Source organism: Athene noctua, chromosome 5 (genome assembly GCF_965140245.1).
Source record: "Athene noctua chromosome 5, bAthNoc1.hap1.1, whole genome shotgun sequence".
NCBI lineage: Eukaryota > Metazoa > Chordata > Aves > Strigiformes > Strigidae > Athene > Athene noctua.
The window spans coordinates 56,866,325-56,938,413 of record NC_134041.1 but is presented as its reverse complement, the minus strand read 5'-3'; the positions used below and the strand labels follow the sequence as shown (position 1 = coordinate 56,938,413).

Here is a 72,089-nt window from a genome sequence, read left to right as displayed (position 1 = left end):
AAGATCTGCTGCATCTAGCCTGTGCTATTGCAGATAATTCCTAATTGTCATTGTTTTCTTTGCCATTTTATCCCTGAATTCTTCTTGTGCTTAACTTTATTGCACTGTGATTATTGCACAGACTTAAGCATATGCCTAATTCTCTGTGGGGCTAGGACTTCAGTACTACGTGCTTTACTGTGCTATCTGTAAGCAGATCAGTAAATGAAATGTAAGGACTAGCTCTCTAGAATCCACAGTTTAACTTTGTGGAAAAAAACCCTTTTCACTTTTAAATAGAAAAAACCCCTTTGGCACTTTAATTACAAGAGAAGATCATAGGAAACTTAAGTTATTTTACCTGCTTTATTTGGAATGCAAGGCCCTGCAAGAGCTCGAGCCAAGATGACCAGCAGATAAATAGTAAGTGTCACCATTTCTTGCAACGATCTGAGGACACAGGGAATAAAAGCTGAAATTGTCTTCAAAATTGGAAATAAAAGCAATGTATGCATTGACCGCAGACATGAAACTGTAGCTACTGTTAAACATGTTCTTCTTGCAGAGAGAAAAAAATAACATTATTGATACTCTGTCACCCAAATTAATTGCACTTACAGGATAAATATTTCCAAGACTTTTATTATTGTTGGATCACTATTGTGACAATTTTACTATTTCAGTTTAGTGGTGGCTTTTAATTATTCTAGATTTTCTTTGTTCTTGTAAAGTCTAATCTGAAAGTGTTAGTATAACCAAATTAAACTGAAACAGTGAGATACGAAAAAAGAGGGAATAAAAATTCCTAGATGAAATATGATGCAATAACATATATATAATGCTTATAAATTTAATGCTGAAACTATTCTCCGTGATGATGGCTATCCTGATGTATATAATATTAACTTCATGTAACGCCTTTTTGGTAAATTATGCTTTTTCTCGTTATTGCTAAATGTTGAGTTTGTAGGAAAACATACACAGCAGTAATTTACATTCCCACTTTAGGCCTCAAACTTGCAAACTGTTTCCCACAGGGAGAAGCATGTGCAGCCTGTGGGATTGGGACTGAAGTTCTCATATTTTCCTTTTGTAGACACTCTTCAGTGTCTGCCCTCAGATACACATCACTGAGCACACTGTCAGAAGTAACAAATATCTTTCAGGTTAAGAAAACAAATCGTCCTGATTAAGTATTTCCAACAAAACCAATCAATTTCAACATTTTCATTCAGCCTCTATTTAAAAAGATAGATCTAAAAAAGGCTCATACAGTACATTTCAGTGACATTTCCTTCTAATTACAATCCTATGCATTCTATAAGAAATTAAGTATTATACCTACAAGACAGGAAGTGTTTCAGATTTTCATTCCAGCCTTATTCCAATAGCTGCGCTGTCGGCTCTTCCCAAGATGTCCTCTTTCAAATGAACCCAGCTGGCGTTATCTTCGCTTTATATAAGCAATCTTGTAAAAGGAGCCCATCTCTGGTTAAATCTCAACCTGCCAGTATTGTCCAGTGTGGGAGGAAAAAAAGAAAAGCAGTTCTCTTCCCCTAGATGGGACTATTGCTGCTATTCGATTTTTTAAAAGTCTTTCTATGGTGGCTTTTTACAGATCTTGGAAATAATTGAACAGAAACCTGCTGAAGGTATATAACTGGCACAAAATTTTTGTTTTACAAGTTAATTAGGAATATGTAGAATTACTGCAGAGGTGAAGCCACAGCTTCCTTCTAGAATTCAGTGAAAATATATTTATAGGAATTAGCTGCCTGCCTTGAATGACTTACTGACAATGTCAACCTTTTGTGCCATGCAAGTGGACAAAAGTAATTTCAACAGATCATGTACAACCTTTGGGGTTGTTTTTTTCACTTATTTTTTTCTGAAAGTTCACAGGCATATAATCTGAGTTTAGGCAGGATCTTCCATAAGCCTAAGTATTATACTACATAGTACCTAATGCCATGTTCATATAAGACTGTATTATACATTAAATATTACACTATAGGACATGTAAAAATGACTATTACACATAATACTGAAACAAATTGTCTCTTCATATGACCATCAGTCATGTGGTTGCCATATGACAGCCTTGGTCAGCTGGTAAGATTTTTTGGTGAGCTACTACATCCTGTGTTAGCTTTTAGTGACAGGCCCAGAAAAAGGACATGGGTATGCTACTGCTATTTTACATGCCTGCATAAAAAACATGGCTTGTAGACTGTCTTGCCACGTAAACTGGCACAGCCTCAACTTCGGGCACATGTGTATCCACCCAGATCTGTGTGCTGTGGAGCTACTTATGTCCTGATATCTGTCTTGAGTCACAAAACACAGAGCGTCTCACTGACCTTGCATGACCCAGTCCTGTGGGGATCCTCAGAGATGATTTTTGGTGTCTCCTTCTGTGGAGAGCCTCATTCTGCCCCATCGTGGCAGGGGTTTGATATGGATCTGCCTTCTCTCAAGCAACTTTTGGCATATAGGAATTATGCAGTAGTAAGGCTGTACCAGTCATCATTAGTCTGGAGTATTTGAGGGGGGAAGGAGTGAGGTGGAAGAGCATAGTGGCCCTCACCTTAACCTGAAATGCGAGACAGTTTTCAGCTCTCCTGTGGGTGCTCTTATGGGTGAGATTTATGGGCACACCTTCAGGAGAGCATTCACTGCAAGGAGTGTCTCAAGCCAGGTGGCATTAGCAAAGCATGGCCATGACAGCACCCTGCACTGTATAGCATGCTGTCTCTCTCCCAGCGGCCATGGCGTGCAGGTGAATCTGCAATGATATGAAAGTATTTATAAGTAATTAGGGTGAATTCTGTTTCTTTCAAACTGATCCAAAGCCCTAAAGTAAGGATGAAAATCCTGTAAATTTCTGTGTTTAGTTTCAAATAATAAGGCTGAACCTAGACCTGAAGCTTCATAAGGATTGCAATTCAGAGCACACAATAGGCTGCTCTCACTATTATTGTGAGCCAAGTCCTGCAAGCCATCACATTCTGATTTAAATGCGATTACTTAAAGATGTCCACATGGATAAAATCCTTTGCCCAGGGTTTGTTGTTATTTTAATTTAATTAAAGAATAATCCACTGAACAAGAACCAAAGCTCATAAATTATTTGTTGTGACCTAACTAGGGATTATCCTCATCAGAAATCCTAAAATAAGGAAGATTTAACTCCAGGTGTCTGTTTTACATCCTTATCCCACATCCTGCAGGCATTGAGGCCCAAATTTGATTCCCTAAACCCGACTCTGAATATACACTGTGTAAACACTCACTTATTTTTGTCTTTCTGTGTGTGAGTGTGTATTTGGTCTGCAACCAGAAACTAGGGTTTCTGGTGACACATTATGACCCATACTGTTATCAAACATATATAGCCCAGAAACAAGGGCACACTTACAGGAGAAACCTCGTGACTTGGGGCATGAGAAAGGCCTCATGACCTTCTACGAACTGATTCTCCAAGCTCAGGGGGTCACATTCAGCTCTGGGGTTGGACTTGGTCTCTCAGGTCTGCCCACACAGGGCTGATTTGGAGCATAAGATACTTGTCTAACCTTGATTAGGCATAGTGTAAATGCCGTGCTAAAAATGATGTAAGTAACTGGTCAACCTCGCCATAACATTAAAAAGCACTTGAAACACAGATTAGCTTTGTTCTGATGATTTTTAGCAAATACTGTAGTTAAATTATCGTTGGTGTAATGCTACAGGTTTCAGTGGAATTACTCCAAAATGGATCTAATCCCATAATTTTTGAAAGAAAATAAATCTCTCACTATCTTCTCAAAGAAAAGTAATCTCCATGTACATAATACCCCTTTTAGGTGAAAGGTAGAAAACAGAATGAAATCCATGAAACAAATTTGGCAGAAGTACCAGCTGGTGTATAGTAGTTTGCATTTGCATAAGAAACAAGCACAAAATGTACCTAAGCCAACCAGCATTTGATACCTACTCTGATCAAAGGTGAAGGCTTGGGGAAGGGTTATGTTTCTCTCAGTAATTGCACACACAGAAAAAGGAAAGTCATTAAATTGCAAAGCAGACCATTGAGGATTGTTGCATTTCCCTGCATTTCTACTTTCCAAGCCCATTGAATAATCTCAGCAGTCTAAGTATCTGTAAAGATTTCAACAAAGAGCAAATGAAGGCCTTATTGTGATTTTCACCTGCAAGGGCAGCTTGTCTCTCCAGCTTTGTTCCTTGCATTGTGATGGAAAGCTGTGCGAATATCTACTGTCTGGTTTCTACATGAAGAAAATGAGGTTCTGCTGTTTGAATATGCAAGGGATATTGTGACAATCGATTTTCGCGGTTTTGGGTAAAACAATAAGCCTGAAGAGCCCCTTAGCTATATGGAAGGACTTTATGGGGTAATAATGATCAATGGAGCTGATTCCAGAAGGAGTGAGATCTGGTGACACTCACCTAGAGACTTCAATACATTGATGATGGTGTTTCTAACCATGCACCAAAGCCTGGAATACTCAGTTTTGTCTGAGATAAGGAGTGTATTTATCCCACAGGTGTGGAGACTTCCATGCTGGGTCTGGAAGAAGGGTAACTGCATTTATATTAGGCCTGATCTGAGTTAATGGGTCCTGTTGGAAATGCAGCAGTGTGTTGGTACAGTCAAGCATGTCCTGGATCCTAAGTCTACAGTGAGCTGTGCTGTGTAGACTCATTGCTTCAAGTCATAAATTCTTTATGGATTTCAGCCTTTTATAGATTAAATGCCTTTCCAATAGTTACTCATGGCACGTGGTTGCTCACTCACTTCAGCACATGATTGAGTCACCATCCCTGGAGGTATTTAAAAGACATTTAGGGACATGTGGTTTAGTGGTGGACTTGGCAGTGTTAGGTTTATGGTTGGACTTGATCTTAAAGGTCCTTTCCAACCTAAATGATTCTATGATTCTATTCTGTGATGTTCTATCCCTGTGAGCAGATGACAAAGTAACCTGCTCAGTTGATATGGTGTGAACGGTGGACATTGTCTACCTGGATTTCTCCAAGGCTTTCGATAAGAGTTCCCCACAGCCTCCTCCTAGAGAAACTGATATGTTAGTGTCTAGACAAGTGGTCCGTGTGGTGGGTGGGGAACTGGCTGAGAGGCCACACCCAGAGGGTGGTGGTAAATAGCTCTTCTTCAGACTGGCAACCTGTCACAAGTGGGGTCCCCCAGGGATTGGTACTGGGCCCAACGCTGTTTAATATCTTCATAAGTGATCTGGGTGAGGGGATCAAGTGTACCCTGATGAAGTCTGCTGATGATACCAAACTGAGTGGTGAAGTGGACATTTCAGAAGGGAGAGCCACCCTGCAGGAAGACCTGGATAGGCTGGAAGAGTGGGCTAACAAGAACCTTATGAAATTCAGCAAGGACAAGTGTAGGGTTTTGCCCTGAGAAAACACAATCCAGGAGTGCAGCACAGGCTGGGATCTACCCAGCTGGGGAGCAGCTCTGTGTAGAGGGGCCTGGGGGTCCTGGTGGACAAGAAGCTCAACATGAGTGAACAGTGTGCTGCAGTGGCAGAAAGCCAGCGGGATGCTGGGTTGCATCAACAAGGGCATCACCAGAAGAGATAAAGAAGTCGTTATCCCACTCAGGACTTGTCAGGCCACACCTGGAATACTGTGTTCAGTTCTGGTCCCCACTATACAAAAAAGATGTGGGCAGTTTGGAGAGGGTGCAGAGGAGGGCCACGAAGATGGTCAGAGAACTGGGAGCCTGCCGTGAGGAAAGGCTGAGAGAATTGGGTTTTTTCAGCCGTGAGAAGGCTTAGGGGAGGCCTTACCGCTATATTCCACTATTTAAAGGGTGGCTACAAAGAAGATGGAGACTCCCTTTTTACAAGGAGTCACATGGAAAAGATGAGGGGTAATGGGTACAAGTTACTCCTGGGGAGATTCTGATTGGACACAAGAGGAAAATTTTTCACAATGAGAACAATCAGCCACTGGAATAATCTCCCCAGGGAAGTGGTGGATTCCCCAACATTGGACACTTTTAAGATTCAGCTGGACACGGTGCTGGGCCATCTTGTCTAGACTGTGATTTTGCCAGAAAGGTTGGGCCAGATGATCCTTGAGGTCCCTTCCAACCTGGTATTCTATGACAGAACCATGCCGGTGCATAACAGAGCACCTGGGACCGACACACACCCTCCATCCTAAGTCCTCAGATGGCTGCCACTCTTCAATAATAGCACAGAACAAATCAGAAATAGAGAAGATTAGAGGAAATTGTCTTTGTGGAATAGGGAGTCACATAAAAACCAGAGATGGAGGTTCAGGCCACCGGAAGAGAGTCTTCTGCTGTAAACTTCCTCATGCATCACCTCTCTGTGTAACTACGCAACGCTGAATCATAATGTTTCAGCAATCACCTGCAGCCATGCGCTTAGCAAGACAGTGCTGCTGTTGGTACATGCACTCCCTGGGGTGTGGGTGAGCACGGACTCTCAGCTGAAGAAGCATTCCCTTGACATTTCTGCTGTCCAAGGCATTCACACAGTCATTTACAACAACAAATCTCGCTGAGCACAGAATTGTGGCTGAAGGAAATAATAATATTTCATGTTCATTTGAATGCTTGATCCTGTTGCTGTTTAGCTTTGCCAACATATTCAGAGTAATATTCTTTGGAAGCTTCTCTAGCAAAGTTCTGACTGGAGTTTGCTACTGTTGGAACAAGACATCATTTTCCAGCTGAGTTTCCTTAAAGCATTTGTGTGGGTAAGTGTTCTATTTGGCTTGGGGTTTTTTTGGTGTTTTTTTTGGTTTTTTTTGTTTAATGGGCTGTCTTGCAGATAGCTAGTTATGCAGGATAAGGATTTGGGGCTTGATTTAATAAAGGCATGAGACATGTAAAACAGGTCATGAGATACCGGAACTGATTACTTACATGGGTCATGTGAGACCACAGCCATCTCTGGGCTGCCACCATTTGGAGACGCCTAAACTTGCCAGGCACTAGATTCATTTGCCTAAACAAGGCATGTATTGCATTAAAAGGTGCTGTAAGGTGGCCAAGATATCCACAGCTGTGACACAGGACCTCTAGGAGACTCATGCACTTTTGGAGCGGGATCTGGAGGCTGGGCAGGATACTCAAAGACATCTGAAATGGCACTGGATGTCTGTGTGGGCATCTGAATTGAGACCATCCAGGCACACTGCTCTGGTTGGCTTGACGCTGATTGCCTTGGAAGTCTAAGCACCCCTGCACGCCCTGTGGCACACGTGCCTAAGACTGCTGTAGTTGGCAGAATGCCCTCAAATTACTCACTGAGTGCCCAAGGCTAGCTTCTATGTAGAAGTTAGAGCACTTCTGGGCAAAGATAGCTTTGAACTTGACAGGCAACGATAATTGCATCTGGGTCTCCCATAGTCCCGGGCAAGGGCTCTGACCACCAGGCCTGTCTCCTCCAGCTGTCCTTTGAAGAGAGCATGGCTGTGGCTGCTGGGCTCAGCTGTAATCAGTGCTGCTGTCCTGCTTGTTATGTGCCATGGCAGAATTGCAGGCATTTTCTGTTGAGAGTACATGGATTAAGCATTTTGTAGCAGAGTGATGTTGCTGAGGAATAGCATTCTGGAATCACCTGCATGTGGCCTAAATGGCTTCTGAGGTGCTTAAGTGCTTTTTTGGATCTCAACCATGCTGTCCTGTATAACACCTTGTACGCCTTTTAGTTCTTGTTATCTGAACAACAGGTCTTGATCTCTTGGCAGTGTGGAGCAGGGGGGGTGGTGGGGGAAGGATTTTAAGAGGAAGGTGAGAAAGAAGGTAGAATGGACTCTTTGTGTCATTCATTAGTTTAATCTTCTCAGATTGGCAGCTGGCTCTGACACAGTAACCACTGCTCTGGTAATGCTCTCTTTTCTGGACGTTATCCCACTAGTGCTGGGAAGGTTGAGGCAATATGATGTTTCCCAGCTTGGGTTGGGGTGTGTCACTACAACTTTGAAAGAGTCTGTAGAAGCTGTCTGATCTTCTGCCTGATTTCTGGCCATGATGCGTTTGCCATAAGTAATGCTGCTTCTGCAGCATAGATGTTTTGTGACAGAAAAGCTGACAAAAAAAGGGCTGTAGTGCAGTGAGGCATTAAAACTATATTAAAGGCAAATTTATCCTCTGGTGTCCCTCAGTGGCAATTTTATTGACTGCTGAGGAACTGACACTAAATATATGCTGCTTACTTTAAAAAGATGGTTAAGTAATAAAATACAAAGCAAAGAAAAATGCAGAGGCAAACTGATAAAGAAATTTCAGAAGCAAGAGAAGTGCAATAACGGACTTGATTGCCACCTAGCTTGGAAGTGCCTCCATCCATTCACATTCTCAAGCCTAGAAACCTTTCCCCATATTTGCAATCTGTATTTCCCTGGGAGCCTGGCGTACTCCTGCTCTCTCCATAAAACCTCCACTCTTAACTGAGCTACAGAGTCTGTCTCTAACTTCCTGATGACCTGATGGTCTGAGCCATCTGAATTATAATCTGGATAGGATTGTACACATGAAGGACTGGTAAATAGTTCCTATCCATTGAAGAGTTAAGATCCATTAGTTTCCCCTGTGAAATAATCTTTCACTATCCATAGCGCTGCCCTCTCAAATCAAACACAAAACCTCTGCACTTCTATCAGTTGCAGCTGCTGATTAAAATCACAGTTCTGGTTTCCCGAGCTACATAATCCTGCTAGTTCGTTCTTAGACCTACTTTTCTTAACACACTGTATCCATTATACTAGTGTTGTCCTCATTTTTAAAAGTTTGTGATTTTTCAGCAGTCTGATAGCATCATGCTCAGAGACAGTCTCTCTTGCTGTGAAAGGGATCTGTTTGTTATAAAGAATTACGTGGCTTTGAGAGCTGCATGTATCAAACTTGGCTGTATTAATTAGCTTGTGCTGTGCTTGTAAAGTGATCATAATAATGCTTATCACAGTCTTAGTACCATTATCTCTGTTTTGCAGATAATGGAACTGAGCCACAGAAAGGCAAAGCCCAGTGTAGGGCTCTTGAGCTGGCCATACTGCTCTTATTTCCCCTGTGTCATTCAAACAGTAAGCAACTTGGAGGAGAAGCTATCCAAGCAAACTTTGGCTGGGTCTCTCCTGTGAATAAGAAAAGCTTTCTGGGAAGCTGCAGGATGATTGCCTGGGCTGTCAGGCCTTGCCGTCTGGAACAGAGGACTCCCATTTATCTCAGAGGCTATTTTACCACCTAAAGTACTAAACTCCTCCTGCTTGTCAGTTTACCATTCACACTGGGCCTTATGGCTTATTAACGATGATTTGATGACTCACAATCAATCACCACTGAGTGTCTCAGTGGATTTTCCTCTTCTGATGCCATAAACAAAGTTTTTCTTCCCACTTTGTCAAGACATAGGCTTTAGTGCATTCAACCTCCTAAAAGGTCACTTTCTGAGACTTCCCATAGATAACAGAGCAAATTTCAGATCAGTTAAAGCATATAGTTTTTTTCAAATTACACCAAAACACTGATGATGATATACATTGAGATGGTTCTTTCCATTCACCATGTCTTACAGTAGTAGGGAGATGTTACAGACTCCGTGTAGTGGGATAAAGCAGAGCAATAGCATCTGGAGGCTTCAGGCCCTCAGTTAGGTATTCATATACTTGTTGCTTTATGACTCAACCAATTGCAAATAAAAACGAGATCTTCCTTTTTCATCTGCCTGCTTGAAGATAGTATTTATTGGAGAATCACTGAAACACCAAATGTAAGCGATGGCTGTGTTACTGCCCATATACAGCTCTCCAGAGATTTGCACAGGCGTCCTCTGATAGCCAGGTCCACACCTTTGCTTTTTCTTCTGCTGGGATTTCGCTGGTGTTGCACTGATTCATTCAAAATCAATTTGACCATCTTGTATGATGATGATAAGTACAATTTACTAGCTTTTAAAATGACAAGTTTCTGTCTTCTAGTGTGGCTTACAGTAATGTAATTGGATGAAGTATGCACTCTGCAGAAAGCGATCATTTCAATCTAAACTAGCGGAACAGGGCATTGTGGTCATCTGCATAAAATATTTGCAATTATAATACACCAACGGCATTCATACACTATTTCCTACAAGCTATTCCAGAAAGTATGACATTGCAGTTCTCTCCTATGAAAATCCCTCAGGAGTACAATAAACTGATTATCTTCCAAGGGATTCACAGAGTTGCTTTCCTCAGAAACCCACTAACTCCAAGTACTCAATTCCCTAGGACAGACTGTGCTGAAGACTCTGGATTGATTATGCTGTTAATGACGCAAGAGGCTCTGCTGCTCTTTGTTTATTTTGAGATTAGCTAAAATTAGAAGTTGACCCTGTGTTCCTGAATTAATTTATTAAAGGCAAAAATACAAGTTACTGATTCTGATTATTTTTTCTGGAAATAGGGTCTCTAAAGCCAAAGATCAAAAGGTATCTTCCTTGAGCTGTGAGTCAGTTCTTAAATGATTTTGAAATGAAAGGTGTCTGGGTCAATTGATATATATGAGCAATAACCCCTGAGCAATTTCCAAGGTAACTCCTTAATGTGCTATGTTGGACATATATAGATATTTAAGATTTTGAAAGATCAAGAAGATGTCAAATCCTTGTTTTTGATGCTTGAAAACAGCTGGATAAATTCAATATGTATTAACTAGACAGGACTTGGTCTATTGACTGCTTGGCTGTACCAAAAGCACATAAAGTTGAAGAGTTATTCTTTGTATCTCTGGATGGTCTTGATATCTAAAAAATGAGTAAAAAGAACAGGGAACACTGAATCTTTGACAGCAATAGGTGGTGAAAATACATTAGTGATGTTTCAGAAAGTATGTAAGGTTTAAAGTGTTGAACTTGAAACACTGGGAAAGGCTCTTGTTTTCACAGGCTTTTCCTTAATATCAGTTTTCTTTTTTCTCAGTGGGCTGAGAAATGTTATAGCCAAACCAATAGTCTGTTTTGAAAATGTAAGCTTATTTTAGAGTATTCTGATACACCTTGCTGGAAACCCTTTGGAAAAAAAAAATGTAGTTGAAATGCCTGCACCCTACATCTAATTCTGGGGAGGAGGTATCATTCTGGCATAGGTAAAGTCAATGAATATGAATGTACATAAGATATGGCAAAGATAATATTTTCTATGTTTGCAATACCTTTCATTCCAGTCTCTCAGAGACCTTTATAAAGATTTTACTCGACACCAACTGGCCAGGAGATGGTGTTAGTGGTGTACTATAAACAGACAACACGTGATACAGGAAAGCAAAGTGACTCACTGACTCATATGAAATCTGATGCAGACATCTCACCCTCCTCTGAGTGCTGCCCCATCTCTTGGACCTTTCATTGCCCTGTTCTGATTATTTGCATTATCCGTAATAATTATTATTTAGTGCTGCTGTTTCAATATGGGAAGCAAGCAAAAATATGAAGGCAAACATAATTTCCTTGAATCTTTAGGGATACACTCATAGGCTAACAATGTAGATAACATATTATCAGGTAATTTAAAATGGAATAGATCAAACCCTACATCACTCAGGAATCGCAATTGTGAGTGAAATGTCCAGTCATCCAGACCTTTTTGACTTCTCTTCCAAGCCATAATCTCGTGGCTACTAGCAAGCAGTTCGGAAAGATGCTCCTCTCCAGGACAACAGATGCCACATGTTCTCTTCCTCCTTCAACTCCTGTCAGGAGCCAACTGAGCTGAGATCCTCAGTTGCAGTGTGACCTGAAACCTTTCTGTTCTGTCTCCTTTTCTATCAGCATTGTTAATCCCTATGCCAGCTCATTTTTCCACTTTTTAGTATTCATTTTCCTCCTGTAGTTGCAACCCTTATGGTCTGTCCAATATGACACTAACCCCCCCTTGTCTGCAGTTGCTACTACGTATTGCCATCTTCTGGTATCATGGGCTGGCTTCTCATCTTCACACCTTTAATATTTACTCTCCCACCACACTTCTGTTCAGTTACCACTTTCACTGAGCTCAGCAAACATTGATGCTCGTACGGTCTACTTCATGACTTTGCCTATGCTACTTAAATATGCTCGTGTGTGAGATTTTGTTTATAAATCTTTCCTTCCACTGCTCCCTCACCTTGTGCAGGGTTTCATTAGCTGCTTCCTGCTTGCTGTTCTGCATCTGCTCCTCTCACCAGGAGTATGCCATCAGCCAGGAAAGGCTCTGCGGGCAGGGAGACAGTAGTTGATGTTGGGCAGTCAATGGTGGTCAGCTAACACAGTTCCTTGGCACCAGCCTGTTGCGATGATTCCAGGTTATTCATGCATGGTTTTGCACTTTATCAGCTATTTTAATCATTACCATCCAAAGAGACAGAAATAAAGTCTCTTGTGCTTCCTGTGTTACTGCACAGTCATAGCCAGCCTGGATGCCTTAGTCTCAAGTCTAACTATGCTCTCTTGAAATAAAGTGATGAGGCCAGGTACAGCCAGAATTTTACCGCTCAGAGGCCCCAGAAGCTCAAAGGAGAAAGAGGGAAACTGTACCTTGATATTTCATTGCTCTGCCTTCTTCAGGGAGGTTTCCACTGCTCGATGTGCAAAGGGACCTGCCCCAGCCTTCCCCGACGCATGGACTGTCCTTGCCTCTCATTTTGCAAAGATCACACAAGAAGGGGCAGCTCCTCTTGTCCTCTTATCTCTTATTTGTCTGTCCATGCCAAAGTTGGGGGCATCCTGACTACTGAGTGGACAATATAGTTGTTATGCAGGGACATGCCCTAGTATTTTTATCTAAATGCTGTATATAGCCTGTTATCTAAAATAGTTATTATCTTTTAGGTTTAACGTACTGGACAAAGTGTCCTAGATGGCCTGGGAAAAGAGCCATCTGTATTAAAGGCCACTGAGATGAATCATGCTGATGATTTCTTTATGTGGTTGATTATTTGATGGTAATAGCTTTTTCTGCTTGGCCAGTATGCTTTAATTTTGAAATGTTATTTTGAACTTACAGAATCACAGAATTACAGAATCATCTAGGTTAGAAAAGACCTTGAAGATCATCCAGTCCAACCGTTAACCTAACACTGATAGTTCCCAACTACACCAGATCCCTCAGCGCTATGTTGACTCTACTCTTAAACACCCCCAGGGATGGGGACTCCATCACCTCCCTGGGCAGCCCATTCCAACGCCCAACAACCCCTTCTGTAATGAAATGCTTCCTAATATCCAGTCTAAACCTTCACTGGTGCAACTTGAGGCCATTCCCTCTTGTCCTATTGCTTATTACTTGGTTAAAGAGACTCATGCCCAGCTCTCTGCAGCCTCCTTTCATGGAGCTGTAGAGGGCGATGAGGTCTCCCCTCAGCCTCCTCTTCTCCAGACTAAACCCCCCCAGTTCCCTCAGCCGCTCCTCCTACGACCTGTGCTCCAGACCCTGCACCAGCTCCGTTGCCCTTCTCTGGACACGCTCGAGTCATTCAATGGCCTTTTTGTAGTGAGGGGCCCAAAACTGAACACAGGAATCGAGGGGCGGCCTCACCAGTGCCGAGTACAGGGGTGAGATCCCTTCCCTGTCCCTGCTGGCCACGCTATTGCTGACACAAGCCAGGATGCCCTTGGCCTTCTTGGCCCCCTGGGCACACTGCTGGCTCCTGTTCAGCCGGCTGTCAATCACCCCCCAGGTCCCTCTCTGACTGGCAGCTCTCCAGCCACTCCTCCCCAAGCCTGTAGCGCTGCTGGGGGTTGTTGTGGTCCAAGGGCAGCCCCCAGCATTTGCCCTTATTGAAACTCCTCCAGCTGGGCTCAGCCCATGGCTCCAGCCTGTCCAGGTCTCTCTGCAGAGCCTCCCCACCCTCGAGCAGATCAACACTCCCACCCAACTGGGTGTCACCTGCAAACTGACTGAGGGTGCACTCGATCCCCTCATCTAGATCATCAGTAAAGATGTTAAACAGGAGTGGCCCCAAAACCGAGCCCTGGGGGACACCACTCGTGACCGGCCGCCAACTGGATTTAACTCTGTTCACCACAACTCTTTGGGCCTGGCCATCCAGCCAGGTTTTTACCAGCCAGATTTTTACGTAGCTATTCTATTCAAAACTTCCTGGTTATGGTCAAATATCTTAACTCTGGACAATTTGGCACTTAAATACCTTTAAAAACATTTATCTAAGTCATCTAGATATCTAATACATCTTTTCAAATGAAGTTCTGTAGAAATCTAAATCTTGTAATTTTCAATGCAAAACTGATAGTCCTCTTTCACTGTTACTCAGCACTGGAGGCTTCTCCATCTGTGTTTGCCAAATAAATGTATCGCACTTTGATTTTCATCCAGAACAGCTTTTTAAAAACTAACTCCTGTCTTTCACAAAATACCTTTTCCAATGAAACTACTTTGTCTGCAGTGAGGCTACTTTACAATGAGGCTGTTTTTCAGACCATGTATTCTCCAGATTGGTCTTCATCCTGCAAGTACAGGGAGCCTCCATCATTTCTGAGGGTAGTTTAGATTCATTGCCCTGAGAATACTGACAGAGAGGCCCAGTGTTCACTCCGAAGATGATCTGCTGCCCTTAAGTTATTTAAAAATGAGGACTGGTAAAGATACAATCCTCCATTCTCTCAGAAGATAATATCTATATATCTATAGGACATATCAATATTTCCGTAGAGTTCATTATTTCAACTTTTAATCCAGATTCTACAGAGAATGAATGTGGAAATATTGCAATGTTGTTCAGAATGAAAATTCTGAAATTTGATCGGTTGTGCTTACAGAGCTGGAAGGAATTCTTGTTTAGGAAATTTTTCTGTCCCCCAGAATTTTCTGATGCAGAAGTCTTTTCTCCCAAGAATTCTAGAAAATGAAATTTTTACTTAGGAAGGGTGGAGGGAAATGTCTACTTATCCAGTATGTTTTTTTTAAAGACTGGTCTTTTAGAAATTGAAAAGGCATGAGTGTGAGTGAAATTGTGTTTGAATACAAAAGACAGTTAATACAGAATTGGAAATTTGTGTTTGAGAATGTGAGAAAGCAGAAAATAGGCAAGGTTACGCATGCATATGGAAACCTAAGGAAAACAGCAATACAATTCAGGAAATATTTAATCAGTGATTTGACCATACCTGCAGCCCAAGCTTGGTAAATAAGTGACTACTCAAGGTAAGGATTCCAGAACAGGAACATTTTAACAGGCTACTGACTGTTATTTTAAATGGGCCTTGTAGCCTCATGCCTCTCTTAGATATAATGTTAAGAAATTCCTTGGGTGTCATGGCCTCATATTTTGTTAAAATATTTCATTATTTTCACCAGGCCATCCCTGAGCTGATAAATTTGTTGATTACCATTTCATTTAATTGCTACAGGTAGGATACCATTCAGGACATTACTTATCGTCACTCCTGCTGGGATTTCTGTTGTTGTAGTGATGATGTTTTTCAAACATTGTTTTGGAAAAAAAATCTAGGGTTATCATTAATATATAATTATGATAATGAATTATGATGGCTTCATTTTGCCTTCCTGTAATGCCAATGTAAGATCTGTGTACATATCCATAATAAGATAAGAGTCTTTAGGTGGCATTTACAGTAATTATATTAATCAGAGAGGTGTTAGGGTAGTATTACTACTTTATAGCCCTTGGACTGACTATTTTGATAGTCCATGTGCAAGGACAATACTTCCTTTAATTTTGGTGAATAAGGTCTGTTACCGTTACCTGGGAAGAAGATGGCTTTAGCTGGACTATGATTGCACCGCTGGCTGTGCAGCAGTGGAACCCATGTCCAGTCATCCAAAAAGACCAGTTTCAGGGCATGGCACCCTTCATTTTCTTGTGCAGGCATGTTGCATATGAGACATATTTCTGAGAAATTGGGAGAAATTCAGGAAATAAAAAGACATTTTGCATTAGCTGGCCACATGCATTAAAGTGTGTAAGTGCCTGAGTAAGACTGTGCTTGTGCTTTGCAATCATAACTTTTTTCATTTTGCTTTCTACAGTTTGTTTATCTTCCAGTTCACATACTTATTGAACTTAATATTGTTGACTGCATCCACTTAGACAGAAATTAAAGTGAGGAGTCCTTTTGTTTTTCTGTTGATAAGTTCTTTCTGTCACCATTATGGAGCATTTGGGTACATAGCTACATACAAAATACATTATAATTTTGGAAGAGGGAATGAGTCCATTTTTTGTTCATTTCCTTCTCACTGATGTTGTTAAAAAGACTGCAGGATTGGCATCAACATTACAATTGGCTGAATGGCCCTGGTGACACTTCAATCACGGTTAAAACAGATTCTGTTGTACAAAAGACAAAGGAAAGGAAACTACAGAGCCTGGTTTAGAGAAGGATTTAAGAGTGGTACGTGTATGCATGAAGAATTAGGGTGTAAAAGCAAGCTGGAGAATTCTGGAGTAGTCTGGTAAACTCTGAGGCAGAATTCAACAGTTATATGCAGATCTCGCTAGCTCAAGAAATTCTGTTTCTAAAATTGTACAAAAGGAGTATGGTTTCCTTTAATCATTATGGAAGGCTCTGAGAGGCAGAGGTGAAGGAGAAAGGGGCAGGCTGATCAGTCCAGGTACTAATTAGGGCCAAGGTCTCTTGAGGAAGTTAATGAGTTTCTAAATAGCCAACTAGCAACTGGTAGGTAGGGGAAGAATAGTCAGCTTCCACATCCTGCTTTTATTTCTGCCTTAAACCAAGAGATACCTTTAGGAAATCTAGACAATATGTTGTGGTCAAAGTCTTCTGCTAGGAAATAGCTGCTTCTGATGTGACAACTTTTTTCTTACACAATGTGAGGGAAAATTTAAACGTATTTTTTGTCTCTTGAGATTGGTGATGATTTACACAAGTATCCCTTGAGTCTTACTGCAGTGCTCAGGATAGGGCATTTTGACTGATTTTAACTGTTCTGGTCTCTCTGACCCTGCCTTTGGCTATGCTTCTGAGACTGTCTGGCATGACTGCTCTTGTTTGTACTTCTCCCCCATCTTTGTATGCCAGATAGCTTTTGCCATCTTCCTGACCTTGCTGGGTAAACATTGCACTAACACAATTTTTGCATAGCATTTGTTTTTTGAAAAACATCAAAAGGCAAAAGAAATGCAACCAGGTAAGTGAATGAGAAAAAAAGAAATGAGATGAGAGGCCAAATTAGCACAGAGCAGGGGGTGATATGCTCTTAGCACAGAGTAGAAAATTACTGTGGAGGGGTGTGGGCTCTTCTTCACTGTGTGTGTGATGCTGTGTAGATTTGTTATCCTGAACGAGGACAGAGGTGCCTGCCTGCCGGCATGCGTGTGTTTGGTTGTGGGTGTACGTACACCCATTAGCTAAGCACCCACCTGCGGATATGTGAATCAACAGCACAGCAACTGTGAGGATTTGCTCACTTGGTTTCTTGGCTCTAGAAGGGTCTGTTTTTTCTGAACTGCTTACATGGTGGACCTGACTTCATGAATTTTGTTTTCCACAAGACTCTATACTACTCCTGTCTAATAGGTATTTAATAACGTGTGGTCTAAGAAAAATATTTTTTCTGCTATAAGAGTTCCTTTCATTTTCACCCCCTTACCACCTGGTGGATCTGCATCAGGAAAGACCAGTGCATTTCTTTCCAGTTTGAAATACTTGTCATTCCTGTGGTGGCTCACTTCTGAGTCACATCTTTTCTAATCGCTATAAAAATAACATTAATATAGCAACAAGTAATTAAAAACCCCCAGAATCTCTTTGGCTCACACTATCAATTGAGCGTGTTTCCAGGGCTGTAATTAACTATGCAGTGTTTGGAGGTGTGTTATATCCACCACCTGCCTCCCCTGTGATGAATTTCTACTCCCTGTGTTGTTTTTACAAACCCAAACAGGAGTAAAAAGCAAGGCTCAGAACAGAGACATTTCTGGATTAATGTCAAGGAGGCCAGAATTCTCCTGTGATGTGGTGGCATGTCTTCTGCTGTTCTTTTTGAAACAACCTACAGTGGTAGCTGAAGTTTTATGACTTTAACATTGAAGGCATTGACTGTTTTCAAAACAAATTGCCTGCTACCTTCTTTTTTGAAAGAAATAATTCCTACCTGTAAAATAGGTAACTGTTAAATCACTTACAGATTATGTGCTTCTTTTACATGTTAGCAGTTGTTTTGTTGTAGATGTAATGAGTAAAGACGCTGCTTTACTTATGTCGTGTTCATCATTCTCCTGTAACTGCTTTTGGTTAATAATCTTTGTGTCAGGACCCTGGTGAGTGGAAAATATACCTCACAGCCAACAGCTTCATAAACTGGTTATCTGAACAGGATATAGCTGACTGTATGGGCATAATTTTATTAACTTCAATATTGTTCCCTTTAAACTGGCATGTGAAAGGGAATTGCCAGTGAGTCATGTGTTATTTGCAATTATTACTATCCAGAACCTGGTGCTAAGGAAACCAATTTATTCTCTGTTATTACTGTGTTATTCATTGCATTGTGCAATAGATCAGTTCCAAACATAAATACATCGAGTAGTCAGTCCATGGATAGGAATATATCCTGTTACATTTCAGTACGTACATGCTACATTCTAGCACTAGCACAGGGAAACAGAAGTCTCGTCTAGTTTCTTTGGATTTTTTATATTTTGTCAGTAGTACTTTGATGTAATTTTTATTTTATTTTTGCATTTGGCTGCTTCATTTTTGATGGTAACTTTGAAGAAATGACTTGTACAGAACATTTTGAACTTTGTTCTGCATCTCACCATGATCACTGGGTGTATTTTTGAGCTCTGGGTGTCTTTTATAGTTGCATGAACTTTTGGGAGGACATAATTTCCCTTCGACTTTCCCACCAGGATTCAGCAGTTAAGGTATGTTTATTTTTGTATTGGTTATGTTTTGTTAGATGTAGAAGACAGAATCACTCTGTGTTATTACGTAGAACATATTCCTGTTTCTTGCAGCTCCTTGTGTTGAGATTGGAGGCACTCTAGGAACTTTGGTATAGTTTTTCCAGTTCTGTGTGTCCAGTTCAGTAGGGATTTCTGCAGTGCCTTGGACCTCTCCTAAGGCTCACTCCATGATTTGTGCAATGGTTTCTGTAAAACAACTTTCTGATTCAATTTGAAACTACTCATAATCAAATCCCACTGGTGGTTTCATCAGTCCTCGGACAGTGCTGGTAGGGTCAGTCATTTAGAAGCAGATTCTGCCATCCGTTTTACAGAAAAGTAGCCAGCAAATCATGCAATCTTGCACTAGTTGAGATCTTGGCTTCATGTTAACTTAAGGACAGTGTGAAAGACATCATTCTAGGCAACCTTTTTTCTACAATCTCTAGAGGCTTTTATCATTTTCACTGTCACTCTCAGGACTGCATTTAAGCAGTGCTGTGGGGACAAAGAACAGTCCTTGGGCACAGACCAGCTGTGTGATCACAGACAGGAGTATCACCCTGTGCCTGTGGCTGCCCTTCAGCCTCTGCCTTGTATTTTTAGCTTCCAATTTTCACTTCTTTAGTGCAAGAATTGTCTCTTCTTACTGTATTTGTAGCATAGTGGGTGAATTACCAGTTCTGCCCGCTTCTCCTCTGGTCTGTAGTAAAAAGTAAATATTAAAAATGATTCCTTAATTGTGATTAAGGAAGAATTATATTTCCTAACACATACATGACAAGGCATCGTTGTTTACGGGAATTTGTTTGAACTGGCGTCCCCACTTGGATGTCTTTGTCACATAACAGGTGCTTCAAATCACTAATCTCCTGCAGTCCAAGCTGGTATTTATTCCTGTTCAATGTCAGATCCTTTTCCTTGGCATAGCAGAGCATACCATGCAACCCGCAAATTGTGCTGGCGAGCATATTTAATCATACATCAGCAGGTTACCTATAATTAGCTCCATCACAGCTAGGTCCGTGGAGATCGTCAGTGGGAGGATAATGTCTACTCCAAGGACTGAAGCAACCCTGCAGGGAAGATGGGAGCCCAGATGCAAAGTACTGCTGGAGTAGATTTGAGCTGGTTAAAGCCTTTGATGATCATTCTGAAGTTGTTTATAGATTCACATTTCAAAGTCCAGGCTTTGACTTCCTTGGGTTGTTCAGTGGGTAACTACAAATATCTCAGGTCTTCATGTCAGTCCTGTGCTTCTAGATAAATTTTCATTTATTTGCTTTGTACCATACTGTCAAGGTTTGTCAGCTGGGATGGGGTTTACCCTGCCTACAAGTCAGTGGATTGTCTATATTTGGACTAGTCAGCTTAAACTAATTTTGTATTCAGTGCAGAGAAACAGGGTCCTTCAGAGCCTGTTATGAGCAAACTATCTGAATGTTTGAGGTATGTACTTTGAGATCAGATGAACTGTGCTCTAGAAATGAATGTTTCTTTCCAGAGTGAGATACAGATATAGATACCTAAGCTTAGCTGGGTGAAACTCACCCAGTACATTTGCCCTTCAGTCCAGTTCAGCTTTTCCTTAGCTTCTCAGTAATCTATTGGTATTAGCAGGACTAAGCAGGACTTAGGACAATTTCTCTATGTTGTAGGAGGCACAGAGAAAGCAGACAGAAAAGCAGGGTGTGGCAAATCCTTTATATAACTTGTTCAGACCTGTAAATCCACTCCAGTTTTCTGTTATTTAATGCTTTTTCTTAAAAACTCCAAATTATCATCCCTTCTGATGGGGATGTACTAGAGCAAAACCTGCTACCCTGTAGACCTTGGAGGTCTAACACATGGCCAGGGAGACAGAATCACAGCTCCCCTTGGGCTAGAGCTGGGATTACAACATTGTGGTCACAGTGTATGTCATATTGTCTCAGCTGGTTAACTCTTGTGGATTATGAACCCACAATGGTTTTCTGTGTTGCTCTTTCAGACTTTCCCACCTGATTAGCACCAAATCTGTTTTCACTCATCTGAATATCTACTAGTCATAATATATCTTATCATATCAGCAACCTGATTTTCCTGGGTATTGGTATCTAATAATCTAATTTCTTGTAGGGATATATTTAAAAAGATTAAAAACTGAATCTTATGCTTTGAAGTGAGCTGTGTCTGTTCTCCTCTCCCAACTGACAAAGCTGCATCAAAATCACTTTTGTGACTTGAAAATCAGAAGAAAATGTATGTATATGAAAATCAGAAGCAAGGAGTCATATCTGAGGATGAGAATAAAGGTCAAGAATATAGAAATAAAATCAGGAAATCTAAACTGATACATATTTGGGAAGGTATAAAAAAGGCAAGAAAAAAAGATTCCATTATGAACATTTAAAGGAAAAACAAAGGCAAATTAGAAGCTTACCACTTAGCATGAAACAAATAGCAGAAGATAAGAAAGTTAAATTATTCAAGGCTTTCAGTCTGAAAGTTAGTTGTGTCCAGAACTTTAGAAAAATTACTTCTAACTATGTGGTAGAAGCTTAAGTCAGAAAACAGACAGAACAGGTCAAAGAATATTTTAAAGCATGCATATAGAATGAAACAGAATATGAAAAATATGCTCTAGGATATTTGAGGAATTAGCAAAAGCAGTCACTATGTTGTTAGTTATCTGTGGTAGTTGTGGAAATTGAAAAGAAACCCCATTTCAGCTTTCTCAGCATCATTCCTCCGTAGATTTCCATCTCCACTGAATAGTGAACCTACTTTTTCCTTCCTCTTATTCATGCACAGATTTCTTTCTTATTGCCTTTTATGGTCATTACATCTTGAATCTTATTCTTTCCAATATCCAGGGGTTGAAATGGAAATTTGGAAGGCTTGTTATGAACATTTAGACGTGCTGATGTAAAGATGTGAGAAGTCCTCACAGCCTTCATTCTGCCCTATTTCCTCTCCATGGAAAGTGCTGGTTTGAAGTATGCCACAACAGCAGCTACCAGCTCATCCCACTTGCGGTGGAGAGGTGTCTCCTGCAGTATATTGCTGTTACACTTATGTTGAATGCTTGTAGATTTTTCTTACTCCCACTGCTGCATAGTTAACATGTATGTAACTATGTAAGCCTGCCATTAAAAGAAATGAAACCACACATGCATAATGAGTTCGAAGTGAATTTCCAGTCTTGCACCATGGCTCCTGTGAGTAATATATATGTCATAGGCCTCTTCAGCATTACTGAGATTCCTCTCCTGAGAGGGCACTGTTCAGCTGAACAAATGTTTGAGGGTCAGAACTTGAATTTATATCTATTTTATCTATTAATGCTTTTCTGCCACAAACTGCCCTGTGTTGGCTGAACTTACTGGAAATATGTATATGTGCAGTGCTGCCTCTGTAAAGAGAAGAGAGAAAATTTGGTCTGTGTTCACAGATCTGTCCAAAGATTTCTGAGAGAGAAAACTGAAATGCTTGTCTATTCAGAAATATCACTGCAGAGACCTGCAGAGATGCATTATGGTGCATGAACTTCTATCTCAGACAGAATCTCTCAGGATGCCTTATGCCAGGGCAGATGTTGCAGAACATATAACCTAGCCGAGGATCCCAGCAAAGAGAGGAGAATGAAGGCAGGAAGCATTTGAACTACAGCATCATCGATAACACACCATGAGATCATCCTTCATCTCCATAAGGCAGTGGGGCAGTATTTCTGACCTAACATCTTCATTTTTCAGCAAGTGATTGGGTCAAAATTACTCATATTTCTGGATGAAATGGGAGATGAACAACAACAAAAATTTCCATAAAGAATAAGTTTTATAATACTTCCCATCCATTCTTTAATGCAAAAATATCCTACCAGCTCTAGTGCAAGACATTATTAAAACCTGTTAAGAACATTTTAGAATTGGTTGACTCTTACATCTGACTACACGGTATTGAGGTTAATGTATTAAATTAATCTTAAAGCTTACATTGGTTACAAGCTGAAATATTTCAGCATGAAGATGTGAAAGGTGGAGCCCGTAACTTCCCAAAGTCATCTGAACTGGTGCATCACGTGGAACTGTCTAGCATTGCTGCTGTCAATTCCAGTCTAACCCCTTTGATTTTTACCATGCTCAAATTGTCACCACTAAAAGTTGAAATTTATTAAATACACGCTGAAAACATCTTTCATTACATTGCTGCAATGATGCTGCTGCAGAAAGTGTCTTTGTCATCTGTCATCAAAAGAATTAAAAATAGAAGTTGGTTTAGAAAATAAAATAGTTAAACCCCCCATTTTTTTTATGAAATCTGAAGTAAATCATTGCTGACTAAGCTCATTGAGCATGAATGCATATTGGCATCAGTAAAATCATAGAATCATAGAATAGTTTGGGCTGGAAGGGACCTTTAAAGGTCATCTAGTCTAGCTCTCAGATGATGGGAGATACAGTAATGCACCATCTTAGAAGGATGGTACTCGATGAAAAATACTGGGATACTAGGTGTTTTAAGGGAAAAGATGCCTTTTCACATTACTTTTCATTGCCAAGTGTTGCTCAAAGCCATTATTAATTTTGAGAAATCCAGCCTTTCTTATTTCTTTTGGCTACCAAGGCCCATGAAGCTGTAAAAGCTGCATGGGTGATGACATGGGTGTGTGTTAACCAAGTGTCAGTAGGTCATATATTTCTCTCTCTTGCAGGATTTAGCATTCAGCAGTCTTAAGAGCTTCTCCAAATAATAGTTAATTATCTTTCCCATGTTGGTAAGTATTTTGCCATTTTACAGATAAATGAGTTAATACTTTCTAGCTGTATGGTATAAAATGGGAATCATAAAGGATTGTATAAAGAGAACTATTCCTCCACTTGTGACAAAGCAGATGTGTAGAATTGATGGACTAAGGGGCATATAATGTGTTACTCAGCCAGCCAGCAATGGGTACATCCAACCATTGGCCTGAACTTGCATCACTCATAGTAGACATTACCATGCCTGTGTCCCATGCAGAAATCTCACTGCTGAGTTCAGTAAATTAATAAGTAAATTAAATTCTGCTCTCACAACAGCAGAGGTTATTTCCCTCTCTACTCTGTTCTTGTGAGACCCAACCTGCAGTGCTGTGTCCAGCTCTGTGGCCCCCAACATAAGAAGGATGTGGACCTGCTTGAGCAAGTCCAGAGGAGGCCATGAAGATGATCAGGGGGCTGGAGCACCTCCCCTGTGAGGACAGGCTGAGAGAGTTGGGGTTGTTCAGCCTGGAGAAGAGAAGGCTGCAGGGAGACCTTATAGCAGCCTTCCAGTACAGGAAAGATGGGGAGAAACTCTTGATCAGGGGGTGTAGGTATAGGATGAAAGGTAATGGTTTTAAACTGAAAGAAGGTGGATTTGGATTAGATAGAAGGAAGAAATTATTTTCTGTGAAGGTGGTGAGACACTGGCACAGGTTGCCCAGAGAAGCTGTGGCTGCCCCCTCCCTGGCAGTGTTCAAGGCCAGGTTTGACGGGGCTTTGAGCAACCTGGGCTAGTGGAAGGTGGCCCTGCCTGGGGCAGGGGGGTTGGAACTGGATGGTCTTTAAAGTTCTTTCTAATCCAAACCAAACCATTCTAGGATTCTATAATTCTATTAATATATTTATACGATGCATCTAAACAGCCTTCCAAATGAATTTCAGGTATAACACTTCTTTAAAGCATATTCTGGTAGTCTAACTTTGAAAACATAAAGGCATGAGTAGGTTAGTGACATCTCCATCTAATAGAAATGAACTCAATTTTATGACTACACAGGCAATGGGGGAAATACAGTCTTACTAGGTAGTCTGTGATTAAAATGATTGACTAAAATAGAAATTTAGAATCTTTGTTATAAAATGTATTTATCTTGAGAGCTATAGCTGATGAGCACTTGACGTGCAGCAACAGAAGCTAAGTCAAACACCATTTCATTTCAGCCATCGGTTTATGTCCAATAACACCTCCAAGATGGGGCTTCTTGAGTATTTTAGCATAAATGCTTGAAAACACTTGGATACTTTGGGAATGGTGTTAGGTGTTAATTTATATAGAAATGGTCGGTAAACACCTTCTACTGATCAAGAGCTTGTGAAGCTTGTGCAATCATCTGTTCTGCTTCAAACTTCTGACCTGGAATAACCCATGTAATCTGTCCACCCCATTTGAGTGTTACAAGAATAGCCCTATGTTCCTATGTATTCTGGCATCATAGTAATGGGAGCCGTGTAAATGCCTTAGCAAGACAGATAAAATAGCAGTGGACAGAGATCATCCCTGGCATGTCTCGTGGGTACCTCCCCTCTAAACATGAATCATGGTTCATCCAGCCAGATTTTATTTATGTCCTTGTTCATAATCACACATTTGGCAGCATTGGCTGGATGCGGTAAGACATTGGTTATTTGTCATTAGTTTTTTGCATAAAAGGGAAAGAAAAGACAGTTAGAGGTGCCCATACAGTGTTCAGAATATTTGCAGGCAGAAGGAAGGGTAGGAAATAAATGGTTCTCAGGTGTCTTACAATGGGCCAAGTGAAATGAATTATTTGGGGCACAGCAACTTAATTTCTTTCAGAATCACTGCCTGCTTTACAGTTATCTGTTTGTGTGTTCCTTTACTGTAATTTTTTAATCAAGAAAGAAATCCACAATTAAAAATAAGTCTATGGAATGATGTTTTGTATTTATCTGTTAAAGCAATACAGTTAGGATGTTGTAGATGACAGACAATTCTGGAATAAACAGTACAAAGAAGCATTAAAAAAATGAAGAGATGAAGGTAAAAGTAATTCAGAAGATAGTAAATAAAAGCTTCATCACATTTCCCAGATTCTTCTGTACTCATAGATCCTTAATTTGTATGCAGAGGTTTCAACCATGGATATAGAGATAAAATGGCAGTTTGCCAACAGTAGGCAAGGAAGGAAAGTAGTCTATATGACAGTATACTGGTTTCTGAACTGTAGGTGGTAGAAACCACTTTGGAAACCTTGAGAAGACATTAAGAAAAGAATTATGTTCCTGACCAGTATAATTATAGTGTTCTCAAGTATGGCTGAATTGGATGCAACTTGTAGGAAAACATCACATTGAGGAAAACGCCTTCTTCAAGAAAAACATGCTTTGGTGATTAATCCTGTTGACACCACCGTGCTCTAAAAGGCTGTGACAAATGGAGGTTAGTTTTAATTAGGGAATTAATACAGATATATTTTGGTAAATTAAATTGTTGACATACAAGTAAAACTGATTTTTTAAACTGAGAATTTAAATGAGGCATGTTATGAGTATTTATTTACCTTTTCTTCACCCCTAGAAAACAAAACTAAGCCTTAACCTGGATAATCATGTGAAGAATGTACTTTTTAAAGCCGCGATTTGACCTCGTTCTACATGAAGTCTGTTTTCCTCCTGGGGCTCTCCTTCCCCCATGTTTATGTTCTCATTCAATAACAGGAAACAGTGCCATCCCTCACAAGCAGTAGGATATGACTCTTTGAGCACATCTCCACATACATGTCTTCTAATGGCCCTCCCGCTGTTATTCCTCCCACCATTCCGCTGCCTCTATGGTTGGACCACCATGATGGTTTTGATGATGACTTATTTTTTAGGCGGATTGTTTCCCCCATCTAGCTCACTGTGCACCTCCCAGCTGAGGAACATATTTTGTCACTAGTGAGTTTTAACCAAAAACCCCAAAGAAATGGTGTATTTTCTTTCTGTTCAGAGAGGAGGGAAGAACAGTGGAAAAGGTCAATCAGGAGGGGTCAGGTTATTCTTAAACCTGGTCTTTGGGCTTTGTTGGGTAGGCTTTTCTGTGACTGAATGAATGTATCTGAGTATTTCCAAGTAATTGTGTTTGTAGAGATGGAAGCCTAAAAACAGGAGACTCAAACAGGGGAAATAAAATGTCTCCTTAGACTAATGGGTTAGAAGCAAAGTTCGATGGGTGGATTCTTATCAGGCTGTGAAAAAGGTAAAAACCAAACTTTGCCTTCTTGCAGCATTCCTGTCCCCATGAATGCAGCCCAATTCTGTGTACCCTAGTGATCCAGTACTAGTATTTTATTGCTGTTTGAATATATTTGATTGAAGCCCATTACCTCTTAAACCATTGTAAACACCTCAGTCAAGGAAGTAGGCAGTGCCACAGATTTTAAAAAAAAGCCCTGTAAGTGTCTTCTTCCAGGCTTGATGGTGTTTAAAATACTTGAATGTTTTCTAAAAATGTAATGTAGTTAAACTGTGATAAACTACACATCTTTCAAAAAGTATTTCTGACCACACAGTTATGTCTTGCCATGCAAGTCTTTTATAATGGCTGAGGAAAAAAAATCTGGTTTGTTATACCAGTAGAAATTTGGAGTCATCCCAATTTCTACTGATGTAAAAGTGACCAGAATCTGTCCCATAAAATAGTTTGTATAGCACTTCAACTTCTGCAATATAAAGTATCTAAAAGGGGTCTTGGAATACTTTCTGTACAAAATGAAATTTATTTATCAAGAAATTATATCAGATTCAAAAAATATTCTGAAGGTAGTACAAAGATAATTGGATATAATTTATTGAATTTAGAATATATGTAGATATAGGCATGGCTATCTGAATTTAGACATACCCTGCGACCTAAGTTAACACCCGAGATAAAAGTATTGCCTGAGTTAACACTTTTAATTAAGGGACAGTAATAAACTTTGTGCACAGAGGAATGAAGTATGTTCTTCACACCTATTAAATTTGAGAAAGCTTCAAGGCCCTGGCATCATGAAGACATACTCAGACATCAAACTCTAAGCATGTGAACAGTGAGTGAGAAGTGGGATGACAGGAGAGAGGCCCAAGTAACCACAGTGCACAGAAGTATCTGTTTGCTAACGACCTGTTTGTTTTAGACCAAATGTTTATTATTGCAAGTCAGTAAAGATATGAGTTGAATTGCACATACATTTTGTGGCAGTGTTGGTCAAAGTTTGTATTAACAGGTTTTGAAGGATTAAATGTTTACAATAAAGAGCCACTTTAGCAGAGTCTGTATTAAAGGCTACCAGGGACTGAAACGCAGAGCGAGCATGGTCTGAAATGCATTCAACATGAAAAAAAAACTTTTTCTGCAGGTAGAATTTGCTTTGTGTCACTGCTTTGATGATTACTCAAGATCCTGTCTGTGCCATGGATTTTCATCTGTCAGTGGTGTTTGCATTAAGTTGTGTAACTGCTTCTTAATGCCTGTTACGTAAGGATGCATAGTTTGCAGCTCCATGAGGTATCCTGCACAAATCAGAACTGATAATGTAAGCATGACTTTAAAGGTTACTCTAGGTTGAATTAATTTTGCATTAATTAAAATCCTCCCTACATATCTCAAATGCTTGATTAATACAGAAGTGTACAGTATATGTTCATATAGGGCTCAGTAAGTAGGTAGCTGTGGTTGTCCTGTAACAGAAGTTTTGTGATCTTCTCACCATGTACCAGTGTGATGAAGGTGGGAGTGTTGCCATTGGCTTTTGCCATGCCATGATTTTACCCCAAGGATCTCAGGCTGTATCAGCTAAAACACAACAACATGTAGATACAGAAGACATCAAAAGAAGACATAGTCAACATTCACAAAGTTGTTTTGGTTTGGGGGTCTTTTTTGTTTGTGGGTTTTTTAATTATTATTTTATATTGCATTTACTGTGTTAGCCCTTTTTCTTGTATTTAATTTTAATTAGGCTAAGTCAGGATCTGTACTGAGGAAAGAGATTCTAAAAACGTCTTGCATGTTGCACTAAATACAGAATTTAGCCTGGAATGGAAGAAACTGAAGAGAATGGAGATGGAGAAAGGAATCTTAGTTCAGCAAAAATCAAACAAGTATTTAAATCTAAATCAGAAAGATTACAAACAAGAATTGCCATTTGAAATGTTGTTAGCTATAATAACACTTACCTCCTTTCCTTCTCTAGCAATTTAACACATTTCTGAATGATTAATTTGATGATTTGAATTCCTATAGCAAACCCCACAAGTTAGATTTAAGGCATTTCTTCATGGAAGTGCTCCTTCAGCATGTATTTTCTGGTGTGGTCCTCTGCAAATGTACACCTTGCTTTGTATGGAGCCTTTTTCAATTCTGATTATCAGCTGACCACATGAATATGAGATGTGACACATACATGGTCAGGAAACATCTTATATAGATTTGCTAGAGGAATAGGTAGAACAGAGAAGCAGAGAGAGTGGATCATGCTACTGACCACAAAACTGCAAAATGGCATGTGGTCATGCATTGTTCTGCTTCCAGATTTTGCAAGTAGAGCGATATGGATGACTTTTTATCCAGATTTCTGTGACCTAGGTTTTATGAGATTTGACAAGGCCTAGGTTAGAAAATAAATAATATTTCAAAATATATTGGCCCTCACTTTGAGGACTGATCGGGAACAGATAACATATTTATGGTACTGCTTGAAATATTAGTTAAAATATAGTAACAAAGACATTTTTAGCAACAAGTGTTCCTAGTGTAAACAAACTATGAAATTTTTCTCCATGTTTCATCATCCTAGGATTATTGATGGTACCTCCTGACCCATATGTACTAATGATCTACCAGAGGAGCTGAAACTGAATGAGGAATGGCCAAAAATGTTGGGATGATCCCATGATGTAGGTTGGACTTGAGGCTGATATTTGCCCCATAATCCTCTCCAAAGGCTGTTCCAGAAATTCCCTCTTAACTGCAGAGGAGCCTTCTTCAGTGTCCAATCTCATCAATGCTTCCCAAGTGTTTTTTTGTTGTTTTTTTTTTTAATTAATTAACTTAAATAGCACATTCTAAACTTGTGTCATATAAGAAATACTAAATACTAACTATCCACAAAAATGTATTTGAGAAATGTCACAGGTGAAAATGCACAGAAAGTTCTTTTATAAAAAGGCTGGTGGGGAAACACCACTCAGCTTGAGTGGTAGAGCTCAGTTTGATCCTGAAGACACTGCAGTATCACAGATAGAAAATGAGAAGAAAACTTTTTGCAAGGAAAACCCCAAGGCAGATGCATGCCCAGTATATTCTGACCAGTAAAGCAGATTGCTGAATGCACATTCAAAGTGCACTAGCCTGCTCTCATTTACTTCTTATATTTCATAAAATCAGACTAGTGTAGTTAGTCCGTAACATTGAAAATTAAAAAGTTCAATCACAAAATGCAGAAGTGGAATCTATAGTTACTAGCTTCTTTCCAGCTCCTCAGATGAAATAAGACTATTGCTTCAAGAAGCTTCAAGAGGCTTCATCTTGCTTTTCAACCTGAATTCTATCACACATTACACCAATATTATTTTACCTGTACTACTGTAACACTTTCAGTAAATCATGCTGATGGATAGGTGCTCAAATTTGCCCAATTTTTTATGCTGGATTAAATAGTTTTTTTGTAACTTTGTGTTTCTGAAAGACAGGTGTTTAAGGCAAAAGCTAATATAACCGTCTCTTGTACTTTAGGTTAAGTTGATAAAGCCCTAATGAAAGGCATCAATCATTTCTCTTCTTCAAAATGCTGGTTCAAAACACCTCTGTCCTACAGCCCAGGGTACTTCGCTGCAGGGAATGTGTAGTCTAATCCCTCATTGCAGGTAAAGGTAAAACAAACAGGAAACCCTCCAGAAACTGACTGTTGCTTTACTCCTCCTATGGAGAGAATGAAAGGAGAAAGTGCAGTAAGAATAAACAAGGCATATCCTGCATTATCCTAAATCTGAAAGAGCTGTGGAGTGACTCAGTCCTAAACCCACGGACAGCTTTATGAAACCAGCCTGTCATGCTATGCACCATCTAATTTTTCTGAAGCAATGGTTGGTCACGTGTGAAATACCAAGCTAGTTAATATGCACTGTTCTTTTATAAAGGGGAAAGGCCAGTGCTGCAAAAATATAATCTCTTAGCAAGAGGTGATATCCTTTCAAGACCTCTGCCATTGCAGGTGTATAACTTGGAATAATTAAGCAGTTCAATGGTATACATATAAAAACATTTCTGCTCTCACAACGGTGTAAGGTGCTTGAGAAAGGTATTAGGTTATGCTTCAAACAGTTAAAAAACCCAACTAAGTTGGATTTTATGTTGTGAGTTGAATATCTGTTATTTAGTAACTGAAAGGTATGCTTTTGCCAGGTCAATTGTATTGTTTTGCTCAAACGATCACTGACAGTTTGTGAAATCTAGCACTGCAATACAATTGATGGCTGAATCTTAGGACTTAAACGAGGATGTTTTTCTGCAGTTCCCAGATCTGGGAGACACATAAGTGGGAGTGGGAAAAAATGCTTTTGTTTGGGAAACACACTGTGGGAAAGTTGCTCAACATGATTTGAGTGTCAGAATTGGAATGTAACTGGTGTAGCCAGATTAGTACAATGAGAAGGACAAAGGCAAAGAATTGCTTTTTTCAAGGTTCTCAGTTAATTTTGTCATGATGAAACAAAATTTATAGTTTACTTTTTGTTGATTGTGTTCATGGATAAAATTTCAGTTACATAAATATAATTATATGTATTTATGATAAACTAAAGCCTGGAGACCTTATATTTTTTGGTGAGACTGCCTCACAAAAAAAAAACCAAACCAAACAAACAAAAACCAACCGTATCTAGACATCTATGGGAAGTATTAGTTCCTGTTTGCTTTTTGCAAAACCTTAATCAGTGAGTCCATTTTGTTTGCCTGGGTAAACTGGGGTGGGGTGTGTTGCCCTTTGGAGATGGCACTGTCTTCATCTGCAGAAGAGATCATCAAACAGGAGATTGGAAAATACTGGGATTGTAAAACCTTCATTGGAATATGTGGCAGTCTGCATCAGGATCCTTGTATCATGTCAGAACAGATGCCCCGACACTCTCCTAACCCTCCCAAGGTGTATGCAACAGATATCCCCAGAATTCTGAGAAAATTTCCAAACGAACAGGTCTTATGTTTTCGATGTCAAAGGCATTAAGACTCTTCCAGTGGTAACTCCTTGATTAAGGTCCCTAATACGCATAAATAGAGGGTAGGGGTGGGACATCATGTGACTCAACACCTGGGTCACATAATCTGTTGCAAAGATTCTTGTGCACAGGTGGTTGAAAGAGCTGTCTGTGATCCCAACTTCCAATACCGACACTGCTCTAAATTGTAAGATATTACAAATCCTTCTAAAGCCAACTACTGCACAGTAGAGCAAACCTGAGCAGTGAAAACTGCCTCTGTTTGAGATACTGATGAAAGACTTGCCTAGCATCTCATAATAATTAAGGGTTGTGTTAATTTAGAACAATTTGTAATCCCTCAAGGATGAGTCACAGCAAATTTGGTAAAATCACGGTTTTGTGATTTTTTGGTGATATGCCATTTTTTCAAAATGGTCCATACTGCACTCAGCTCTCAGGTTTCTTTATTTCCATTCCTTGTTTTTTCTTTGGAGGGATAGAAAGCAGCTCTGCATTCCTGGAGAGAGAACAAGATGAGAAGAAACTCATCTTCTGTCTGTCTTCTGCAGTTGGCAATGTGTAGAAGTCCATTGCGCCTGATGTAAAATAAAGCCCTTAGTGAAACCTGAAATATCTGCAGGCATAAAACTGGATTTATCCTTTAAATCCTCCACACATGCTGATTTTTAATGATTTACAGATGGATAATATTTTTGAGGTGTCCAACAGTGTTTAGGGCCCATATACAGTAAATTAGTTGTTTCATCTGTGCTATTTTTCAGATAAAATCAACTCTTAGATAAAATGTCAGCTTTGCAAATATCCTCAACAAACAAATGCAGAGAACTGAAATAACCACCCTTACAAAACGCACCCCTTATTCACAGCAGGCATGGGGAAGCTTGCATTGTTACGGCAGATAATTGCTGAAGGTCTGAGAATGGGAAAATCTTGTTCCAAATTCTGTCAGTCAGTGTTCCTAAATTAAAAACGCTTGCAAATTCCTTTGGATAGTTAAGATTTTCCGATTTGCACGTAATACAAGTATGTGTGTAATTGCTTGATAGATAAATGGTGCTAAGTTTGCAAGTGTAAAAGTTAGTTATACTAGGTTTAGCCCAGTAGTGCTTTCTGTTAGAACAAAAGCCTTTTTTGTCCTAATGTGAGTAACATGTTCAAGGGAAAAGCTAGGAGCCACTTGGGCTGAAATGCCCTTATCTTTTAAAAATTACAGTAATAAATATGATATTTGAATGAGAAGAAATTACACAATGTGCTATATTACATAGGAGAGAGTCACAGGACTCTTAATGAATTTTGCATTTGTTCTCAAGATAAGGGAGATGAAATAGAAGAGCTCAACTCATTTGTCTTGAAAGGAGATATAAAGTATACCCAAACCATTTCTGTGTGCAATCTTATCAATCCGTTTCATGGCCACTTGCCACTCTTAGATGCTCTTAATACATTGTATACCAAAGGCAATACTGCTGACATGGAGTTCTGCAACTGCCAAATTGCATATTCATTATTGTTCATAGTCATGTGAGGTCAAGTTGGGTCACTGCAAAGAAAGAAGCTTTGTCTGGATCTTTACTCCCTCCTGATGCAGTTTTGGGTTTCCTAACTTTTGTAGCACTCCCTGGGTTGAAAGTTTCTTTTTAAAGAGGATGCTGTGTACCCTTTTGTAAACATGTCTCCATTACTGCAAGTGACATCATGGGAATCACTGGAAGCGAGCTGGGAGCGCAGACCCGGGGTAGGGGTGATGTAAAAAGAAGTCCCCCTCGTCCTTTCTCCCTCCTCCTCCCCACAGCATTGTCTAGCAAACAGGTACTTTGTTGCACTCTGTTGGAAGCATCATTAGGAATTTAAACATAGGAAGGACTAATCATTATTTAAAAAAAAAACCAAAAACCCCAAACAACAAAAAATGAGTCCTGCCAGCTCTTTCTCATTTGCAGGCTGCTGTGCGTGATGTGGTCAGCAGATTATTCACACAAAGCCAGGGTTCTGCTGATTTGCCACCATATGCAAATTACCTCCCTGGACTCATTGGCACAGTAAACACCTCAGTTTAAGAAGTTTAAAAAGATGGATTGCAAAACTTATGCATGCTCCCACTCCTACTGAGATCAGTGGCAAGCCTCCCATTGACTTCAATGGAAGGAGGATAGAGCCCCTCTTTTCTGGAAGCGAGACCCAGCAGTATTTGAGCTTTTTGGAGCACATGCAGCTCTGAAAGTCTGTTCCTTTAGGGCATTCCAAAAGTTTTCCCATTTGCTTGATTCCATGGCAACACAACATCACTACCAAGCGCTCAGTACTGAAATGAGATTTTACTACTAAGCCTGAGGATTTATACAAGTGTATCCTGTAAAAAGATCTTGCTCAGCTGCAATTGCCATTGGGCTAATTCTGCATCCCTTTCAGATGAGTGACAAAATTATCTCTGGATTATTTTATAATAAACCAAGAATTTTCTAAGGTTAGAAAAACAAGAAAACTGCTCTACAATCATACCAGAAACAACTTTTTTTTTTTTTTTTTACACAGAATCACTATGTCTGAGTAAAATACTATATCTATTTACTATTTTTCAAACAGTCTAGAGAATAACCTAAGCAGTTTTCTCACATATTAAAATCAGACTCTAGAGACTGTATAAAATGATAATAAAGCCACTGAGTCTTTTATTCTGATTTCTGTATTACTTCTATCACAGAAATAACTATGTTGCAACTTGAAAAATACAACAGTGTAAAAGCGTGCAAGGAAAAACATGACAAAAGATCCATATTAGATTCTGAATGTACTACAGCTCGTCTTTTACAGAGGGAAGCAAAGCAGGCAAGCTTGCTTTACACCCAGTGGTTGAGAGTTTGGTGAGTTACATTATAACATGCTATTTTTATGCATGGGAGGGGAAAAAAAATCAAAGTGATTCCATACCTAGAGAAGGTAAAGTTGCGTGTAAGCGATATCACTGGTCCTTCATAATGTAAAGTACCTACTAAGAAGTTCCCAAATAACAATATAAATGCAGCTGAGCAATGACATTATTAGACAACACTAATAAGAGTTTTAGCTGCCTTATGTTTCACACATTTTCTTAGACTCTGGATGTAACCATTCACAGAATCATAGAATCACAGAATTGTCTAGGTTGGAAAAGACCTTGAAGATCATCCAGTCCAACCATTAACCTAACACTGACCGTTCCCAAATACACCAGATCCCTCAGCGCTAAGTCGACCCTACCCTTAAACACCTCCAGGGGTGGGGACTCCACCACCTCCCTGGGCAGCCCATTCCAACACCTAACAACCCCTTCTGTAAAGAAATGCTTCCTAATATCCAGTCTAAACCTTCCCTGGTGCAACTTGAGGCCATTCCCTCTTGTCCTATTGCTTGTTACTTGGTTAAAGAGACTCATCCCCAGGTCTCTGCACCCTCCTTTCAGGTAGCTGTAGAGGGCGATGAGGTCTCCCCTCAGCCTCCTCTTCTCCAGACTAAACACCCCCAGTTCCCTCAGCCGCTCCCCGTACGACCTGTGCTCCAGACCCTGCACCAGCTCCGTTGCCCTTCTCTGGACACGCTCGAGTAATTCTCCGTTATATTTGGTTTTCAGGTAATTCTTTTGTTGAATCATCTTCTCCAATGTGATTTCTGAGATAATTCTGCCACTTTAGTCACAGCTCTGGCTTTCCCCATTGCATGCAGTCTTACATAGGCAGACCCATCCTGGAGGCAATGATCAGGATGTGGACTGCAGCCTTATATTGGTACCTAAGACTACTTCTGTGATCTGCTCTTCATGCAAAAAGAGTTACAAAAATACATGATGTAACACTGGATTTCACTTTTCTGAGTGGAATTCAGTTTCCCCTTCTGATGCTTCCAAAGCACCTAGGAAATCTCTGCGCAGTCCCGAGCATAGAATGTGTCCCTGCTGAATGGCTGCGCCACGGGATCAGAACAGATACCTCCTTCTCTGGTCTCCACAACTCCACTAAGCCGATAAGATGCTCATTATGCAAGCGAAGCTGTGATGAGGATATAATAACTGAGATCACACAAATCTGACAGAAGCACTGTGCCTCTCTGTCAGTAAACCCCATATGTATTTTCTTTCCATATAGATGGCCTTCTGGGCTAGGCTCTGATTAGCAAAGCTGTTACAAATCCACTTAGCTGCAGTAGACCCAGAAGAAAGAACGAATCTGGACCCTCTTTCCCAGCTGACCTTCAGCAAATCAATTCAATGAAAAGCTGATATAAAGTCATAAGCTTTGTTATAAAGCTGGACACTTACAGCCTTGTATTTCAGAAGTGGCCAGAGATTCTGACTATGTTGCTTTTCAAGACCAAAACTTGAAAGTGGGTGTTTGACTATTTCAACCAGCTCACCATCACGAGAGCTGACACACAGAACTGCTAATCGAATTTGAAATTATTGGCCCAGATTTATGAGAAAACTTGCAGAAAACATGACTGTGTGAATGTGCTGAAAAAAATACAATTAGAGATTGTCTTTTCTCCATACAAAATGTGATGCCCTAGAAAATAGTGCTTTGCACTATACACAAATGCTGCACTGTGTATTGTGCAGAAATACAAACTTTTAATCTGTTATACATTTGACTGTATCAGATCTTATTGTACTTCTTTTTATTTGAAAAGTAGATGTCTTATATTCCAAAGTCCACCTTGCAACAAAATTTCTGGCTAAAGGAGGAAAATTTGAACGGAAAAATATCTTCTAAACTGCAGAATGCTCTTCATAAAGTATCAGCTCCAAGACCCCCATGGTATTGCCCGGGAGGCACGGAGTTGTGGCGAGCAGGGCAACTCACATATGCATGTAGCAGTCTGGGTTTTGTCTATTATCTTTTATGTGTGAAAAGCATTTGGAATTCTTAAGAATTCTCGTTTGTAATAAATTCAAAATTACATCTAGAAGTGAGACCTCTAGAAGGAGAATCCCTCCTTGGGTTACTTAAATTTGTAAGCAGAATATTTGCATTAGCATAAAACGATGTATTGTATTTTGTTACTTTATTCCTGTGTTGCACTGATCTGAATAACCATTAAGACTCGTACATTTAAAGAAGGAATGTAGGTGCTAGCCTTTCCATAGGTCTGTAACTCAGTTTAAGCCACAGAAAAATTATCTTTAAATAGCCCAAGGCTGCAAAGCCAAAAAATACTCTCAGCCCATGTTTGTTTATATGCAGCAATCTCAATCAACATTTACTTTTGCCCTCGGTAAAAGGCAAACTGGCACTGTGCAAGGCCAGGTAGGCAGATCGATACCTGTCCCGAATTTTCTGCAATTGTTCTCTTTTCAACAGCAACTCAATTGCAGCTCAGAGTCACTGTAAACCCCTACAAACACGATTTTACATAACTTTTCCGGGGTTTTTCCTTTTTAGCAGCTCTGACCCGAAAGCAAAAGGACCGTTAGTCACTTCTCTCGCCAGAAGGAGAGGGCGGGGGAAGCGTTTTGGGGGTGGAAACGGCGGTTTGACGATGCCCCTGCATCTGCGGTGGCTGCGGACTGTGACACCCGGCACCGAGGGGGAGAGGCCGCGCTGGGCTGCGGTTCAAACCTGGGGCGGCCGCGGCGGCTCAGGGCAGCGCTGGTGCCGGCCCGGGGACCGCCACCGCGGCGGGGTAAAGGCGTCGGCGAGGAGCGGGAGGGCGGCGGCGAGGGGCCGGCGGGAGGCGGCGGGCCGGGCCGGGCCGGGCCGGGCCGGGCGGGAGGCAGGCGGCGGGCCCACACCATGGCGACGGGCGCTCAGGAAGTCGCGTCAGGCCCGGCGCCGCCGCGCGGGCAGGGGAGCAGCGGCCGCGGCGGAGCCCCGGTGCGGGGCCGGGCCGGCGCGGCAGGCGCAGCCGGCGCGGGAGCCGGGCCCGGGCGCGGCGGTGCTGCCCCCGGCGGCGGGGCGGGGCGGGCGGGGCGGGGCAGGGCGAGCGGCCGCCGCACGGCGGGAGGGGGCGGGACGCGCCAGCGGCGGAGCGCGGAGCTGGGGCGCGTGGGCTGCGCGGCGCCGCGGAGGAGCGGCCGGCGCGGGTGCGGAGAGTGCGCGGGACGGTGCCCGCTGAGGGGGCGGGGGGAGCCTCGGCCGGCCCTGCGGGGGGCTCCGGGGGGGCAGCGGGGGGCGCCGGGCCCTGCCGGGAACCCGGGCCGGCGTCTGCCGGCGGCGTGTGGGGGCGGCCCCGCGGCCGTTCCGCGCCCGGTACCGCGCTCAGCCGCCGCGTTTTTCTCGCCAGCAGGTCTGGTGAGCGCGCGGGCTCGCCCAGGCGCGCCGGAGCGCGGGCGAATGGCGGGTCGCGGCGGGGAAACCGCGTAAGCGCCGCGGCGGAGAGCGGTGGGTCCGCGGGGCCGGGTTCGTTCGAGGTACGTGCGGAGTTGCTGTCGCTCAGACAGACTCCTCATCCCGAATTTTTTAAAGTTCATCTGTTATGTGTGCCGGTGCAGCCAAGGTCACCTTGAGCGCAAGGATGCCTTTTGCTTTCACTGTTTAGATGTTTTTTTAAAAAAAAAAAAAAAAATTATCGGGTGGTTACATGCTGATTTGCCTCAGCACTAATTAAAAAAAAAAAAAAAAAGGCAAATTGAGCGTAAGAGCCCGCAAAGAAGAACGGATAACTTAGGTACTTAGGCAGTGTAAAGATAAGTCTGTGCGTGGATTTACTGGCTCAAACTGCAGTTTGTTTGGGGCGCTCCGTACCTGGAGGTATTGCAGGGAGGTTTGGTCTGCTTGAGGAGGGCGGTGAGAAAGACAAAATGTTGGACTGAAGTTTTAGGCCTTGCTCTTGTAAATGTTAGCGTACAGGGTGGGAACAGTCTCATTCCCGAGGGCTCGTAGCTTGGCTGTGATGCAAGTTTCTTTGCGGCGGCAGATGGAAGAAGCAGTGTTGCCACTTTACAGTTTCTCTAGATGAAAATTCAGTGGCTTCCCATAACAAAGCAGTTTAATTTGTAGTCTTTTGCAGGTATACCATACGGTGCTAAGCTGTTTTGCTATGTTCGGCCTACTTTTTTGGTTTTTTTCTTTGTCTGAGGAAGACTTACTGTGTTTACTCTGTGAACTGTAAAATTTTAAACTTTTAAATAATAGTGCGAGTTTAGACTTCTTGACTGCTTTTTAATCTCACAAGCCCATAATGTCACTGATGTCAGCAGCACGTTCAGATTTAGGTGTGCTTTTCTGTAGAGCACTCCTTCCTCCGAGGAGTTTGCAAACTGGTTTGACTGCAGCTAGATCAGATACATAAAATATACTGCGAGATAGGATTGGGAGAGGACATTAATGAAATTTTTTGTAGATAATAGGTGTCCTTGAGAAGCGCATGATGAAAGAGTGAGGTCATGGAGTGCAAGAGAATAGTAAACTTTTGAAAGTGGCTGAAATGTGTATCCTTGTGACTGAATGGTTTAAAACAGAGTGGAGAATAGTGGAAAAGCTTTAAGGGACTATATTGACCTGTGACGGCAAGAAGAGCAGGGAGAGAAAAACACGCAGGTAGCTGATGAGTGGGCTGTGTTATGGAAATTGAACGTGCTGGGTTTTTTATCATATTGAAATCATGCTGATTTCTGACTGTAATGAAACTTCTTCAGAACCTGACTTTTACTGAAGGGTGCGGAAATACCAGCTTGCTAATTTTTTGCGATACCCATCACTGAAATTACGCAGGTGGATGTGTGTTTCTGTGTACATATATGTATTTATATATATGTATGTATGTTATTATTTTTCAGCTTCTGATCTTCAGTTCAACTCCTGTGTCATGGATGAAACTGCTTTGTCCCTTGGAACAATAGATGTTTCCTATCTGTCCGCCTCAGCAGAGTGCAGTATCAGTAGATGTAAGCATTCCAGTGAAGAATGGGTAAGTAAAAATTGAGGATGTACTGGCCATATTTATTTTTTCTTCAAGTCGAAGGTGGAATTTTATTTTTTTTTTAATGATGAACCACCTCTCTCATGCATGACATGGTTTAGTTTTAATTTAACTTGAAATATGAAGAGGAACCAGCAGTTCAGTGCTGTGTCAGAGACTAAATGTCGCTAGGAAAGAAAAACCCTATCAAACCCTATTGATAGTCTTACACTCTTCTGGTGTGATGTTACTCATCATTTTATATCTCAGTAAATGTTCAGAATCCCATTCTGGAGTAGTCTGAGGTCGAACAAAGTCAAATAAATTTCTAATTTCTAAGTCAAATGGAAAGCTTGTTGCTGTTCTGAAGGATGTAGTTTGAAATGCGCAAGTGAAAAGGAGCATGAAGCTAAAGATGCGTGGTCATGTAATCTTTGGAGCTGCAGCTTCTCCTGCAATACAAGAGGCAGAGAAAATTTGGTGGATATAAATATTAAATGTCTGACCTCTGTTGGGTGAGTCTTGGGATTTGGAGGAGATAAAGGGGGCAGTGAGCAGAGAGGGCTGGGTGGAGCAAAAATTGCCACATGGGGACTGAGCTGGTACTGGTTGGTTTAGAAGCATGGATCAGGAAGAATTGGAGACGGCTTCGGGGAGGAGGGGTTTGAACTTGATACAGAAGAAGAGTTGGAGACATGGTCAGAGTTGAGGGAAAGAACAGATGTCATGGCAGCTGGTTTTCTGTCTAGCTAGATGTAAGTTACATTGGACAGCAAGCTGTGGTAACCAAGAGATCTGCGAGAGTAGGGTAAAGGCAGGTGAGACAAAAGAGATTGGAAGGAGGTTTTGTAAGAAAGTGGTGCTGAGTTCAGTCAGGGCTTGGAGGCAAGCAGAAGGAAGACAGTATTGTTGAGAAGTTGGTTAATTTTGGAGTTAGCATTACTGAAGGTGATAGAGAAGGGATTGGGCCAGGCTTAGCACCTTGATGCTTGTTTATTCCAGATGGAAGACTTAGCCTTGGAATAACTGCCAATTCATACCGCTTGCCAAATGTGATATATGCACGTTTTAGTTTTTAAGCATCTTCAGCATTGCTTTTGACTTTCTGGTTGTTTCTCACTGGGGTCACTTTCTAGCTGAGTATGTGATGATCTGTATTTATGTTTTCCAACTCTTATGCTAGTTTAAGGTATTGGTTCTCCCCTGCATCTCCTCCACTTAAATGTGCTATTTTAAACAACATTTTGTTTTGTAACTTCCCTTTTATTAAAAACTTAGAATCTATGGTTCAGAAAATGACAATCCAGTGCTTATTCTCAGGAAAGCAATAACTTGGTAGACTTTAATGGGAACAATCAATGTAGTTGTAAATATTGTGGTTAAGTATATTCTCATTATGTCCTAACATAGAGAATTGTTCTGTGAATGCAGTTACTTTGGACTTTTTGGTTCTGTAATCTTCAGAAAGATAGCGTAACATTGCAGAAGGCACAGTGGTTCCTTTTTCATATCACTTTGCATAAAACTGCTGAAAAAGAGCCTACAGAGTCAAGGGAGTTAGTATTTGTGTGCATTCAGTCTTATTGCAGTTTTACAGGGTGATGTCTGGTTAAGGCTTGAAATACATTGCTCATATTACAAGCACCTTGACATTATTGAGAGTGTAGTTTACTATTAATTTCTTTCACTTTTCTCAGCTGTCAGTTTCCTTGATGTTTCGTATTAGTTATTTATTTTAAAATTTTGTGTGTCAGCAAGTGCTGCAGTGCTTAAGATACATAAGTACAACACTGTGATTTTGCTTTAAGTTTTTTAAATCACATAATCTGGAGAGAAGATAATTAATTTTAGAAAAGTCTTGGAAAATATTGTGTTAGCTTTATGCAATTTTGGAGGGTAATTTTTTTTTTTCCTCCTCTGGCAACTCCTTTTACTCAAAGTTTTCACATACCTAGTAAAACATACATTCCTGGATGCTTACACAGTGGTTATTTGTTCTGCAGGGAGAGTGTAACTCTAGGCCCACTCTCTTCCGATCCGCCACTTTGAAATGGAAGGAGACTCTGTTGAGCAGAAAAAGGCCGTTTGTGGGACGATGTTGCTACGTATGCACTCCCCAGAGCCGGGTAAGGAGATTATGGGCTGGATTATGTTTGACAATAACGCATACTTGCAGGGTAATGAAGTTTCAGTAGTTTTCTTACTTTCAGAATTAAGGTCACAATGTTCTTGCTTCGTAAAGAAATATAGTTTTTCACCTTTGTTTATGGTTATATTTGCTGTGAAATTAATGGATGACACAGACCTATTGTGATGCATTGTCTTCCACTTTTCAGTGTGGACTTACTCCATGCACAAACCTGTCCAGCTCTTCAGAATTAGCACTAGGAAGTTGTATAGAAAAAAAATATTTGCTCTGCTACATTAATAATGGGAAATTGTTGCATATGAAAGTGTTAAGGCTTACTTTTAGGACATTTAATTCTTTATCCACAGAATAAGTAAGCAAGCAATGTGCTTCCCTTCAAAGTTGATGAGATCAATCCTGTGCTTGAGAAAACAGGTTGGTTTTCTACACCTGACTGATTCCTGGCTTCTCTGCCCAGCCTAGAAACAAGGAGTGCCAGTTAGGATAGTGGGGATATTTGTCTGCTGGGAACAGTGTCAAGGTGGTAGCTCTAGAGACGTTGTACAAGCTGATTTAAAATGTGAACTTTATTGAGCTGCATTGGACAGACCTTCTGTAAGCTGAAGATGCAAAATGCTGCTAAATGGCATGGTATAGTTTGCAACCAGTTCATCATGTAGTTTGACCCCAGGCTTTAATTGATACTGTTACACCTGCCCTGAACTCTGAATGGCTGGACTAGAGTAAAAAGCTGCGTGTTTCTTTGACCAAGGGAAAGTTAGTTTCTCTCTATTCCTGTGCCAGGATAGAAAATTGCAGCAATGACATACAAATGTGGGATAGAAGTCCAGATGTGCTGTGAAGGCTACATATGATACAGGCAACAAGACAAGCAATTAGATAATCTGAGACTGCTTCTAATAGTCACTTAAGTATTTTGACTTGTAAAAAGGTGTGTGGGAATCCTCAGCTTAGGGCTTGATACGTTTAGTAATTAGTCTGTTAGTAATTAGGCTGTTCCTCTCAAGTTGAGAATTCACTCTAAAAATAAAAATTTCTTCTGTATTTTGTCCATTTAATAAGAAACTAATTACCTACCCTCAGATCCCACTTAGGGAAGGTGTATGACCTGATTAAGCCCTTTATTGCCTTGTGCCACAAGGAGAAAATACCATCCTTGCAGCAAACGGTAACAAACTAGATCCTTTCATTAGACTCTAGATATTTCACTTTTTTGTGAGCTGCCTGTTAACTCTCCTAAGGAAAAGGGATGGATGAGTGAGACAGATTTCCTTAAGTGTGTTGGCCAAACAGACAGCTTGCCTATGCTGGGGGTGGGAAGTCTTGCTTCTCCCTCTTGTTTCCCTTCCTGCTCACCTGGGGGCTGATCAAGTTCACTAATCAAGCAGAAAACTACCTGCTTTATTTATTCATTTAGTCTGGCTGTCTTAGTTTTCTGCCTTGCCCAAATGAACTTGGCTCATTAAGGGGTGTGATGAATGCTAGAGGTGGTATAAGTTAAAGAGGTGAGGGAAAGGGGGTGGTGGGAGCTGGGCTTCTTCCTTGCAGCATCAGGGAAATGCTCTATCAGCTCACGTGCTCTCACTGAACCACATCCTCTGCCTGACACAGGATCAGGGAGGAGGTAAATAGGAAAAGCTGAAGTGTGACATTACATCTGGAGGGTGAATTTCACAGAGCGAGGTTATAACCTAGTGGTTAGAGCACTGGTGTGGACTTGGGCATTCAGTGGTACTTAAGTTTGTTGCTGATTTGTTCTTGGTCTCTCAAAAAGTCTTTTCACTTCTCTTTGCCAGAATATTTCATGAGCTTTAAGGTACATAGAAAATTACCAGTGAATATTCAGAAAAATGAATGTTACCTTGAAGTTTGCTCTTAAGAGCCTAGAGCAACAGTTTGATGATTGTAGGTACTATGCAGTTATACTTTAACATAGGGCAAAAGACTGTGTGCTCCCACTGTAGCACCTGATTTGAAAATGACATAGGACATTCATATATTTTAATTCGTGATAAATGGTATATCCTAAAATGAACAGACAACAAAGAAACAAATGAGACTCCTATCTGACTCTCATGGCAAAATTGGCAGTGAGGCTGTTCTGCAGCCACACTGTTGCTGGTAACCATCTTTCTCCTTCATTGTCCTGCCTTTGACTTCCTTGATATGTGCAGTCCCAGTGGTTTTAGCTGTAATTCACTGCTGGCATGGTACCAGTTTTATAATTAAATATTATTTGGGCAGAAAGAAACTAGCCTCTCGGTCAAGATATTTACTTGGAGTATGGAAGATTAAGGTTTACATCTTCTTGCAAAGGAATATGTATCCAAATTGGTACTACTCCCAAACTCATGCCAGAACAGTCAATAGCCAGTCATATAGAGTCTGTACCATGGATGTAGAAGGCTGGACTGAATTTGTTGTTCAGGCAGATCAGGGATGTAGAGATTTGCCACCTAACCATGGATGTACCCTGACCCTCGGGCTGCCATTACATGATGCCTGATCTGCTGGCAAACTGTGTGTCACAGGCTGAGCATCAAAAGGCTCATGATTATAGTAATACTGAATGTGGCATCATAAAGTTCTGTCTCAGGGATGAGTTCTGTATTATGACAAATCCTGGTTTATATTACATCAGAATATGATAAAATATTCTGGCTTGGAGAATTAAACCAATACAAACATTTCTGTATGCAGTAAAGCCTAGAGAATACTTTCAAAGTGTTAGAGTTGGAAATAATGACTTTCTGAATTTCATTTTAATTTTGGAACAGTTTGTGTGTACTTTATAAGCAAGTTCAGCACTTCTCTGCTTTGGCTTTTGATTCTAATAGAGGTGAAAAACCTTGCATTATCTTAAATGTTATGATGAATGTAAAGGCACAACTATTATTACGTAACAAAATAGTCCACCAATCTCTTTTTTTCTTGATTTTACAGGATAACTTCTTCAATGCTAGTATTCCTTCTTTGGGTCTACGTAATGTCATATATATCAATGAAACACATACAAGGTAATGTAGCAAATCTTTCTTTTGATTTTAAAATTCAGCATGTTCTGGTCTTACAACAGGGAAATCTCTAGGATAGTCCAGACTGAACAAATATATATTGCTGTCCTAAAATGCAGGAATTGGTGCTGACTTCAGGAAAGTAATGTACTTGCTAAACTTGACTGTGTGTATTTGGGAGCTGGGCAAAGTCCTTTGGGGTTATAGACAAGGATTGTAAGGGTGAAACCTGTTTCACAAAACCAAGAGAACGTTTAAATCCTTTCTCCTTTCGTGCAAATGGCAGCATCCATAGCATAATGCTGAGAGGAGCTGTTTTATTCTCATGCTTAAGAATGACTTCAGGCTGCATTTTAATTTACTGAGCAGATCTGGCTCACAGTTTAGGCATTGACAATTATCACTAATGACAGTTAAATCTGAACATGTCTTGCAAGACTTTGCCTCAGTGACAGAGTGCAGCTCCTGAAAGATGGTGTATATGACCTAACAATGATGATATATCTCTTGTGCTATTGGAAATATGTCTTGTGTTCTGGGGTGAAGATACTGGAAGCACACAAAAATCTTTATTCTGTTCTTTGGAAGGTTAATAATGCTTGCTGAGGTTTTTGTCAGTGATCATTAGCATAAGCAGGTCCTGCAGTATTTGTCATAGAGTCAGAGCAAACAAAGAGAGGCCAGCAGCCTGAAAGAAATGAGCCAAAGTGTCTGAGTGAAAGAAAGACAGCATTGTACTGTGCTTGAGAGGGAGGAAGCTAATGTTAGAGACTGTTCTTTCTTCCATTGGAATTAATTATGTTTTTTTAAGAGTTGAGCTTGTAGTTCAGAATACAGAAAAATAACAGAAATAGTGTTTGATTTTAACTTCTAAAAAAAATTAGTTTCAAAAGTCTAATGCTTGAATGGTTAGAGTTACTTAAATTAGAAATACAAGAGCAACAGAATATGGGTTAATGAATTATCCTGAAATAAAATGCCTTTAGCTCAGAATGTCATTAGAGTCTGAAATTTGACAGTTTTAATGAAGTTCTAAAGTCCCATGGGGTTACATAGTCACAGTTTCTTGGCCTTAGAAAGCGGGAGGGATTCTCTTTCACTGCCAGTGTACTGTACCTGTACTGAGACACTACCACAGCCTTTTTCCAAGCAGTGAATATGTCAGTTTTGTAATTCTCTGTGTTTTTTGTCTTCTATCATTGATACACGAATAGAAAACAGATTTTTGTAATTATACTGTCTTGTCTAAGCTGTAAAATTAATGTAGAAGCCTTTATATACCTTGACAGATCACTGCAATAGATGTATGCTGTTGTGATGATAATGTTCACAGTTACCAAATTGTTGTCAGAAAGAAGCACGTCCTTTAGAAAAATTAATAAGGCTCTCAAACTCTGTTGAGAAGGAGGAAAATTGAAAAGCAATTAAAACAGAGTCACCAGTCTACTTTTCTGACAGCATGAATAGCAAAATTCTTTGTCCTTCGAGACAGTCTGAATATTTGTATCACCATTACATGTCAGACTGTGCCGGTGGCTTGTGTATGTGTACTCATCTTAATTATAGTGCGAGTGGTTTTCACACTCCAGTGCTTTGGCCTTTTGCAGTGTAAAAGTTCCTTCTCGTCTTTCCTAGCTGGTTTTAACACTTGTAAATTTACTGAAATGTGGTAGGGACGTTTAACAGCTGAGATCAGTAACTCAGGTGATGACAAGGAGTGAGACCTTGGCGGCACTCCAGCGTGGAAACTAGCATGAGCTTTGCCATCCGTGGTTCGATCTGGGACACTTGCTGAAGGATCAGCAATGCATTGTACCACCAGCCATCAGGACAGGGATTTTGCATACTACTGAGTGCTTAGAAATGGCCAGAATTTAATATCTTCTTCCAACTGTTAATTCTGCCCCATCACGTCGGCTCTGCTGTTCAGAGATCCCAGCTCTGTTTGGTTTGTGGAGTGACCCACATGAGTGGTGACTTGTCCAGTCCTGGCCTGGTGAGTGAGAGCGGTGAGGAGAGGAAATAGTAATGGATATTCACTGCTGTGCACTGGATTTTAGCACTTCTTATGTCACATGCATCTTTTGTGATGCTAGGAAAACTGTTCAGAAAAGCAGCCATTACATGAAAAAATGTTAATGTGATCAGACAGTAGAGGACAGGGTTAATTCAAAAGGACAAGAGTGGCTGCTTAAGCTAAGTTGCCTTACTTAAATGCTTGAATGCTTAGAGAGATTTACTGATTATTTAGTGGTTCTACTCCTGTTAAAACTCTGTAAGGAGAAGTTACCTAGGAGGCATATAGGACTGAGTGTTTAGAAACGCTGAAAAGGAAGAAAGATTACCAAAAATTGTTTTTTAGTGTTGGTAGCTAATGCAAACATATTTTCAGAAGTGTCTGGGAGAGTTTACCCTGTGAGTACAATGCGAACAACTTTCCCAGGAGGGCTCGGTGTTTCATGAAGAAGTTGACAAACCTCTTAGCTGGGTGTTTACATTCCTCCGTGGAAAGTCACTGAATTGGAAATCATCACTGCCTCTTTTGTGCTCGCTGAGCTGAGGAGTCGGTTCCAGCAGACAGACAAAATGTATTTATGCTTGTTTGTAGCTGCTTTTCTGTCATACTACAAATGTTTTAAGGCCAGTATCACCCTGAATTGAAGTAATGCAGACCTCAGTTGTCTCAGATATTTTGTGTTACACATCAGTTATTTCACGCGTAACATTAACATATTGGCAGTTTACTAGAAGATAGAGAAGCTTTTGAGCAGCCCATCATAAAATTTTTGCTTCTTGATTGTGTTTTGAGGTGTTTTTAATGTTCTTTTTTTTGGCAGCGAAATATTTTGAGGGTCACATTGAAATACCCTTCATATTTTTGTAGGTACAGAGGATGGCTTGCAAGACGCTTTTGTTATGTCCTTTTTGTGCAAGAGAGGGATGTTCATAAGGGTATGTTTGCCAAGAATCTGACAGAAAATGTGCTGAACAACAGCAGGTAAGATGATGCAAAATAAACTATTTTTTAATTGACTGATACATTACAATATGATTTATGAATTTAGAAACAGCTGGTGTGAAAATCAGACTATTTAAAATATTAGAAGATACAGTATCTTCAGCACAGCCTTTCAGGGCTCTAGCTTGCAATTTCTGTTTGAATAGTAAAACAGGAGATTAAGAATTGTAAATCTTCAAATGAATGATGCATAGTGGGTGGACAGCAGACACAGAAAAACATACTGCTGCATGGGAACTCTTCAAACATTTGTTTACCTAATTCATGTAAATCATTACCACTAAAGTCATACTACAAGCATCAGAAATTGTCAGTGTTTCAGAAATAATAGGAAAGCAGCATTTCAGAGTACCCAGAGTTTACACCAAGAGTGTGAGGCAAAACTGAAAAAGGCTACAGGTATCAATACCCGCCCTTTATGTTGTGGAGCTTTTCTGTTTCATATACTGCATTTTAAATGGCACGTTGAGCCCCTGATTAGCTATTAGGGTATCAGTTTTCCCTAGACGCAAAGAAATTCAACCGCATGCCCACTTCTTGAGTCTACTTTTGTCAGAGGGCACACACTGCCTACATTAACATTCCTAACTCTACTGAATTTTTAATGTTTGAGTCCTGTCTGAAGATGATAGTGTTGCTTTTGAAAAGTAAAGCAGACCACGTTGTGCCACAGTTACGGTGTGTTAAATGACTTAATCTTTCTTAGATATGTTTTAAATAGGGAAAACAGCCCTTATAAAATTTACTTACACTTTGTAAAACAGAATTCAGATACTGTAGAAGTGCAAAATAGCAACTGCATAAATCTGTCTAATGAGGTATATGAAATAGCTATGGCAGGAAAAAGAAATTAACGAAGAGGAGACTTCAGCTCTTCTGTCTGCATTTTTAACCTTATTAACCACTTCTGAAAATTTACAATCACTTAATATCAGTACCTGCAAATTGTGTACATAATCTTTTATATGGTCAACTTTGAGCGCATTCATCCGTCACCCGCCTATTTAATCAGAGCTTAGAAAAAATTTAATGCATTTGGAGTATGCAGTGCATGTTCAATGTGCATGTTCTTTTATGCTTGCAAGTTTCTCCTATAGTAATATATAGCTCATTTCAAGCAGCTGTACGTGTCTTGAACTCCTCCGTTGTGGAATTGTCTCATAAGTTTTACTTCTTAATGTTAGAGTGCAGAAGGCCATTGTAGATGAAGCTTCTGAACCAAGTGCTCCAGGTAGTTTTGCTCAGACGGATCCTAAAGCCATCAACAAAGTGAAGAAAAAAGCCAGGAAGATTCTCCAGGAAATGGTAGCAAATGTGTCGCCTGCTTTAATCAGGTAAGAAAAATGACTCACCAGTATTGTCAATGGGTAGAATGACAGCCAAGCTCTATCTGTATTATACTAGCAGAGCTTGTAACACATCATTAATAAATAATTATTTTTAAAAATACCCAATTCATAAAAAATCCTCTCTAATGTTAACAAATGAAATGGTAGTTACTCTTAAGCTGCAGCGTCTTAAAACTGTGAAAGATCTTCTTTCCAGTAGCCTATTGAATATCATAACTGTAGTTGTAAATATATCAGTGTCGTATCTTAGATAAAATCTTTTACTGTGGTGTCTACCTTTATTACTAAAGATGAATTTGTCATGATCCTAGTCCCCTTCACCAACTTTTGTGATGTAACCCCTATATTTTTTTGTAACTATTGAGTTTTCCCACAAGAGCAGATAACACGCTGTCACCTAACGTGTCACCTAACTAGCTTAGTTGCTGTGATTGATCTTAGGACCTCCATTAACTTGCCCCATATGTAAAGTGGTCTCTGCCCTTCAAACAGCCTTCACTGAGGTTGACACTAACAAGTTTTGTCTTATAACTGCAGGAGCCTGAAATGTGGCTACTAACCATGGCTTAGCTGATAGGCAAAAGCTTGTTAAGCAATTGGATTTTATAGTAATTTTATTTGAATATAAAGTCATTGGATTTTATGGCTTTGCCTTTAGTCATACAGAAGCAATATAAAATGGAGACAGAAATTGATGAAGCTCTTTGAGTTGTGTTTGTTCTTCTTTCAGGTTGACTGGCTGGGTGTTACTGAAGTTGTTTAACAGCTTTTTTTGGAATATTCAGATCCACAGAGGTCAAATTGAAATGGTCAAAGCAGCAACAGAGGTAAGGGCAGATGGGAAAGAATCTAGTAAGGTAGATTTCTGATATGGTTTCTATTAATATTTACAGCACTTTCTCTTTTTAGGAGAGTTCTGTTGTCTGTATGATATCAGATTGTAGATAGAACTCACAGCTGTGAAACAGTGTTTTTAATTAACTGTGATGCTCTTTGAGTTATGTAACCTGAAATACTACGTGAACTCTGGTTTTACCTTTGTTTCAGGATCAACTTTTAACTATGAGGCTGAATGGTTATCACAGATAACCTTTATCCAGCATTACTTCTTTTTTTTGTACTGAGACAGCCAGTAATAATTTAGTCGGTCTGTTCAGGATTTTTCATTCTTACCTTAATTTGGAATAAAAATCTTGAAGAAATAAGCTTTTCCTATTTCTTACTAGCAATCTGTTCCCAGTCCTTTGTTATTTATTAAAATTGACCAGAATAACTCTTATGGTCTACCACTTCCTTTATACTCAAAGGAATTGCTTCTTTTTACAGGGTTTACCTTAGAAAATGGATTAGATAAATGAAACAAAAAACCCGTTCCTAATATTTTCTGTTATCTTTTGATTACAGTGTTTAGGAACCCCAGTATTCATAGATCCTTGCTGATATCTAATAGAAAGAAATAGCAGTACTTTGGTGACACTGATTATTGGCCACATCCCTTTAATTGTTTGATTATTGCCTCAATACTGTGAGTCTGAAGAAACTGGGAATATTAATCACTGTTAGTGCAATGCATACAACTAAAAACAACAGTCTGTGAAAATTAAGTAGTACGGTTGACTGAAATGTTCTCATCACAGCTTAATGAAAACCGGAAGTAAACAAATGAATGATGATAACTGGAAAATACCATCCGTTCTGATAATATCAATGATGGATTTTATAAAGGGAGCAATATTCCATATTTCTTACCAAATGTCTTCTCTTTTTTTTTTTTTTTTCCCTCCTCTCCCCACCATAGATGAATTTGCCTCTTATCTTCCTGCCTGTTCACAAATCCCATATTGACTACCTGCTCCTTACATTCATTCTTTTCTGCCATAACATCAAAGCACCCTACATTGCTGCAGGGAACAATCTCAACATCCCCATCTTCAGGTAATAACCTCTTCTTATTTGAAAAAGACTGAGGTGGGGAGATCTTCAGATGACCTATTGCACAATATATCTTGTGTTCAAGTGTAAAATAATCTGAGTATGCCATCATGTAGCACTTCTTTGGTTCCTGTTACATGCTTAGAGAGTATAACAAAATCCTTCTGAGAAACTGTCATAACCTAAATAGGGTAGGGAAGCATATTCCTTTCTTCTAGGAGTCTTAAAGTGGGTAGGTGACTAAGGAGAGATGAGTATGTGAAAAAGTTGTGAATGGACAGCTCTTCATGAAGTTTAATGAGCTGGCTAATGGGCAGCAACAGTACTGAGTGGGAAAGTGCTCCAATTTGTTCTCTGTGGTGACTGAAGAACCTAAAGCCTTTTAGGTAGTATTTTGCCAGTGAGACAGAATATGGGTCCAACTGATTTCTGAAAAGCCACTGGGTATTGCAGCAAATGATGAGGAAAGAAGGGGGATACCTTGACTTAGAGGGTGTTTTGCACCAGTAGGTGCTGATCTGTGATAATCCTGATAAGAAAGGCATTCAGACTCTATAAAGTATCAATTATGGTATTTATTAGGGCTAGCAGTATGAAGAAAGAGAGACTAGGATAGGCAATCTAATGTCCCTGTAGACACTGGGAGCCCCAAGTTGTGTAGTGCCCAGTGGGTCTCTGATCCATGTGCAGGATGCAATGCAGAACCTATCTGCAGAAAGGGTTGCCCCATTTTGGTCATTTGAGCTAGTGCAGGATTTTCTTATAAGAAAATAATGCTATTCATAATTTCTCTGTCAAGCAGAAAGGATGTTCTCATGAGAACTTGCTGCACTGTTAGATAAAGGCAAGGCCACGCAGGTGGTGTAATTGTTGGTGCCAAGGGGGAGCTGCCTGCAGTCTCTTCAGTTAAAATGAGCTGGCTGGGCTGATGTGCAGCCAAGGGGTATGAGCGCTACAACATGGAAACAACAGCCATGCTGCAAGTGAAGCACAGCACAGACTTGGGCCAGCTCAGGTTAGCTGATACTTACAACGACCCACGGTTAACGCCAAGATCTCAGTGTACCATAGTCTCCTGGGCAGGGTCACTGCAGCTGGCAGCTGGTCTGTCGGGGGAGTGAAATGGAGCAAGACAGTGTAGAGAAGCCTGTTTCTGAAGTTAAATAGAGTAATATTTGTGTGGTCCCATCATGTGCAAATAACATAATGCATTTTAATCTTCAAGAATTTCAGTTCCTGTTGCATGCTAAGAATTTTGTACTGGACCTGTAGTAGTTCCCTGCAAACTAAAATCAATGAGTATAATTTTTTATTATGTAGCACACTGATCCGCAAGCTAGGAGGATTTTTCATTCGTCGAAAGTTAGATCAGAGTCCCGATGGTCGTAAGGACTTCCTCTACAGAGCTTTGCTCTACGTGGTATGTGTTTCTTGTCTTTGTTTCTGTAGGTGTCATTTCGGTTGGGTGGCAAGTTGGAAAGTGAGTTCAATCAGTCCAGGGATGTTTTTTACTGCTTTGAATTTGTCTTGGGTTTTTGCTGAAAAAAAATAACATTTTTGTATGAAGTCTTGAATGGATAGAATAAGAGAATTGAATGCCCATCACCTTTGAGGATGAGCACATTTTCACCTTGTGTAATCCTTACTGAAGTGGGATTAATACTCTCTGAATTAATGCTAAGCTTAAGACTTGTTTCTCTGATTTCTTTTTTACTGGGTAATATCTACATCAATTCTGTTAACTTAATGGAAGTCTCTGTTTATGATGGGCTGATGTAATCCTTTGTGCTGTTCAGTATAATCGCTGTATTTTCATTTTGGAAGATGGGATGTACTGAGGAACCAGAAGGCAAGATGTATGCAAATTGGCTAAATCCACTGTTGCTAGAGATGCTGTTCTTGAACAAATGGCGTTATACTACTTGTATATTTATGCAAATTCAATTGCAGTTTGTTCTGGGTTTGTGTCAAGCATTAATTATTGCTTTTATTTTTTCACAAGTATTCATGCCAACTCATGATCTTCTGATGTTTTTAAAAGGAAGTGGTTGCTGACAATATATTTCAAATGTGAATTGGCCAGTATAATTAGATATTTATTTTTTCCTCTTTTCCAATCTTTTTGTATTCAGCACATAGAAGAATTGTTGAGGCAGCAGCAGTTTTTAGAAATATTCTTGGAAGGCACACGGTCTCGAAGTGGAAAGACATCTGGAGCTAGAGCAGGTCTTTTATCTGTGGTGGTGGATGCTCTCTTCTCAAATGCTACTCCTGACGTCCTAATTATACCTGTGGGAATCTCTTATGATCGCATAATTGAAGGTCACTATAACAGTGAGCAGCTGGTAAGAGCAATTGAATAACTTGTTTTGGCTTGGGGATTTTCTGTTTATGTGCAGGAAAATGTGTTACATAGTTAACGATGTGCTAGTAGTCCTCTGTCACATGTACTTGGTGTTAGCGTTGAACAGTGTAGAGCCATGAATCACAAAACCTCTCTGATAGTGAGTGCTGAGTTATGGGTGACATACTCTAAATGCAGATTCATGACATAACAATTCATATGTTCAGATAGATATCTATGGAAAACAGTAGTTCTTTTAGATTTACTTGAAGTTACCAGGTGTGTCAAAAGATTCATCCTTGCTTTGTCTGCTGTTGCATGAGTTTTAATTTCAAACATACCCTTTTAATTACAAATCGGAAAAAACCCACCGATGTTTTCCAGGGCAAGCCTAAGAAGAATGAAAGTCTTTGGAGTATAGCTAGAGGAGTCTTCAGAATGCTGCGGAAGAATTACGGGTGTGTCAGAGTAGATTTTGCACAACCGTTTTCCTTAAAAGTAAGTTTGAAAATTTGAAGATCCTTTTGAAATTTTGACATTTTGGATGTTTCAATAGTGGGACACGTTTATCTTGATTGTTCTCTTCGTGGGTTATCATCACTAGTGTTATCTGCTGAAGTCCATTCCAGTGGGACAAAAATATCACTGTTTTGCTGAATATGTGAGTCTTCAGACACATTTGTGTTAAGCTGAAATAGTCTCAGAGTTGATATAAAGAATTATGTTTGTTTTGAAACGGTGTAAGTATTCTCACTGGGGTCCTTTGTTTTAGCAAACACTCTTTAATGTGATCCTTGTACCACATGGTAATTCTTTACTTTGTAGAGACATTTGGAGTTGAAGGAAACAGAATACCGTTCTCCAGTTTAAGTAATTTAGTGGCTTATACTATTGTTGAGGTGGGGCATTTATCTCACTGGATTTTTAAAACTGCTAAGCGAATCATAGCGGTGAAAGTATCATGAATAATATATCATAAAAATCTGCATATTCTTTGAAAGTCATATTTCATTATTAGTTTACAACTATTACACTAGTTCACCAACTACTGTTGTGTGGTTTCTCGGGGAATGGGGTGGAGCAGTAGTTTCTGCCTTCACTTTTTAAATTTTCTCCATCTCTTTGCAGAATCTGCTTGTACTATACTTATTGGTGTTTCGTTAGTCTGTGTTCTGCTACAGTATGCCTTATTGTAGTGTGACTTTAACAAGATTAACTACTGCAACAACAACCTACTAGAACATTACTCAAATTAATTAGGTGTTCTTTCTGCCCTACTTCTCTCAGAAAAGCAGTAGGTTGGAGAGCTTTGGAGGGTTCAATTACCACAGCATGAAATTATTGTGACCGTCTGCACTGCATTATAATTAGCGTAGTAGGGAAAGGTATTAATTCACTTCCAAAGGAGAAGGCTTGGGCTATTCTTGGTAGGGAGTTAACAATTGTTCTTGTATCAGTATAAGGAAAAGAAGGTTATCTGCCCTCTTAATCCAGTGAAATGCTAATCACTCTATACCTTCCTAGTAACCTCTGTCAAGTCTCATTTGTATGTGTATTCCTTTTCGTACTCAAGAAGGGTAATACATGACATAAATTCTTTAAGTATGCCTTAACCAAGATTTGCAGAAGTGCAGTTAGGTCACTGCAGGTCCTTCTAAAGGCAATGAGCTTTTGGGGTTAATTTTGGTCATCCGCAGTTCTATGAGCACAGGCTTAGAAGCTGAAGAGAGTGAGCTGGCTCTGAGAGTCTTTTAAGCAGCTTTCCTGTTTCCCTGACCAGCAGGTTAAGTGGCTCTTTAGTTTCCCACATCAGTCTTTATAGCAACTGAAAGAACACAGTGTCCTGAAAACTGAATAATGTAAATGTTAACCTGTGGAGGAGAGATGTTTGGCTTTTGAGAAATGTGGGATTCAAGAATTCCAAGGGTGTTGTACCGGTACCCTTCCTGCTTCTTTCCTGCTTTAGTTTGTAGTACTGGGAGAGGTCTTGCAACTGGAATTTCTCCATAGGTAAACACTAGTGCAGAAGCTCCCTATCCTGATGTTTGAGGAAAGCAGCTGCAAGCAATAATTACAGTCTCCATGTTGGTTCTGAATGGGTATTAGAATTTGCTCTCGCTCGTGATAATGAAGGCAGTTCTCATTCATTTAATCATAGAGAAACTAGTCTCAAAGGAGTTGTTCCCAGCAGGGTGCTCATAAGGGTTATGTATTGGTTTTGTTGCTTTTTTTTTTCATGAAATATGGATTCCTTGCTGTAGGAAGTCTGCCTTTTCATGAAATAAAATCAAAAGCGAACTGTTGAAAACTTTTTATTTCTGTGACCTTATTACTGCTCTTTTAGTGTGAGCTATTTTTAATCACAGTTGCATTTTTGAATAATTGCCTATTTCATATAATAGTATTATCAGTTGAAGGCACGAATAAGGTGGAAAAAGTACAAAAAATAACTAAGTGTTCTCTTAACAGGAATACGTAAACAGCCAAAGTCAAAAACCTGTGCCTGCTCCTCTTTCTTTGGAACAAGCTTTGTTACCAGCTATACTTCCATCAAGGTAGAGATTTTTTGGGTGTTGGGGAGAGGGAGGACAGGTTGGGGGTTTTTGTTCATTTGTCCTTGTAGTGTTCTGCACTACATTCCAAGCAGTGCTTGAACTGCCCAAGGGTAATCTAATTGTCTATAGGAAAACTAAAACCTTAGACAATTATAACCGTGCAATTTATTGTGAGAGTTGCATTCTTTCTGGGGAGCTCTGTTTAAATAAGCTCAAGGAGGCTTTTTTTTTAGTGACGTTTGTTGCTTTAATTTTAAATTTTATTGAATAAGGGAAAAAATAACACGCTTAATGAAAAATGAATGATTTGAGTTTAAACCTCGCAAACACTTCATGTGGGTTTTGGTGTAATTCCAAATCAAATAGGACTTGGTGTGAATACCCCTTGCTCAGGGAGGTAACTGTCACTCAGAACTACAAAACTGCACTCAAGGGCTAGATCTGCATTTGTTACGCAGGTACACATGTTAGTTGAAGTCTTTGCTGGACTTGTATGAACCTATGTGGTCCTAGTACAGACAAAGTCATTTATCTTTAGAAAGTTGTAGGACCATACAAAAGACCATTTCTAGTTCGTAGAGAGGCTGGGCTGGAAACTACCTTTTAAGCAGATTTGTATATTGACTGAAGGGAAAAGAGGTGTGAGGTGCAAATGATGTCATGGCAAAGTCATGAATAGCCATAGGACAAAGTTGCAGTTTTTCTTTTGGTAGTCTTTGATTTTTGTTTAGTGTGAAGAAATAATGTGAAAGTTGATAGGTATTAAAATTTTTGTGATGCTTGTTACACATAACGTTTTTGGGCCCTTATCAGACCGTATAGTGGTTTTTTGCACTGTAGTTCAATTAGTGTAATACAAAATTTAAAAAAAAAAAAAAAAGTCTAGTTTATTTTACCTTTTGATCAAAATCTAAATGTCTTAATGTGATTTTTGTATTCTGTGTTCAGACCTAATGATACTGTGGATGAAGGTACAGAGGCCTCGCTGCCCAACTCCAGGGATATCACTAGTGAACCCTTCAGAAGAGAGCTGATATCCAACTTGGCTGAGCATATTTTGTTCAGTAAGTGTTATAATACTGCCATCAGCTACCTGTTTTGTTTTGCTGATTGCATGAACTAACTTGCTGTTTGGTAATGTCATACTTCCCAGTTCTGTCCGTGCAGGTGATCATTTCATCATTTCACTTCGGATGCTCTCTTGACAGATCTCTATGCTTTGCCTCCCTCCCTCCTCTTCAGAGTTGAATAAACTCTCTTTCTGATTAAGCACAAACTTTTTATTCTGTTTTGTTAATTTTTGTATTGATTGGACTAGTATACTGAGCTTGCTGTGCTCTGAAGTGTTTTTGTCGTCATATCGATACACTGATTTCTTATCACTTCATGTAAGAAGACACTGTGGTGTCTTAATGGCATTAAGATCATACTCACATGAACTCATCTAGCTGCATGGACCCAGTGTTGCCCGGTTTGTGGATTATGTGCTGTATGCTTCCGTCAGTAGATCTGTGATTTGTGGTATAAGATGCATACAAAATGGTACTTAGCCTAGTAAAGATTTAAGTTTTACTCAGCCTTCTTAGTTCAAGTTACTTTCATTTGATTAATATTATTACTATACAGGCATAATACACTTTGTATTTCATTCAGAAGGTACAGTTCTGTGCCAAGATCACTGTTTTATTTTTTTTTTTAAATAATGGATGTTCTTTCACTTGTAATGATGTTCTGAACTTCTCAGGTGCATAATGAGTTTATCTGGTTTACCCCTAGCTGCTAACAAGTCATGTGCTGTGATGTCTACCCACATTGTTGCCTGTTTGCTGCTGTACAGACACAGGCAGGTAAGGCTTCCATGCTGCTTAAATAGCAAAACATTACTTTGGCCTTGTTAATTAAAAAAAATAGTATGCATTTTACTATGGCATGATACTAATAGAAGAAAAAAGATGCATTTAAATTAAAGTGGACTTCAGGTAGTCTGAATGCTAATATTTTAGTTAGTAGTGGATGCTTCAAGATAAGCCATTATTGATGGGATGGTAATAAATACTCATGTGGAAATAGGTTTTTGTAATTCAGAATGTAGTTACACTTCTTCAAAAGAATACACAGTTTTGATTCATTGTATCAAGATTTTTTTTTTTTAGATCTTAAGTACATTCACCATTGAATATGCTAGAAATTCTTCTGTTAATTTTCAAATTAATTTCACTGTTCCTTAGTACTAGAATATTATGTCACGATGGCAGAATGATACTAATGTTTAACTGAAGTCTTGTGCATGGGGCTTGGAAAGATTATTTTTTTTCTCCTGTAAATGTATTTTGAATTTTTCTTAAACTCCTTCTCCCTCTTATCTGAAGCTTTTATTGCTCATAAATTGAGAACAAATTGAAAAATATTGGTCAGATATGTAATCTTTCTTGACAAGGACAGTATCACCATTCCTGTCAGTCCAGTCTTTTCAATTTCCTAAAACAGTGGGATCGAATAAGCATTTTACAATGTGATTTGAAGCCATCTTGACAAAAAACAAGGAAAGGAAATACTTGAGGAAAAGCCTTTCCTCATGTCCCCAAGCAATTGAACAGTTCTGTTAATTACAATATTCGCAGATAATTGAACATTTATTTTACAGCATATGTAATGGAAATATAATATCTGTATCAAGTTCTTGGGAACAACTCAGGTCTCTGCAGGTTGTGAATAAACCAAGAAGCAAAGAGAAAACTTGCACTTCCAAATAGCTGGATGGTTTTAAAATATAATTGCACGTATTTCAAAACCTGCGGATTATTTCAGCAAAATCTCAGTGAAAATAAGTTTTGGTAATATGACTGTTAGGCTTTTGATTATTGACAAATAATGTGTTGTTTATGTGTTTGCTATATATGTGGTTATGTGGTTTACAGATAAACTCCTGTGCAGAAAAATTGTTTCACTGTGTGATACTGTTTTATGTCTAGGGAACTGATCTTTCCAGGTTGGTAGAAGATTTCTTCTCCATGAAGGAGGAGGTCTTAGCCCGTGACTTTGACTTGGGATTTTCAGGGAACTCAGATGATGTTGTCATGCATGCTATCCACTTGTTGGGGAACTGTGTAAATATCACAAACACTAGTCGAAACAACGAGTTCTTCATCACTCCCAGCACAACAATACCTGCTGTCTTTGAACTGAACTTCTACAGCAATGGAGTACTTCATGTATTCATTAAAGAGGCCATTATTGGTATGTTCTGGGGTTTAGCAAGGAAAGACTTTCTTGTAACTTATGAAATCAAAGTATCTGCACAAAAAAACCTCATCAGTTTTTCATGTAATTTACTTTTACTTACTTCTTCCCTCCCTGCTTCAGCCCGTGTTTACACTAAGAAAAACAATTTTAAAGTAAACCTGTGTTTTGTTTGTGGATTGTTTCCACTCATTCTTCCCATCATCCTTTATCTTTCTTGGGAGTATTTGTGTATTGGTCATGGCCATAGGCAAGGCACTATCAGAGTTCTGAGCCAACATGGCAAAACCTGTTCTTTGATCAGCAAAACTTTAATGAGCTTTTCTTTCAATGTGACATTAATTGGACACAAACAAAATAGTGATGAATTACATCTTTGTTCTTCAATTGCATGTGTAATGTTTGACTGCTTTTAGGCCTAGAAGTAGACAAAAGTTTTACATTTTCCTTGCCCTAAAGCTCTTTGGAAAAATAAACTTTGCTTATGTTTGTTTCTGCTCTAGCCTGCAGTCTTCGTGCGATTCAGAGTAGGAGGTACAGAAATGGTACCAGTGGTGGTTCTCCCACTTTGATTAGTCAAGAACACCTGGTCCGAAAGGCTGCCAGCTTGTGTTACTTGCTTTCTAATGAATTTACAGTATCTTTGGTAAGTAACTGCATTAATTGTCCACATTTAAATTTTTTGTTCTGCTTGTAACTGTGTGTTACTTTAAAATTAATTGGTGCTTTCTTCAAACATCACAGATCTGATATGTTCACTCTAAGTAGAGTCTGATGGTAATGGGTATCAAGAGGTTCATTATGATTTGAGAAAGGAAGATAACATTGTTCCCATTTACTTCAAGGAAACGTCTGAACATTTGAGCAAATGTAGTTCCATCAGAACAGTCCATCCAAAAGATATGTGGCCTAAGATAACACATAGATTAGCTTGCCAAACTCCTGTCACTACCTTGCTTCCTTGGCAAGGTGTGACAAAATCAGTTGATCCAGTTTCAGGGATGTATACTAAGTGTACGCCTGCTGGTCATGGGGGTGTTAAAAGTGGGTGATGCTGGGGTGAGCCTGCAGCATTTCTGCTGTACTGGCTTTAGGCCTTTCCCGAGAAAGAAAAGCTGCTCATTTCATTCCATCTCTGTCGGCTTCCCACAACTTGAGGTTCAGCTTCTAACAGATTTTGTATCACTTATGTTGTTAGACCATCACAACTATATCTGCATTCTGCCCAAACTATTTAAATATTTTTTACTTAAACAAATACAAGTCTTTGGGAGTACTCAACTCATAGGAGTTTGCATACATGATTGAAATTACACTGGGAACTAAGGCTCCAGATTCTAAGGATACTCATCATTTGCACAGGAGTGCAGTAGTCACAGTGTGCCACACCTAGCAATTAGTGGCAATTTTAAACATGGCCTGACTTTGATTTTTGTTTTGTTACAGAACACTGAAGAGAGCTGATGTTATCTCAGTTTTCAGACACTGTATACTTTGTATACTTGCAATTTTAAGTGCTAGATTTTCTTATGTGTAGAATTTACTTAGAAATCTAGAGGTTCTTGAATTAGTTCTTAAATTTGTTCATGCCTTTTTAAATGAAGCGTAAGCAAAATCTAGTATTTTTGTCTGGGCAATAATGTAGCTCATGTGGCAGGGTTCTTTAGTAATCTTATCCTCCTTCTTTCAGAGTTAATAATTGATTTTTTTAACTTAGAAAATATTTCCTACATGATTATGAACAATGTAAAAGAGGTTGGGTTTTTTTATTCAGAGTTTTGAAACGCTTAAGGGAATTTCTTAAAAGTGTACTTTAAATTCCAAATAAATCACAGGTATGAGTCTCAATGATTTCAGTTTTACGATTATTTTATTCCAGAATTGTTAACAAACTAAAATATGGTTAGAGGCAATTAAAAGGGAGAAATATTTAATGTGGGTTTCTACCAGTGTAGTAATGCATTTCTTCAGAAAACTTGGACAAATTTTAAATACCCTATTTCACTGTAATTTTTTAATGTCTGCCTGTCTGCCAGGATAAACACAAGAATGGTGTATTGGGATTATGCTGGTAGAAGTTTAATAACTTGTTTAAAAAGAATAGTACTGCTGTATTCAAAAACATTCATATTGGTGTTGCTTAATAGGTATAATAAATGTGATTTTTTCAGTGCATTTCTTTTATGTTGTGCAGCCTTGCCAGGTGATATATCAAGTTTGCCACGAATCTGTGGAAAGGCTGATACAATATGGCATTCTTCTGGTGGCCGAGGTAAGGTGATAGAGATACTGTATGAGTTCTGTTTCTTGTACGTGACTTTAGCCATAAGTAGTTCATGCTTCTTATTTGTGTCTTGTTCTAAGTATATTAGAAAAATATATATCTCTGCTACTGAGAGCTTGTAACAACTTAAGTCCAGGGCGGATGCTACTTCATTCTTACAAGTGTCAGACATTTGGATGTAGTCATCTGGTGATGCTATGAATGACTCTGTGTGTAATTTCACTGTAGCATTAAACCTACTAAGGAAGATACATTTTTGTCCTGTAAAATGGGGATCTATTTTATTATTGGAGCCCTTTCAAAATGTAGCATAGCTACATGGATGTTTACTTTCTACTCTACAGGAGTCAGGAGTCCAGATCCTTTGTCATTCTTTGATTCCTTTGCATCGATACTGATCTCGAAATTACTGTAAACATTCTCTGCTAGCACAATTTGCAGTTTCAGGGATGTACTGGTGTTGCTGTGTGTTGCAACCCACCAGAGGCATACAGCGTAAAGGAAACCTGGGGCCCAGGGGGCAGCTGACTCAGAATATCTTTGCTTCCCAAACTTTTTTTCTGCATGGTAAACAAATCATGGCACTCAGGAAGAAGCAACAAAATCTAAAGAGTCCATGGAAAAGGAGTTACATATTTGGCTGCTTTCTTCTTGCAACTCTCCAGTTTTAAAGGAGGCTAGAGCTGATTCTGGTGTATTTGTTAATGGCCACTGCTTCACTCTAATCATACTGCATACCTTTTGATACATGCTTCCTTTTTTCATATATGTAACCATAGGTGCAATTTACTTGGTATACCTGGATATTAAACATTCTCCTTATTTGGAGTTACTACTGCTTGTTTTTTATCTGAACTACTGATATGTTGTTATAAATTAGACTGAATTTGTTATTAGATAAATCCAAAAGTGACTGCTAATCAGAGGATTAGGAAGAAACCTTTATGTTCCCTGCCTGGAGACAGAGGACAAAAATATGTGTGGACAGCAGTAGATAAGCACCTCTGTCTACTCAAGCATGAAACCTGTCTTGAGGGTTCTTCTATAAATTTTGGTTGCTGAGTCTGGTACTTTGCTATTTATGGCTGGGATATAGATAGCTATTAGGTTGTATATAAATATTTGTCTGTGTTGCCTGATATACACCACCAGCACAACATTTGAATGCTTAAAATAGAGATATATTCCATCAGTAAATTTCTTAAACTTAGAAAACCTCTATACCTGTTTATTACTTTTACACTTACAAGAATTTGCATAATCAGTGCAAACACTGGAAGCAATGACTGTTTCATTACTTCAGATAGGTTGGAAATGTTTGTGAGGTTTTTAGAACATGTTGCTTAAGAAAGGTAGCTACTTCTGCCCCTTCCGATTATTTCAATTTACTGTAGACATTAACACATTGATAAATCTTCTTTAAATTGAGCTTGATTGACCTATGCTTCTTTTTGGAATTATTTTCCTGTGATTCTAGTTTCTAAATACTTCAAAAACTAAGAAATATTCCTAACACTTAGTGATCTCTTTGGTATTTTTTAAAACTTATTTTGTCATCTTTGCTTCATTCAAAATAAAACATTTGATCAGAGTGTAAGATTGGAAGGATGTTGTTCTTCATTTGCTTCAGAGGCCTTTGTCATGAATATTATGACAGTAATCACATCTACAAGGTGTCTGTTTATCCATTTGGTTTTAATCTTGCCCGATTCCCAGTTCTAAGTGGAATAACTGCGTGGGGGTCTTTCCTCAGTGACTTAGCACTACTGACCTTTGAAAAATCTTTCTGTTCTACTACTTTGAGCAAAACAAATAATGGTGAATGATTGAGACTAAGGCTTCCCTTATTCTTTTAAGTGTGTGTTTACTATCTCTAAAATTCATTTCTGAAGATGCATTGTTGAAATTGAATGTTGTATCAAACACTGATCAGGTGGGAGTATTTCTGTTGCACCTCAGTTACTGTACAACTGAACTTCTGGCACACCTGCATCAACATGATCAAGGTTTAAACAATTTGGAGCCTTCATGATTAAACTGGCTCATTCTATTCCAACCAATATCTCATGTGGGGACAAATACAAGAACAACATCATTAGAAGCAGTAAGTTGCCACTTTCAAATAGCAACTTATGCATTTTGGATTAATTGAGTTTTTAGCTGATTTAAGATAATAACACAGAGTTTACTACTCTGTCTTTAAGGTAACAGTAGTACAGGAGTTAGGAATATCCACATGCAGATAACATCTCAACTTTACATCCTGAAAACACGTTCTTGCCAACTGCTACTGCAGGGCCTCTGGTAGGAACATTCAGCAAATCTTGTGAAGATTTTCATTTTTATGTGACTGGCAAACTGAAGAAAAAGTCTCTTTCACCAAATGTCTCTTCTTTCTGCTTGTCTCAACCCTGTCCTATAATTGCTTTCATTAAATATTGGTTAACGAATGAACTGATTAAGTCAAATAGATTATAAAATAAACCTATTGTTTGCCTGGATTTGGGTTTTCTACCTATTTACCACCTTGTCTCAAATTTAAGCAGGATGATCAGGAGGATGTTAGCCCCAGTCTTACAGAACAGCAATGGGATAAAAAACTCCCTGAGCCATTGTCTTGGAGAAGTGATGAGGAAGATGAAGACAGTGATTTTGGAGAAGAGCAGAGGGATTGTTACCTGAAGGTAATATTATCCTAAGGCTAATATTGAAGCCTTTTGCAAGAGATAGAAACTACTTTGCTGGTTCAGGAGGGGTAATGATAATTTTTTTTTTTTTTTTCTGCTGGTTCACGGTGTTAGTCTGTTGTATTTTGCTACAGTCAGTAAAACACCTTTTTCTCCTTCCCATGAGGAAAACGACTAAGGAAACATCAAATAAACTTACAGGGAGGTGGAAGGACAATGGTTAGTGTCACAAAAACTGATAAAGGCTCAAGTATCTTAATGTTTAAATGTTTTGACAGCCTGCACTCTAAAAGGGGCACATCCAGTTGGTATTTATTTTCAGCCTAAATTTCACTTCGTAGATTGATCATGTTGATTTTAGCCATTACCAGTTTTCTCACAAAGCTGACACAAATATTCTTTAGGTTGCCATACGTTCACACATATGGACATAATGTGTGAACGTATGGCAACCCTTCCGTTGGCTGCAGAACAGTATGATGTCTTTAATTTTATCTTAGGAAATCTCTAATATCTTGAAGGAGAAAAAAAGTAGCATCGATCTGTGATGTGCAGTGCCTGTTTTGTCCCTCATGGTAAACTGGTTTTTTGCTATGTTTTTATAACGTGTTGTGCCCCATAGTCCTTGTTATACTAAGAATTATTTCAGCTGCTGTTTTGGTCTCTAGTATTTCCACAGGTCTCTGTCACTTAAGCTCTTGTTGCCCTTTCTTAGGTGAGCCAGTCTCAGGAACACCAGCAGTACATCACTTTCCTGCAGAGGTTATTGGGACCGTTACTGGAGGCATATAGCTCTGCTGTCATCTTTGTGCACAATTTTAGTGGTCCTGTTTCAGAGTCTGAATATCTTCAAAAGTTACACAGGCACTTAATAAGCAGGACGGAGAAGAATGTTGCTGTATATGGTATGTTAAACTGGTTTTATAACTGGATTTGATTCATTCTGTTTCTCCTAGCGCAAGGTAGATCAAATTCAGTTGCAGTTTGTTTATCTCTGGGTTTTCTTTCTTGCAGCTGAGAGTGCTACCTACAGTCATGTGAAAAACGCAGTGAAAGTCTTTAAGGAAATTGGGGTAAGTGTTTGGTGATCAAAGCTGGAGACTGTTAAGTTTCATTTTAATAATGAGCATAATGTTGACAATTCATGAAAGCTATTCAGTGTCAGTTTAAAAATCTGTGAAGGTATCTGTGCAAATGTATTGTGGATTTTGAGCATTTTACTTAAAGCTGAGGGCAGTAAGGGAAGAGCACACATTGCAGAACAAGGCACTTCTTGCCCCTGAGAAAACTTGTGTAGATGAGGTGACTATATATTTTTATTCACGGCAAATGAAGTTGCTCTGCTCTACTCCATGTCCTTATTGGACATCAGTGTCAATGTTGGAAGGCTGCTCTGTGCTTAGTAACAGCTAAATCTAATTTTGAAGGACTATTTAAATCTTCAAAATATTAGTTACTGAATTTTGGCTTAGCAGTGGTTGATGCTCTAGGAGAACCATCCTGGTAGACCTCCAGTGTGTACCATGAGGATACAGGTGTTCTTTAAAATAAAGTATCGGTTTTGTACTTTATGGCTAGCATTTTGGATTTTAAATCGCCTATCTAGATTTTGCAAATCTAGAGTTTTTCTTTCATGAGAATGACGTGGCTTCCTGAATGCCAGATGGGATTTAGCATTATAATTTTGAAAGCATGAGCATTTAGGCAAAGTATTGCTAGATAAGGGTTTTGAAGTCTTTGTCTTTAAATTCTGATGTAGTAAATAATCTTAACAATAATTAGCCTATGTTAAAGCCTATAGTAAAGATAGCTTCCTGTGGGCTCTATGAGCTGTGAAGAAAGCAAATATCAAATCCATCAAAGTGGAACTAGATAGCATCTGCTGAGCATCTATTCAGAGCATAGTATCTGAATTCTTGTTTTCAAAGTGCTTACACTTTCAATTCAGATGCCTTTTGAATACATGTTTTATCCCTCACTTGTAGGAGTTGTTTGTTTATCATACATTGTGCTTATTTCTCAGTTTCTCTTCTTCCATACCAGTTGAAGGGCTTCAACATTGAGTAAATTCTCATAATATCTAAAGGCATTTCCATCTAAGCCTTCAAGAAAGAAAAAAAAACCCAAAACCTGTAAATGAAGGCAAATTCAGCATAGACCATAAAATTTTAATCACAAAAGAGATTCCTTTAACATGGTGATACTTACATATTTTCATCCTGTGCTTTAGGTTTTTAATCAGACGAAACAAAGAAGAGACACCATTTTGGAACTAAGCACTACGTTCCTACCTCAGCGCAACAGGCAAAAACTACTGGAATTCATCATGAGCTTCATGGTATTGTAAGACCACACACAGCACCTTTGACCAGGGACATGAAGACAGGTTTTGAGACTATGTCAAAGCCTGGGGACATTTCCTAATCCTTCAAAGTGTAAGGTGCCACTGTCTGGGTAAGGCCTTCTCTGACTTGAACTACTGGAAGACAAGTGCCTTCTTACATATGCATTTATGGGCTTCTTACAGTCCCAATCCTGTTGTAATACAGCGATACTCAGATGACACTTTGGATACAAGTAATCAAACATGTTGCAAAAAATAAGATAAATTATTAGAATTAGATTTAAAATGAAGAATGAAGTTTTATCAGTGTTATGTTTTAAATATACTTTTAAAGTCTGTAACAGATGCACAAATACACCTATTGGCAATCTGTAACTAACCCTGAGTTCTTGAGTTTAGTGGCAACACAGCTTATGGCATAAACAAGTAACTCATTCCAACTCAGTTTTATTATTTTAAACAAATGGTTTAAAAATTTTGCTTAGGCAGGAGATATATATTTCATGGATAAAGCCATAGTTTTTCATAAATGGTAACATAAATGCCAAAATTCTAATGAAGATAACAGTTACAGACATCTGAGAATAATGATCATGTAGCACATGATTGTGAGAGACATTGTCAGCAGGCCCACCTTGCACTATCAGAGCTGTGCAGTGGTATATTGCACTAATCACTGCTGTCATGAAGAATGTGAGAGTAGTGTTCTTGTTTTTGTTATGGCATCTGTCATTCAGCCAGATGAAAGTCAGGAGACAGTTGCCTGAATGTGAATATCTTGTAAAATCTTAGATTATTATTTAATTGAAGAAAGCTATTGTTTGGGTTGGGTTTTTTTTAATTAATAGGATGTCAGATTTTTTTTTTAAAGTGGAGTAAAGACTTGATTTGGTGAAATAATTTTTAATTTCGGCTCTAAAAATTTCAGCAATAACTTTAGCAATTTTTTGGAAACAAACAAGTGTTCATATTGTATTCTCTTGCTGAGCAAATCTAAATTGGCATGAAAGAGTAACCTCTAGAAACACAGAAATATCATAAACAATGTACTTTGACTCTGATCTAACTGACAAAAAATAATTCATAGACAAAACTGAATGATCAATGTATTCTGTCCTATGAAACAGGACTCTGGTCTTGCAATTTGATCCTTTTGCATGGAGGACTTGCACTGTAGATTTCATCTTCTCTTCATGTGAGTGGAGACTGGATTGTACCAGTAGTCCTGTATTTTAGTACAGCTGATTTAGCTGAAGCAATAACTTGGTGGTACGTGAAGCTGGTTTGCTTGTGAAATGTGTTTTTCCTCATTTAGATTGCCTTCTATATGAGGGAAATCAAACACTGAAATTACTGCAATATTTTGCTTGATTTTCCTGTCCAGGCCTTGTGAGCAGAAAATTCCCCAAACTTCATCGTGTAGTCTCTGTTGCTTAACATAAATACGGAAAAGCATACTTGAATCCCAGCACTTGCACTGTTATGCCAGCACAAAACTGATGCACACAATTTGAGTTTGTGGCCAAGGAGCTTGCATTTGTACTGCACATTTGTCAACAAGAATATTTCTGTAAATTTTTTTATTAAATGCTATTAATATTTTAAACCTGCAGTTTATAGTTTATTAGCATTATACTGTTAGCACTGTGAGACGCATGTGTTTTGTCACTAAACCAGGTGCTCTACAACACTTAAAAGAATTTCTGAACCAAAGCTACATTAATACAGATAGAAACTGACCCTAGTGTTGCTTTTGTTCTTAGTCCTTTTGCTGTCTCAGCAGGATAGTGACTACATCACATAATTTGTTTTGTGAAGTCTATTAGTTATTTAGAAAACAGTTTCATCTCATACTAGGTAACGTGCACTGTTTGTTAACCTGATGAATGCTCCATAACGGTTGTTGCTGATGGCTTCCATTTAATGTCAAAGACTAGGTGCATTTGAATAATGAGCTCTCATAGTTTACAGCATTTCAGTAAATATGAAGTGTACTAACAGCGAAGATTGTACGTAAAAAAGATTTTTAAAAATGAAGCAATATGAAGCAAACAAAACTTGAGTCATTTTATTAAGAATGTTCTGCCAACTGATGTATTAGTTATCATAAAACCCAGGAGTACTGTGGTCACTGGAGTGTTCTGGCTAGGTGTTGCTACTAAGATAATTTATGGCTTACATTAAAAAAAAAAAATCTGGTTAATATAAAACAATGAATGGGTAGGGTAATAATGCATGTGAATACACATTAATGAATACATTTAGTATGCGGAGGGCAGGGGGCACCTCTAAAACTGATTTGGTTTTGTATTAAAAAAACCCTGCATGTGAGAAGTCATATGAATCATATGCCACTGGAAGCCTTTGCATTCTGCAGCGTGTATGTATACATATATCTTCAAGTGTATATATTATCGCACATGACAACTATGCTTTTCCCTGAAAATAAAGCACAGAATATAAAATCACCAGACTGTAACAGTCAAAAACTAAAACCAACACTAAAAACTAAAACCAACACTTTTGCACTGTATTTACACCTTCAGTGTCTTCTGATTTTATTAACCTCTCATGTTTCCTTTGCTGATAGAATACCAGGTTGAGTTAATTTCAGTAAAGTTAACCAGTGTACAAGAAAGGACTGGCCCTGAACTACCACAAATGTATTTTAAAGACTCTCCTCTTACAAAGACTTACATGAGTCTCATCATTGTTACAAACATATACTACTCAGGTGTGCAAGTCTTTTTGGGCCAGGATCTTTCACGATATGAGAAATTTAATCTTTCCATATGCATCCTGTAGATCTCACATTTTTAGAGTGATGAAAATGTAGAGTTCCACTTCGTGTGCTGCCACAGCTACCCAGGGATCATAAACTTGTTAATACATTTACTTTCTACTCACACTGACATCGGAGGCATACCTGCCTTCTCCTTGACAGTATAGGGCTTTATTCACCTATCTTTGATTAGGAAGCATATACCTACACTTGTGGTCAACTGACTGCCTGCTCCACAGAGAAGTATCAGAATCACCATGTAGAAGAAATTTGAGTTGGGAGGTGATGTAGGATACAGTTGCTCTTGTGTTTCTGTGCTAATGAGCCTGATACTGCTTCCTTGAGAATGTTACCACGTTTTACCTGTTATGTGTAATGCTGTGTCTGTTGTAGAAGCACAGAGATGTATTGGAGTCGTTTTAATAAATTAAACTGTTTGCTAATATGACATTTAACAAGCTCTTCTAGTGGTTTTTGGGTGGTTTTTTTGTTTTTTAAATAACCTTCTAAGATAATTCATTCAATAACTTCATCCCATTCCAGATAGTTTCTGAAATTAAACCATGAAAATTTTTCATTGTACATGTGTCTCTACCAGTGTATGTACGGGAGCAGAACCATTTGAAGTGGAGGTGCCATTTTGCTTCCCTGTCTGCCCGTCCCTGCAAGGCTCTTGTATGTGGCTTCCATTTTTTCAAGTCCTCCTCACAGTGGCGGGGGGCAGGGGGTTGTCATTCTGGAGTCTGGGACAGCTCTGATGCTGCAGACTGTCCCTTCTTGTGGTGATTGCAAGCTGACCTGGACTGCAATAAGCACCTGTGAGCAATTCCGACAGCATCTGGCAAATGTGAATCAATTGGAGTGGGGCTTTAATACAATAAAGCCTGCATAGATGATCATTACTTAAATTGAGAAGGAGGTATGCTGTTTCACTCTTCAGAAAAAAAAAAAAAAGTTGTAATCAACTGATTCTTTAAGAGGCCTCTAGCAATGTTCACATGCAAGCAAGGCTCGATTAATTGACAACTCTAGGCTGAGGCAGGAAACTAAAATTCAGTTATTGTCAATAGCTTGAATAAAACCCAATTCTTACTAATGATGACCTTACATGTTATTCTTTCTGTAAATGTCTTCCTATTTCTCAGTCTTAAAATCCTAAATGTCAGATAAAGCACTTATCTCTGGGTTTTGCTTAATTCAGTTTTCTTGTAATAAAAGCTTGCCAGGCTTATTTAGAAGGATCACTTGATTTGAGCTCTCTCCTTCTTTCTCTCTTATGGTACACCAAGTTTTCAGTAGCCCTGTATTTTCAAGGTAAGATCCACATTGATCTGAATTGCTGCTTGAAACATTTTCTTTTCACTCTTTTATAGATGTTCATTGCACTTTGCATTTACTGGGTGAGAAGTAGCATCATTATTGATTCTTCTGTAAGATGGCCCACCTGTTAATGTAATTGTTCAAAAAATATCATAGTTGATGCTGTCATTAGAATAAGGAACTTTCTGGCTTTTGGGAAGAAACATGTATGAAATGTTCATTGCTGCATGTTATAGCAGAGTTCAGACCTGAGAGACTATAAACCCTAACGAAACTTTTATATTTTATCTGTCAAAGCAGTGACAGTTTCAAAACCAAATTCCATTTAATTATTGTATAACTATTATACAAATACATGTGTATGTAATCATGCAGTGCAACATTTCAATGAAAGATGCATGGCGTACTTGCTACGAGTAATTTGCATAACAAGGCTGTTCTTCACCATAGTAATAATAACTGATAGTATTTGCAGAGTGACAATCTCTGACAGATGAGGAAACCTAGACGTGGAGATCACATAATGTGTCTAAGGCCATGCATGGGTTCAGTGACACCTGTGAGCTTGTTCTTTTGCTCCAAAGTTAGATGTCATTTCTGATGCTGTCTCATATTTTCATTAGCAACTGCTGGTAGTTTGAGGAAAGCTGCATGTGTACAGGTACTAAGTGGATTTTTTTTTTTTTTTCTCTCCTTAAAGCACAATTCACAGTCAGAAGGGAAGAATAATGGAGTGGAATAATAACTGTTAGCAGTGGGCATGATTCCACTATCATCTTTTCTGAGTCTCATCTATTCAGTATTTTCGTTAGCGACCTGGGGAGTGGAAGAGAGAGTTGTTCCTTACATTAGCAGATAACAAGATCTGGGATAACCATGTAGGACACTGGAGGTTGTCATGATTCCAGTGGTAATGATACATTTTGGAAAGCTCTGAAGGCAAGAAGAAGAATGCAGTTCAACAAGGGAAGTACAAGGTATTACAACAGAGAAGAAAAACTCTGCAGGCACAGGAAAGGAAACAAACTGTCTGTGTAGCAATTCTTTGGAGAAAACTCCAATTTACTGGCAGATCACAAGCAGAACATGAGTCAGAAGTGGTGTGTTATGAAAAAGGCAGACATCATGCAAAGATACCTTATGCCTGCACATGAATGACAAACACAGGGCAAAACTTTCCAGTGCATTCAGACTGATAAGGTCTCAGCTGCCATACCATGTTCAGTCTGAGGAGCTCTGAAGGATGATATGGGCAAGACAGAAAGGAAAAGAAAAGGGGTGGGGGGGTGGGGGGGTGTTTCCCCTTGTGGAGGA

General features: G+C 39.4%; 2 protein-coding genes across 12 annotated transcripts in view; one reads left to right on the top strand and one right to left on the bottom strand.

Moving 5' to 3' along the window:
• The window catches only part of TECTB (tectorin beta), a 21,847-nt gene extending 9,219 nt beyond the window's left edge, over positions 1 to 12,628 (bottom strand). The window contains exons 1-4 of one of the 5 annotated variants that reach the window (XM_074907734.1): positions 12,537 to 12,603; positions 12,127 to 12,286; positions 1,325 to 2,764; positions 341 to 429 (exon numbers count right to left, since the gene is read on the bottom strand). In XM_074907734.1, coding sequence (XP_074763835.1) covers positions 341 to 416 — 76 coding nt within the window. In that variant the 5' untranslated portion in view covers positions 417 to 429; positions 1,325 to 2,764; positions 12,127 to 12,286; positions 12,537 to 12,603. Of the gene's footprint in view, positions 1 to 340; positions 430 to 1,320; positions 2,765 to 12,126; positions 12,287 to 12,536 lie in introns of those variants that run through there. The other 4 variants (XM_074907736.1, XM_074907735.1, XM_074907738.1 and 1 more) reach the window with 4 other exon arrangements.
• A 25,210-nt stretch (positions 12,629 to 37,838) lies between these two features.
• On the top strand, positions 37,839 to 69,905 carry GPAM (glycerol-3-phosphate acyltransferase, mitochondrial). 7 transcript variants are annotated; one of them, XM_074907729.1, is made up of 22 exons: positions 37,847 to 37,939; positions 38,140 to 38,266; positions 39,635 to 39,765; positions 41,760 to 41,882; positions 44,849 to 44,922; positions 47,804 to 47,917; positions 49,123 to 49,272; positions 50,018 to 50,114; positions 51,086 to 51,222; positions 52,540 to 52,639; positions 53,352 to 53,564; positions 53,948 to 54,061; positions 56,033 to 56,118; positions 57,067 to 57,182; positions 57,895 to 57,965; positions 59,091 to 59,355; positions 59,862 to 60,004; positions 61,553 to 61,630; positions 64,186 to 64,326; positions 65,045 to 65,234; positions 65,344 to 65,402; positions 66,560 to 69,905. In XM_074907729.1, the coding sequence occupies exons 3-22, from the start codon at positions 39,664 to 39,666 to the stop codon at positions 66,674 to 66,676; spliced, it is 2,490 nt and encodes an 829-aa protein (XP_074763830.1). In that variant the 5' UTR covers positions 37,847 to 37,939; positions 38,140 to 38,266; positions 39,635 to 39,663; the 3' UTR covers positions 66,677 to 69,905. The 7 variants fall into 7 exon arrangements, with proteins under 7 accessions (XP_074763831.1, XP_074763830.1, XP_074763828.1 ...); XM_074907727.1 differs by having other exon boundaries at positions 37,857 to 37,939; positions 38,143 to 38,266; XM_074907730.1 differs by lacking the exon at positions 38,140 to 38,266 and having other exon boundaries at positions 37,839 to 37,939.
• The last annotated feature ends 2,184 nt before the right edge of the window (positions 69,906 to 72,089 follow it).

Coding starts and splice junctions, on each gene's coding strand:
- GPAM (XM_074907730.1), top strand. CDS start 39,664: ATGGATGAAACTGCTTTGTCCCTTGGAACAATAGATGTTTCCTATCTG. Junction 47,918..49,122: donor AATGTGCTGAACAACAGCAG/GTAAGATGATGC, acceptor TCTTAATGTTAG/AGTGCAGAAGGCCATTGTAG. Junction 53,565..53,947: donor ACTATAACAGTGAGCAGCTG/GTAAGAGCAATT, acceptor GATGTTTTCCAG/GGCAAGCCTAAGAAGAATGA.